This window comes from Merops nubicus, unplaced genomic scaffold, assembly GCF_000691845.1.
Source record: "Merops nubicus isolate BGI_N331 unplaced genomic scaffold, ASM69184v1 scaffold19475, whole genome shotgun sequence".
Lineage (NCBI taxonomy): Eukaryota > Metazoa > Chordata > Aves > Coraciiformes > Meropidae > Merops > Merops nubicus.
Genome location: NW_008609189.1, coordinates 1 through 60633, shown reverse-complemented (window position 1 = coordinate 60633; position 60633 = coordinate 1). Strand labels below are relative to the sequence as shown.

The 60633-nt window shown below is 44.7% G+C and overlaps 2 protein-coding genes across 2 annotated transcripts; one reads left to right on the top strand and one right to left on the bottom strand.

The window, feature by feature from the left end:
* The first annotated feature begins 7823 nt into the window (after positions 1-7823).
* Positions 7824-36873, top strand: MYO1C (myosin IC). The gene is made up of 32 exons (XM_008940527.1): positions 7824-7938; positions 16675-16830; positions 17442-17557; positions 20850-21048; positions 21895-21975; positions 22750-22929; positions 23122-23220; positions 23389-23502; positions 24396-24467; positions 24758-24877; positions 25070-25152; positions 25805-25910; positions 26131-26211; positions 26661-26752; positions 27760-27854; positions 28056-28102; positions 28566-28646; positions 28830-28935; positions 29438-29555; positions 29750-29863; positions 30030-30106; positions 30273-30341; positions 30729-30813; positions 31173-31332; positions 32042-32125; positions 32867-32960; positions 33064-33119; positions 33402-33537; positions 34532-34602; positions 35018-35115; positions 35390-35489; positions 36659-36873. Exons 1-32 carry the CDS (start codon positions 7921-7923, stop codon positions 36683-36685), a joined length of 3135 nt encoding a protein of 1044 aa, XP_008938775.1. The 5' UTR covers positions 7824-7920; the 3' UTR covers positions 36686-36873.
* Positions 36874-38488: 1615 nt separating this feature from the next.
* Positions 38489-50604, bottom strand: YWHAE (tyrosine 3-monooxygenase/tryptophan 5-monooxygenase activation protein, epsilon). The gene is made up of 5 exons (XM_008940526.1): positions 50407-50604; positions 45115-45221; positions 44177-44383; positions 43234-43370; positions 38489-39423 (listed from the first exon to the last, which is right to left on the bottom strand). Exons 1-5 carry the CDS (start codon positions 50602-50604, stop codon positions 39371-39373), a joined length of 702 nt encoding a protein of 233 aa, XP_008938774.1. The 3' UTR covers positions 38489-39370.
* Between the last annotated feature and the right edge of the window lie 10029 nt (positions 50605-60633).

Sequence of the window (60633 nt, the reverse complement as noted above, 5' to 3'; positions counted from 1 at the left end):
AAAAAAAAAAAGCAGAATAAACTTACTGGTTGGGTTTCAGCAGTTCTAAACAGACATGTCCTATACTTAGAGAAGAATTTTACAATTATCATCAGTGACATGGAGGAAACTTGGGATCCTAACAGTATAACATTAGGAGGGATGTGTGATTTCTGCTTCCAGACTCCTAGTCTCTGACCTGTGATTCTCACTTTTCAGAGCCAAGAGAAATATCTTATTTCTTCTGGAGCAGAGTTTTTGAAACTGAACAAACAACTTACTGACTGCATCCTTTGAGTTAGCATGAAAAAGAAGTAGAGCAGACAACAGTGTTAGGGTCCAGGCTTAAAGCTAAGACTTTGTACTGACTTAAATGCACAGGGTGCTTGTTCCCAAAATGTTGTTTTTCAAAACTAACTTTCAGATACCACTGACCACAAGCCGTACCAGCACAAGCCATCTTTCTGAATTGCTTTATAATTATTACATGAGAAAGGAGGCATGAGGGTATTTAATATAAATGTTTTCTTGTAGTCGGTTTTCTCTAAGAGTCATAACCACTTATGTTAACTGGTTCTGAAAAAAACCTGCCTGTTGCCTGCACTTGTTTGACCCCTTGCTGTGCTTGCAAGAAGATGACGTATTTAATTGGATAAAAATTAAAGGTCAGTTTAAAAATCTTCAGAAATCAAGATGTCCCTAAAGATAAGTCAAATACGAAACATCCTCTTGGGACGGAATTGCCGTATGCCCCGGAAAGCTCAGCACACCCTTCAGTGCACACCCTTTTCTGGCCAGGTACTATGAGCAACTGGTGAAGAACATACCTGAGAGCCTGGTTACACTGGAGCAGTCCTCTGGAGCAGTATAGGGAATTGTAAATTTCAGCTGTGTTCCCACTGTGACTGTGAAGCTCCCGATGCTGGGACATAGAAGCTTCTGCTGTCTCATCAATGAGTGTTTCATGAGGGTAGCCCAGCCTGGTTTTTTTAAGGCTCTCAGCCTAACTTTGCTGTGGCAAAGTGACCGTTTCAGCTCAAGGATGTCTTGCCAGCTAACACATTGAAAATCTTGGCTGGGATTTGGCCTCAAGTTTCTCTAGAAGCTGTGCTGCCCAACAGGAGCTGCATTTGTAGATAGAAGAGAGAGTGTGGCAGGCTATGGATACAAATTTACTTGTGCATTTTGTCACAAACATCTATTGCTGTCAGAAAAAAAAAAAAAAGTGGGTGATAAACCTGAATAGGAATTTATATTGTACTCATATCCGTGGCAGCTATGGGGCTGTGTCAGACTGTGTTTGCTCAGCAAGCTTCTCTGCACTGAGAGCTGAGAGCTGCTGGCCTGAACCAAAGATAAAGCAGAGATGGAAAGATACCCCTCACTGGGGTTCACAGGGAGATCCAGTTAGATCACTTTATCCAAAGGAGGTCTTTGTGAGCATTGTTGTAGGAACTCCCTTTCATTTGTGTAAAGAAGAAGGAAGCTCTCTTTAACTGGGCTTGCAGGTTTTGTCTCGTCTGAAGTGATAGTAGAAAGTGAGCGCTGGAGGTACAATTACAGCTCCAGACAGCCTGACAGTTTTGCTAAGACTTACACAGTTTGCTGTAGCTATATGCAGCTGCTTGCTGAGAGACATCACTACATACAGTTCTGTGGGAACACCTGGAAAATTCAGTTAAATGGCTCTTTCTGTGGGTGCCGAACGTCTTTACAGTTTAAAACAAAACGAGCGAGAGAGAGCTGTCCAGTGCAGGAAACACAGCAGCAAACTGCCCAGGAAGGGCAGGCAGGGAGCTGCCAGCTTGCCTTCTGCACTGGCACTGGCCACGTCACGCTTCAGGACGTGGCTGTGGCTTTCCCTGCCCTTTCCATGTGGAGCTGTGCTCAGCCTTGCCTCACGGGAGCTGCTGTGGGGATCTAAAAGTCTATTCTGCCTGTCTTTTTCCTCTCATGAGGAAAAGCAAGGGCATGATAGAAACATGATGTAGCAGCTCTGATTTGTACATCTGGTTTTCTATTTTGGGCTGTGGGAGAAGCTCCTCTCTGCTCAGGAGAGAAGTCTCACAGGTTAAATGCTGCCTATCCCTATGGAGGAGAACCTTAGGCTCCTGCAAGCTGCCTTCCCAGAGAACACTGTGTGAGGAGCCCTGCTCTGCTGGTTGTGTCCCTCCTCAGTACTCTTGTGTGTTCTTCTTTTCCAGACTGCTAACAGTTTAGTGCTGATCTGGCCTTATATAGTAATTTCCTATTATTAGAAACATTTCCTTGGGATCTTGCTCAGGGAGTAGCAGAGGGAAATCCTGTTTCCTTCATCTAGCATGCAGGCAAAGCACCAGTGTTCACTCCTTCCTTATCTAGTGTCGATAGAACAAGAAGTTTTTGTTATGATATGCTTTCCAGTCTTAATCCCTTTCTAACACTAAGCCTCTTTTTAGAAATGCAGGAAAAGAAATTTGAAGGAATAGGAACTGTCAGCTCCCACTGTGAGCTGTAAAGCATTGTCTACAGCCTGAAAGTTCTACCTGTTCTTTCTCAGCCGTGTTTTTTTCTCTCAGATTTAATTTTCCTAATGCTTTGGAAAACTAGTTCTCTTTTTCATCCTGGCTGTTGTGAGAAATAGCATGATTGGACGTTTCACCTGAGTCTGCCAGGGTAGTGGTAGAAAGCTCATGGCTGTGTTTAAAAAGAGGAACAACTTTATATTAAGAAGGGAGAAGTTGTTTTGTGTGCAAAGAGAACGTGTTTGTAAGGGAGAGATTGGTCACTGAGAGCACAGAGATATGCACAGGCTTTGAACACTTAATTTTTCCTGTGAAAACATTTTTTCCCCTTAAAAGGAAGATGTAGGTCCTGCCACTGGGAGTGACTGTTTAGAAAGTCAGTTGGGAGGAATGCACATCAGCTGAACTGAGTCAGGCTGTTTGTATTAACAGCTCCCTCAAGGCTGCTGCCCTTGTTCTGGCTGCAGCTCTGCAGGGGAGCTGCTTCGAATGACTCTATCAAAGTAAGGGCAAAGCAATCAAACGGAATTAACTGTTGTTTTTAAACTCTTTGCTGTTGAAGTTAGTTCAGCAGTTGCTGTTGGATTCAGATTGGGTAGAGCATGTTTGTAAACTCAGCTGAAGAGGCGACTGTCTTGCAGTCCTGTAAAACCCCCTGAGCAGTGGCCCAGGGCAGCGTGAGTGGGATGCAGGGAGAGCAGCCACATGCGTGAGACGAAGCAGCATCAGATTAAGGGCATCTGGTAATTATAAAGTGGGACTTGGTTCTGATGGTCACTGTCAGAGTCAGTCATCCATTTCTGTTTCACTGCTTCAGCAGAAAGCAGCTACAAGGAAAATTTATCTTTAATTTGTTAGATTAACCCAGTTTCGGTTTTCACTCACGTCACAGACCCAGAATTATTGTGTGTGTGCGGGAGCCATAACTAAATAAGAGCATGCTTCTTCATCTGCCACTCCTCAAACACATCCATCATCAGAGCTATCCAAACAGTGAATAATGCTTACAGAGAAAGTGTAGGAGTCCAAGGAGCATCTCCATCTTCATTTTTTGCAATAGTCAATTTTTTGGTCATATTTTTTGTTTGTGAAAGGCTGAGCTTGGGAAGAAAGGAAGTTTGGTGTTCTCACTGTTGAAGCTTTCTTGAAACAAACAAAACCAGTATTGACAGTTTTAGGCATTACAAAGCATAAATTAGAATCCAAAATAATAATAATTTAAATATTCTTTGTCTTCTGGTTTTTGAACCCTTTTGGCCACACCTAATATATTTTTAAGCTTTTGGCTATAATCGCGTAAATGCATTCACACGGAATCAGAGAATTCAGAGAACTCCTGATGTCATGAAGTTTGCAGTGCAATTAAGGAACTTTTACCATCTTGAAAAACCTTTTGAGTGAGTATAATGGGCTTTGATTTAACCTTTATAGATCTGCAGTTTCTTAACTGACCAGGAACATTCTGTCTCTGGGGACCGATGTCCTATGTCCAGGCTTCTGTTGCTAACAGGAGAGTTGGCTGCTCTCTGTATGGGGAAAGAGGTGATGCATTAGTACAAGCAAAACAGAGGGTAGAAATCAGAAAATTCTTAGCAGACCTAATGATATGGAGAAGAGATTCTGCCTCGTTATTGAGCCTGTTACAATATCTAGTGTTCCTTCTGCGGCAGGGCACAAATTTATCATGCAGTCAAATGTTCATCCTCTGCTGAAACAGGGTTTTTTTCCTAAGCAATGGAACAAATGTCCTTCAGAACCTCCAGTTTCTGCTATAGGGTGTTTTAGGAATCTGAGGCATGTTAATCAGCTTTAGGTCCATATAGTCTGGACAGCAGGACACGTGTGATAGGTTAAAGAAATTTCTGGGTTTTAAGACATTCCTCTGACCTGCAAGAGGAAGGGCTCCCAGATTCCTGGCCTGTTTAGGGTAGTTTGTTTCCCATGGTCTCTTTGCCAAGTGCTTTCTAATTATGGAATGTGTGGTGTTGTGTAGTTCTTTTGCAAGGCAGAAATAATGAATATTATAAAAATCCAGAAAAAAATATCTGCATCGATAGCTTAACTTGGTATCTTTTGCTTTTGGAGTACTGTAGATGTGATCCACACTGATCTTTGAATAGCATAAGCCAGCGTCTCTCGCCTCCAGATTTCTATTGTGCAGTAGGATCTGTGCAGCAGAGAAGACCATTTGCTGATGCTGGTTTCATGAGGCCAAACTCTTTGTCGTTTGGGTTTTTTTTTTCCTTTCAGTAAGGCCACTGCTTGCGGGTGTAGCTTAGCAAGTCACGCACTGCTCTGTCAGCCTGTTGGAGCAGGGCTGACAGGAAAGGTTTCCAGTCCCCTTGCTTTGAATGTGAAATTGTATGCAGGGAATCAGCTGCTTATCAGCAACGAGCAGAGCAATCCCAGTGCTCTAATCCAGGGTTTACATGAGTCACTTCTAACTGGCGAGGCCTGGAAAACCTGATTCATACCTCTGCCTGTAGTTGCCTGTAGTAGTGGTACAGACCTAGCCAGCCATCCTCAGCAGAAATCACAGACAAGGGCTGGGCCCTTTTGCTGGAAAGGAAGAGCCTGGTTTTATCACCATAATAGTCCGGGATCAAGATCTTTTAAATCAAAATTATCTTGGTTATCTCTGCTTTCCAATTTACTTTTTTTTTTTTCCCCTCTCAGTTTAGGCTAACCCACACACAGGAGTGTTTTCATCACCAACAAGACCTGGGCAGTAGTTTGATTACAGAAAAAAAATGTTTTGAATAAATGTCTTCCCAGTAAAAAAATAAATAAAAGGCTTCTCCTGCATAAAAAAAAAGCTGAGGGAAAAGTGTAAAAATTGTGCTTCTGAATATTTGGCTCTTGCCTCCTCTTAGATGGCATTTTCAGTGATAAAAAATAAATAAAAGGCTTCTCCTGCAAAAAAAAAAAGGTGAGGGAAATGTATAAAAATTGTACTTCTGAATATTTGGCTCTTGTATGTTCTCCTCTTAGGTGGCATTTTCAGTGACGAGATGTGTTCTGAGAAGCGTTAGGAGGTGTAAACTAGGGGAAAGGTGAAGTTGTTAATGTGAAGATAACTGTCCTGATGCATAACTTCAAATTGTAACATGAGTTTTATTGACTCTGTTGTTTGGCTACAACTGGGTTGATTTGAGAAATGATGATGGAGAGAGCTGACATTCCTCCTCCTGAAGAATCGGAGCCGCCAGGCTACAGCTCTAATTATACTTGGAAAACTCCTGGCTCAGGGCTTGCTGTTGTGATTCAGTAATGGCTGATGTGGCTCAGCTTGGGAAATGTAGCTTAGATTACCTTTGATCTTACCTGTGCTCCTGCACTGAGCAGGCCTTTGGACTGTTGTCTCATTCTTTCAAGGCTCTGACAGAGACCAATGCTAAACCCACCTCTGAAATGTGTCCTGAGGGTGCTTCTGTTAATAATTCACCTAACTTTTCAGGTGGCTGAAGATAAGAGGTGAATAGAAATCATGCCAAATGGTTGTGCAAGAATTGAGAGGTACTACGAGTAATTTTTCAAAATGGGCTCTAATGAGGGCAGAGGAGCTGGTGGCACCACAGCTCTCTTTAGAAACCTTATCCAAGCATCACCACAAATCCTTCTCACTGCTGGCACCTTCTTCCTGTGACGAACGGCATCCACCACAGCGCAGGATCTCTGGGGCAGAGCTAATTAGAGAGGAGTGCTGCACTGAACCACTGGCAACATCTGCTACATTTCTTGGGTTTTAAATAGCCTCCTGTCTGAGTAGTGGCCATGCATGGCCTTGTTATACTTTAACAAGCTTTAAAAGTAAAGCAAGTAGCTTTTTGATTTAAATATTTTTCCTTTAAAGAGTGACTTTCTTCTGTTACCCTATGGTCATGAGAAAAAACTTCCCCTCTTAAGAAAAGTAACATCCTCCAAAATGCCCTGATAAAAGGGGATTATTCAGTTTGCCAGCTCTGTTCACCTGGGTATGGTGGAGCTGGTGGTGACAGCTGACATCTGCTGGGATGGTGACTTCAGTGTGGCACCTAAATTTCAGAAGTATTTGAACAGATGCAAGAGAGAGTCTGCAGTGGTTTCTTTTCAGAAGATGATGCACAGTGGGTAAGATTATGTTCCCCTTAATTTTTATGAGGTTCTTGTGGAAAATTTGGTGGTGTTTGGATCAGGCTGATGTTTGCTCAGGGCAGATGTGGCCGCATGCCTTTGGAGCAAACCACCACTGATGAGTTCATAGTGTTAGCCTAAGTTTGAGAGCCCCTAACTGCAGGTGCAGTTTTGTAGAATCATAGAGTGGTGAGTTCCTTAAGTGTTGTCTGGTGTTTCATGACATCAAGGATGGAGTTTCATGACTTCTTGGGGTCCCTGTTTTAGTATTTGACAGCACTTATGGTAAAAATTCTGAACCTCTTATTGAAGTTCCCCTCTTGCAGCTTGTGTCCATTGTCTCTCATCTTTTCTTTTTGCACCTAATGCGAGCCAAGGTTCCATAAACATTTTAATTTTTGGTCAGAATGCCCTTATCTCTGGGGTGGTGGTTTTTCATGCTATTGGCATAATTACACCACTAATGTTTTTTTTGTGTGTGAGACCAAACCCTGATGGCCTCAAAGACAGCTAAACTTGCTACTTTTGTTTGCAGGGGCTGATACTAAAGGCAACAGTGGCTTGACTGTGTCCTACTAAGAAGGCAGTGCAGGTACTTGGTAGTGCAGGTTATTTTGTGCTGGGCACCTTGGGGACCTCCATGTAGAGTGGGTGTTTCAAAGGGTGGATGTCCCAAAATGTTCCTGGAATAAAACACTGCTGAGCCAATACACCAAGTGCTTGCAGGGGTGGACAAGACAAACTGTGCCTTACCCCTGGGCTCTTTGTGGTCCTTTGATTTGCCGAGTGAGCGATTACAAGTGTACCTGTAATTCCAGGAGATTGTGCTGTGGTTGGGAGGAGTTGGGAGTTCAGGAGTCCTCCTGGTGCTGCTGCTGTCGCCGTGGTGCAGCGTATCGTTTCCTGTCCTGTTGGCTGTGGTTTTGTGTGTTGGGCTCTGCAGCAGGTTTTCCAGTGCCTGTGATTACTTTTCTTTCCGTTTTTCCCTGTCGCTGGGCAGCGGGGACTCCGCAGGCAGGCTGCAGGCAGAGGACAGCTGCAGCCTTTTCTCTTGCACTGCCTCGCATGATCCCTGCGTGTAGGTCTCTCCTCTTTGGGAGGGGAGGAGAGTTCCTCTCCCTCTCCTTGGAAAACGCCCTCTCCAGGAGGCTCCAGTAGGAGCTGGTGGGAGGGAGGGAGTCCTGCCTGCACCGAAAATGTCGTGGAAAAAAAAAAAAAGGGGCAACTGACAGGAGAGAGAACTTGTCCTCAGATTCCTGCCTTTTGCAGCAGCGTCAGTTAAGGAAGTCTCTGCAAGTGCTGCGGGAGCTGGCAGGAGGCAGAAATGAAGTTCAGAGGCGCGGTAAGAGTTATTCAACTGTTCTAGTGGCTTTGCAGCTTTCAGAGGTCTATCTAGGCTTAAGAAGAAGGGAGATAGTTTTTCAAGGTTTCACCAAGAAAGTGAAGTACTTCCGCCTGGTTTGTGACAGACCCCTTCACTGGACAGTTCTGTGAAAGGGGCTGAAATAGGATAAAACCCCCAGGAGATGTGTTTTGAGGAGGAAGCCAAGGTGGGAGTTGAGAATGTGGGAAGAGAGGGGGGAAAGCCATGCTGTGTGTTAGGGGAGAAGAAAGGGTGGAGCTTTTGCTTGGGTGGAAGGACCATGAGAACGTGAATGTACCACGGTGGTGCTGGGCTACTTCTGTGTCCTTCCCAGGGACGTGGGCTGCTTTCTCTGTGACTACCACCCTGGGGAACAGCAGGAAATAACTGCTTAAGGACTCACTGCCACCTGGTTCCTTCATCGTGTATTTACTTCAGCAAAACTTTGTCCCTGTTTTAGCAGCAACCAGAAAGCCCAGATGTATGTCCTCCCTTGCATGTCCACCCGAAGCTTAGGAAAGTGAGTCTGTGGCAAAAGATTGAGAACACGAGGGTTGTTACCTGGAAAAAGAGATGAGTCAGAGAGGAGGAAAAAAAAAACACCATAGTGCCACAGAGAAGACACATCATGAGCTCCTTTTCCTGTGTTGTACCATAGGAAGAGGGACATTCAGCTAAGTTAAAAGTTGCTAAAGAGATGCAAAGATTATTTTCAGACAATGCATAATTTGGCCACAGAATTCACTGACACTGGAAGATGTTGAGGTCAAGAATGTGGGAACGTTATAAAAAAACGTATTTTGCCTGGATGAAAATGTTCAGGGCTTTAACTGGCAAACTTACCCAATTTAGGAAAAGGATTGAAAAAGTCACGTCTGTAGATTTAAGCAATTCTCTGACTGTTAAAGAAGAGGTAGCATGGGTTTGGAGTGTCCCATACCTGCTCAGCTCAGGTATCCTTGCATGTTTTCCCAAACAGCCTGGTGTTTAGCACTGCCTGAGGAAAGGTCTTGGAGCCGAAGGGACGTGCAGAGCTTCGGCATGACCTGCCTGGTCCCTCCCTGCAGCAGCACCTTTGAAGGTGGAGCAGATTTCTGTTGGGCTGCAGAAGCCAGGGAACCTCTGTACAGCAGTGGAGACAGAGAAGGGGGTTTAGGTGTGATCCGTGGGAGTGTGATAAGCAGCAGTGTTGTCCAGGGTGGTGCTTGGTATTCTGCGAGAGAACGCGTGGGTGTGGAAGTGCCCTCGGCGTGCCCTGGGAGTGCACTGCAGGGCTTGTTCTGGTTGGGAAGTTCTGCTCCTTCAGAAAGGCAGAGTGGTCTGGAATGGGGGTGTGGGGAGTGGAATCCAGCGGAGAAGGTGGGGAGCTCTGCTGTGGGGAAGGGCAGAGTGCTGCAGGAGTAGCAGTGCCAGAGCTGCAGACGGAAGGATGTGTCGTTTGGGGGGATAAATACAACAGCAACTCTTGGGGAGCACAGGGTCACCACCTTGGGGCTTGCAGCTCCCAGGGAGCCAGGGGGGCAAAGTGCCTGCAGGCCAGTGTTTGAGTTTCTGCTCCCCTCTCACTTGCTCGGCCTGAGCTGGAAGTCAATGGTAAAACTTAGGCGGAAGGGCAGTGACCTGAGGTTTTGCTTTTTGTGCCACCTGTTTGTCTCCTGAAGCTACTGGGGGATGCACAGGCCTGTGACCTGGGCTGTATACTGCTGTGCACACTGTGACCAGCACCAGCTTTTAACTAGCAACAGCTTGTGGCATCTGTTCTGGAGCAAAAATGTCAGCTCCCTAAATATAGAAATTCAGTGTATTTACTTTTCGTGCCTTGGTGATCTTTCTGGTTTGCTTAGTTCATTTTTCTTACTGCTATTTTATATTTAGCTTGTTGATTGAAATATCAGCATCCCTTCTTAGGGCTAAATATTCTTCTCCATCAGATCAGTTCTTAAAACTACTTTTTTCTTTTTGCTGCCAACTGATCTCTTTTTTTACCTAACTTACTTCCCCCTCTTCAAAAAAAATAGTCTAGAAAATAGAACTGTTATAACCATTGAACAGATGATATCACCTGCTTGCCATGTAAATTTCCCTGGCTTGCTTTGGTTTCTGGTCTGTCATAATTTGCATTTCTAATTTACACTTGAGCTCCTTAGATATGAGTCCTTACTATTCTAAGTGTGTCAAATGTCAAATCTCATTGATTAGTATGTTGAGTCGTAATTAATATATTGAGTCATAATTAATTGCAGTAACATACACACCTTGCTTTATTGTTTTTCAAAACATTAAATTCTTGCTTTCACAGTTCTAGCTCCCCACAACCTGCGTGACTTAAAGCACACAGGGAGATACACTGCTCACATTTCCCATTCTGCTTTGCATTTTAGGGTGAGATATTGAATGTTCTGTTGCTTGGAAGGTGAGGGGGGCAGAACTCTTAATTTGTAGGCAGTTTGCTAGTGGGGTCTTGGCAAATCTGTGAGAACAGAAATAAGTTTGCTTAGCCTATATTGCTGATTATTTTATGGTTTAATGTATTACAGTTTGTACCTACTTAAAATATGGAAGACTTCAAAATAAATTGTTCACAGAAATTAGTCAGGGAAGTGGCAATCCTGTCTTCTTTATACCATTTTTTGAATATTGTATTCTATAGTTAAATCTATTCAACATGTGGTTTAGGATTGGGAGGGAAGGATCAGAGAAGGAGAAGCAGGTTCTGAGCGTGGGCAAGTGCTCCCTGAGTCCAGATGTTCCATTGTTGGTGATGTGTTGTTTTGAAAGAAGCAAGAATAAAAGTTGATTCTGCTATTAATGGTCCTTAGGTGGCAGCTGCTGACATGGTAGCTTTTCTTGCAAGTTGAAGTTGCTCCCTTTAGCTCTGCTAGTCTGTGTCCTCAGAGCTGTTACCTGGTTTTGATCCCGTGTGATGTCACAGTTCTGATTTTTCTCAAGTTGTCTGCTCAGAGCAGCTTACCACCTTGTGGGAAATAAATACTCCACTCTTCATTGGCCTTACATAATTAAAAGCAAAATAACACGTTTCATTTTGTTACTACAGTTTTTTCATGAAACAAGTCCAATACTTGACATTTGGGTCTTGTAAGTTACTGTCTGAGCTCAAACAGCTTCAGGAAGCACAGCTATATCCATGTGCTTGGTTGCAGAGGACTTTTACAGAAGTCATGGAGCTGTCTCTCAGGGAACCCTCTTTCCAACCAGCTGTTGACTAACAAGAGTTTTCTGTGTCCAAAATGTGCAGCTAACTTTCAGTGTGGCGAAAGGGAGGAGGGTCTTCAGTGACTGCACTTCCATCTGCCAGGGATTCGCTGGCAGGCAGCAAGTGCTTGACTAAGATCCCTTGGTCCAGGTCCACCTCAGTTGTTTTCATTATTGCTTTCTCTAAAGAAGAGCTATCCCGTGCTGCACCTCAGGAACTGAGGCCCTGGAGAAAACAGCTGATTTTTGTCTGCTTTGCTGTCTAGCCTATGCCATGTCCAAACCCTTTCCCAGGCTGTAGAGTGGAGTAGAAATCAGAGGAATTTTTTTTTTCCTTCCTGCAGCTTTGGCATGGCAGTGAAGAATGTCCTGCTGTCCAGGAGACAAATGCATTTTAACTGCCACCGCCCCACAAGGAGTTCGTTCGTGGTTCAGGCTTCTCATTGTCTTCCAGAATCTAATCTCAATTTCGTTTCCCATTCACATTTGGTTCTTGCCTGTTCTTCCGTTCCTGGCTTTGTAACTATTTGTGGAACCCACAGATCAATCATCTTCCACTTGATGCCAAGATAGAGATGCCTGCCTCTTCCCATGTGGCACCCGCTTCCCACAGGAATTGCAGTGCAGGGCTCCAGGTCTCCAGGTCTGCTGGGTGCATACCAGCTAGCTTGTAAAACTGCACTCTCAGAGGAAAATATGGAAAACTGCATTTTAGATGTGGAAGCAGAAATCGTGTTTCCATTGTGTGACTTCTCTCCCTAAATCAGATGATTATAAAGCTTCCCTGTGCCATGCAAGACCACTCACTCCAAGTGCTTTCATGTGCATGGCTCATGGGTGCCCCAGGAAGGGAGGAGGTGCCTGAGCTGCCAGGTGCTGCCTGTTCTCTCAGCAGTGGGCAGCATGTGTGTCTGGAATTGCTGTGCCAACACTGACCCCTCAGGTACCCCTCTGGGAGAATCAAGGCAGGGAAATTTTGGTGTGAAAGGCTCCTTCCTACCCACATGTTGGGCTAGTGGGCATTGCACAGCCATAGACCAAGTGGTAACAGGAGCTTCTTGCTCATCTCACATCAGCCCTGAACTCCTGTGCTCGTGGCAGAGCTGCCCTCCATGTTCCCTCACAAAAGGAAATTTCCCACATGTGTTCAGGTTCACTGAGTCACTCAAGTACTTTGGCTTTTGTTGTGCAGACCAAAAGATCTTGGTTTTCATTTTTGAGGTGTATTAGATCTCCGAGTCCTAAGCAGAGGAAAGTCTTTATCATGCTTTGGCACTTAGCATCAGTTAAGAGAAAAATATTTGCTTACACCCTCACAATAACATGTCAGAGACTTACTAGTTCAGTTTAGGAAACTCTTTGCTATGGTCTTGAGTGCTTTTGTACTCCCAGGAGCTCTTTATGAAGGGTATTTTCTGGTCCTGTTGACTCTTGTATGAATACAAAGAAAGGCTGGAACCTCAGCCAACGTAAACCTGGCTCTGCAGGCTGCATTCAGTTTACACCAGCTGAAAGTCTTTCCCAAAATTTAGTCACAGGGAAGCAAAAGGCATGTGGAAGTAGTGCTGCTTTGGTAATTGCACTGGCTGGGTCCCCACCATTCAGGAGTGACGGCTTTTCCTCGCCTGGCAGTGAGCCACTGTTGTGCTGGCGGCTCTGGAGAAGAGATTAAAAGCAAGGAGTGGGTTAAAATAGTGTGGGAATGAGTCCCTTGGAACTGCACCTGGAGGTGGATTTGGGAAACACCCTGGCAAAAGCCAGCCTGTCCTTTCTCAAGCAGGAGTGACCATCAGGAGGGTGATTTTCGTATGGTTTGAGAGAAGGCGCAGGCACTCCTAAGCCCACAGGCACCAAGATCAGATGGAGATTGCTCAGATTTTTGTAATTCCCTGTTTGTAGCCTGTGCTGGGTGTGGCATTAGCATGGTATATCCTACAAAGGTAAGGATTGTTAGCCATGTCCTCCTTTTGATTCCTATAGGCAGGGTGAAGTTAGTCACCTAACTGCCTGGTACTGTCAAAGGGCAGCCATGCTCCCTGTCCTCCCTGCCCTGCATCTGACACTTGCCCAACCCATGCTCAGGTGATTCAGCTCACTACACTGACAGGAAAATACCACCTTCTTTTTTCCTGCTCCTCTTGCTGGCTTAGTGAGTTGTGTTGGTCTGGCTTAGAGATGGGTAGTTGCTGCAGTGACATGTGCTGGGGGGGGCAAAGTCCAAAGGAGCAGATGTGTTCAGTTTGGTGGTGGTGAGCCCTTAGTCTGCACCCAACTTGTCTCTTAGGGGGTAGTTTCACAAGCACTTAGAGCCAGGAGGGAGCAGCCCTGCTGCTGAAATGCTCCTGCCTGTCTCCACTGCAGTTCTCAGTCTCATGCCACTGTGTGTCTGTTAGTCATTGTGAGTGATTGTGTGTGGAACCAGTGTGGGAAAATGAACTGGATTGAAATAATAAAAAAATATCCAAGTTAGCTTTAATCCATGCCAGATTTCCAGTCTAGTTTATTACACAAGTCCTAGAGCCTGTGGAAGCCAAAGGGTGCAGCTGCACAGAGGGCAGGTGGGATGGTCCTTTCACCAGCTCCTCTACCCCGAGCTCTCTTAGCAGCTTCAAGAAAAACTGATTTACACAAGGAAGGGTCTAATCAGACCCTCACAGCCTATATTCCCCTAATTATCTGGGAGACATGCTCCCTGCCAGGAGTCTTTTGGAGTTGTCCAAGCTGATCTCTTGCATAGCACAGAGCAGAGGATGTTGTAAATGAACTGTACGTCAGCCGCAGGCACTTTGGCAGAGATGAATCCTCCCTGCTGCAAAAACACCAAGGGAGCCAGTCCTGTCCATAGGCAAACTGCTTTAGTGGTTAATTAGCTCCACTGTAACCTATTTAACCCCCCAGATGGGGTTTTCTAGCATTAACTTACAGCCACCAGATTTGATGTCCACCTGCTAACACAAAATAACTAACATTTTAGTTAATTTATTCAGTGCCTTACTGTCACAATGCTCAGAGGGAACATATGGTCATCACTGTGGTTATTTTTTTTTAATAGTGTCTTCTTTCCTCACTTTCTTCCTTCTGCATCACCATTCTGTTTCCAGTTTGCAGAGGGGATTTCTTTTCTCCTCCCCTTACGTTGCATCTGTTGAAGTTACTGGCAGTCAAACAGTTAATGTTGACATTTTTAGTTGGTGGTAGACTGGGACATAAGCAATAAAGCAAATGAGCAAATGTTGGCACAGAGAAGCACATATTGCTCAGCTGTGGTCTATGGCTGATGTTTATATTTGCATTGAATTTAGGCTTGGGAGGCTGCAACACTGTGATTAAAGTTTATGTTCTGGAGAACCTGACATGGGTACAGCCAGGGCCAGCTTGGCCTGAGCTGGAGGGAGTGGCTGATGAAAGAGCTGCTGGAACTGCTAAGTGATGTTTTCTCTGAAAGTGTTTAGGATTATATAAACTTGGATTAACGGTGTGAGGGTAGAAGTTTCTCTCCAGTCACTTTTGAGGCAGCTGTGGTTTAAAACTGTATTAATAAACTTGCCCACTTGAAAACTAGCTATTTTCTTCTGGTTTTGCCTTTGTTCCCCTTACCTTCTCCAAAACTTGCTCCAGGATTGCACTGTTCTGATAGAAGGATTCTAATTTCTAGGCATAGTTTATTTGTATGTGATTTATCTCTATTTCTTTTGCCAGTGTTGTCCTTTATCTCAGCACCTTCCTTCTCCAGGGCTTATCCCTTTCTTCTTCACCTTGGCAAAGGGTGTAGAAGACAACAACAAAGCACTTTGTTGAAGGTCTGGAGGAACTGACTTGGAAAGTTTTGGGGATTTTAAAAGGATTACTTGATGAAAGAGATGGGCAGAATTCCTCCCAAAGTGGATCTTTCAGTGCTCAAAAAACGGGCCTTCCAGATCATGAGGCTAATTGGAAAAAATAAAAAAGGAAATTAAAACAATGATTCTTTATCATGCTTGAGCCATTAGAATGGATCTGGACTTGAAATTTCCAGGAGGAATGAATTTTTCTTTCTGAAAGCTGCTGCTTTAATGCAGTTGCTTATGCCCAGGCACTGGGCTTTTGGGAAGAAAGGCAGTTATAAATTGCAGAAATAGGCAAAAGTGCATTTGTAAATGATTGGTAAGTCTAAACAACTGCAGACTGAGGGAATATGCTCCCTTCTGGGCCCATATTCACACCTCAGTGGGTCTTGCCTTTATTACTACTTCACAAAACTTAAGGTAAATTTTTTTCTGACCAAGGTTGTTTTTATTTTTTTTTCCCTGCACGCCATCAGTCCCTGTGCTCTGACCACTCTTATATCTTGAGAAGGAGCAGGAAGGAGCTACCTTACAACGTGAGTCAGCAAAAACCATCTACATCATCCTGCAGGGTTTTGGGGCTGGATGACAGTGTTGCAGCCAGGGTCCAGCACTCCTGGTTTGTAACACTGCTGCAGGAGAGGGTGCCTGGGTACTGCTATGAGTGTGTGAACCCCTCTAGGGACAAGGGCCAGTGGTGTTTGTGCCAGCGATGGCAACATCCCAGAATATAACAACTGAAATGCAGGAGTACTTCAGGGAAATGCTTTAGGAGAAAAGTGCTTGCTGTGAGGGGTTTGCAAAGCAAGAAAGGTTTAGGTAAAGAAATGCAGACAGATGTGAGGCAAATGGTTTAATATGTTGTATCTCCTGTCTCCAGTTTCTGTTCTCATCTTCTTTGTCTCATGCATTATCTGCCTGTTGTGTAGAAATTTTCCCTGCAAGTAGTGACTGAGTCACTTGGTGCACATTTCCTCTCCCTGTTTTAGTACGTGAGGTTTAGTACGTGAAGTAAGAAGTCAGCAGACCTGTGTTTTCCGAAGATGGTTGTCTCTGAACCACCAGATCATGCTGAAAATGTCACCTTTAAAAGCGTGTCAGGGAGTCAGAGTTGCTTGGTGTAGGGGATAGATGTCAGTGTGTCACTCTAAATTCAGTGGCGTGGGATGCAGAAGTGCCCGTTTCTCATTAGTTCTGTTTTCCCAGAACTTTCCCTTTGGGTCTCTTGCTAGAGCTTTTAAATTGGTCAGCGACGTGAAGCTGTTTGCTCATGAGATGAATCATCATTAGTCATAAAAGATTCCTTAGCTTGAAATGACTTCCTGTGATAAAATGAGAGAGAAAAGTAGAGAACACATTGCAGTCTCACTCCTGCTAAAGGATGCCTGAGAAAGGAAATCCAAGTTTTATTCTTTTTATGAAATGCTTGCTTGATTGATTTTAAATTATTGGAAATTTAACAGTAACTTTTCCCTAGTGCTGGCTCATCTTCCATCAGAGCAATTAGCATAAAGCAACTGATGAAGTGTTAGTGTATGTTGACCACTGTTTTCAACAGTCGTAGTGGGGCTATTCTCATGTCCTCTCCTGTTTCTAGGTTGTCTGTGGGTAATTGTGGTTCATGGTTCTTGTGGACAAAACCAGAGATACCTCAACCTTCCTCTGCTTTTGGTTGCAGGGAGCAGGGACTAACGGTATTCGGCTGACCATGGAGAGTGCTCTGACAGCCCGTGACCGTGTGGGGGTGCAGGATTTTGTCCTGCTGGAGAACTTCACCAGTGAAGCTGCTTTCATCGAAAATCTGCGTAAGCGCTTCAAGGAGAATTTGATCTATGTGAGTAGCAGAGTGACAGACACCAACGTGTTCATCAGTGACCTGAGTTGGGGCTTTTGCTGCAGGAGATGTCCCATAGCATTGCTCTGAGTTGGATTTGGAGAGGGTGGTATCAACTTTAATAGACTGGTTGCTTGTGTCAGAGCTAGTCTGGGATGCTGTCAGGTTAACAGACGTGGGGACTCATTGCCATGCTGAGTTGAGGTCTGCTGGCATTTACAGGTCTTGCCAGCACCGAAAATCTGACTTACACCACATTCTTCCACTTCACAAATTCACTCTGGGGTGGGCTTTCAGCAACACTAGGCTTGAACCTGATCTCAATTGGTGTGTGAGAAATAATCCCACGTTCTTCCTTGTTAGAACTGTTTGTAGGTGCTGGTTTTTCAGCAGGGATAGATAACATGTCTCACATAACTCCTGCAAAGTCATTCTCACTGTGCTAAGAGGTCGCTTTGTCAGCACCCTTGGCCTCTTTGGAAGCCCTCAGCAGCATCCCCAGTACACCAGGGCGGGCAGCCCTTCTCAACAGCACATGGCCTTCAGAGCAGTCTCAGAGAATCAGCTGCCAGACCCTCTGCAACCTCTCTGCTTTGTGTTCTCTTTTTCAGACATACATTGGCTCGGTTCTGGTGTCTGTTAATCCATACAAGGAGCTGGAAATCTACAGTAAACAGAACATGGAGCGATACCGCGGTGTCAGCTTCTATGAAGTTTCTCCTCACCTGTGAGTGGCCTGTGGCTATACAGTGCAGTCTGTGCCATTCCCACGCAGGCCTGTGCAATAATGACATGTGAAAACAAGCAAATGGGACCTCTCCTCGTCCCAGATGCAGCACCAAAAAGGCTATAAAGGCTCCTTTGGAGGGTGTGGTGTGCGGCTCTTTCTATTCCTGTTCCTCTCTCCAAAGAGGATGAGTTGCCTTTGCAAGAGCAGTATTTGGAAAGGGAGTTGGTTCCTTCCTGGCTGGAGGAACAGAGCTGCTTACCCAGCCCTGGCAGGACAGGAGTTCATTGTTCCAGGGTTACTTGGGGTCTGCGTGTCCAGGCTGTGAGTTTCCCCTGCTGCTGCGTCGCTCGCTCGGCGTAGGGCTAACTAGGGGAGAGAGTGTGTCTGGATGTCTGGTGGTCTCTTTCCTACCTCTGCTGTTACTGCCTGACCAATATTTATCTGGTATTTCCCTTGTTGCTAGGATACCGTCAGCCTGCTGGAACAAGGAATGTATTTATTTACATGGTCTGGCCTGGTGAGCGTTCCCAATTTCCCATTAAAAAAAAAAAAAAGAAAAAAGTGAGGTTTAAAGTTATTTTTGAAAGCTTTTGAATGTTTTTTTTGTCAGACTGCAAGAAAAAGATGACTGAGAGCTGAGGATATTTGGCTCCAAAATGTTTTCTTCCAGGACCGTGGGCCATATTCTGAGCACCTCTTGGAGGATTTTTTTTTGTGGTGGCTTTTTTTTTTTTCAAAGTTCTTGGAAGAGTAAATGATATTATTTTTGAGCAAACTATTTGGATTGTTTCTTATTACTGGCACATAGCCCAGGAGAGTAAGCAAAACAGAATGTGCTGCAAGCACAGAGAGGGAGAGAAACACCATTGCTTGGGGAAGTCTGAACGCTTGAAGTTGCATTCGTTATGGTAGAAGTGTGATTTTTATAGAGGTCCAGGCTTTTTGTGTGGACCTATATGGGGGATGATTAAACCTTGAAAAAACCTGCATTCAAACCTGCTAAGTTCTCCCCTTCAGGTAGAAGTGTCAGTAGTTGTGTCTGTGTGCAGATGCCTCAAGAAGGTGACTGCCAGGGGCTTAAATCAGCATCGGGCTGTTGTGGGTGAGGGGGCAGCAGCCCTGGCCATGGGCTCCCCAGCATCACCCTCAGCCTCTTGCCTGCAAATTGTTGTTGCTGCACCCATTCCCTTCAGTCCTGCCTTCCAGGCAGACCTGGCTTAGATGCAGCCTTTTGCCTGGGATCAGGGCATTTTCAAGGGCTCCTCTGTCCTTAGCTGGGAATTTTGTGACTCTGGAAAATCGTTGTGACTGTGGCTATGTTTCTGTTTGTGTGCAGTAGGTGCAGGACTGAGCAGGGCCACACTGCTAATGTGTAACGTGGGGTGCTGAGGAGATACCCTTTAATTCATGGGCATGCTACATAAAGTGACTTAAATCACAGAAGTAACTGGGTATTTCTTAGATTGTCTTTTCTTGTTTTAACTAGTCCCATAAAAAACTGTGAAACGTGCAGCTCATAAGAAAAGCCTTGAAACTGCAGTACAGAGCACCAGTGCTGCTCCAACTGGGAAAACAGTGGGTTTTGTTCACTCTTTTAGCATTCCATTTAAAAACATTTTATTATTTACATTACATTATCTGATTATTTATGCATTTTTTATATATTCTGAGGAACACTGAAGGGCTCTGTAGTATAATACTCTGTGCTTCTCCTTTTACAGTATTGCAGATTTCTTTTTTCCTCTTTCTCATATTCTAAACTGGTTCTAGAAAGGCAAAATACTTCAAGATGGCTATTTCAGTGTCTAAATACTGCAAGTCTAGGTCTGAGTGTTGGGTTCTCCAGGAAGTGCATTGCATGTGGTCATTGAAAAGAGAAAAGTTATCCCCTTGGGCTTGGAACACAGCATCCTTCCCAGAGGGATCTGTCACATCCTGTCCTGTTCACAGCCTGCCAGGGGGTTCAGAGATGGTGGCTACAAACAGGACTGAGAGCACTAGAAAATCACCCAATGAAAGGCAAGCAGTCTAGAGGGAGCTTTTAAAATTTAAGTTAAATTTGCATTTATTCAACTGTTTTCAAAATACTCCAGAGATGGAATTTGGATGGGAAGAGATGGACTTGATGACTTCAGTGGTGTGTGTGTGCAGTTGTGTTGCTAAGTAGCTCGTTGGTGTTGCCTTAGCACCAAGTATTAATAGACTTGAGAAGGCCTCGGTGGTTATTTTGCTATTATTGTTTCTAATTAATTTCACAGCATGAGAGTTCAAGGGGAAAACCAAAAAGCAAAGCCACTAAAAGGTTGTCAAGTGTCTGAAGACAAGATATCTCTTTGCCACCACATGTGGGATAGATGAAAATGTTGTTATGGAGGTCGTCTTATACAAGTGCATTGTGAAGGGCTAATGCTCCTCTTTTCTCTTCTCCTCTTTCATTGCATCTACCTGGTCCTTCTTTTCCTCTCTCCCTCTGTAAGCAGTTGCCACCATGGCCAGGCTCCTTCTCCTGCTCTCTGGTGGTGTAAAAGTGTGTGTATGTGATTCTTGGTATCAGATGTTGTCTGGTGTGTTGTGGGGAGGAAAAGAGAGGGAAAAAAAGCAGCAAAGCAGCAGGGCTCCGGGGCCAGCAGCAATAAACCCTGGCTGTATGCAGGCAGGAGGAGCTGACTGGGGTTTGGGGTAGTGCTTGGCCTGGGCTGGATGGGAGCTTCTGTACCCTGCAGGATCTTGTTAGTCTGTGCTGGCTTGTCCCATTCTTCCTACCATCCAAGAGAAGCTGCAAGAGGCTTCTGGAGCTACATTATAGGAGCCACCCAGATAGCAAGGTGCAATTGTGACCTTCTGAGTGTGTCATCACTTAAAATATAAACTAGAATAAAGATTGATAGAAAACAAGACATTTCCTCAATGTAAAGCTTTTTTGCCCTGCAGGACCAATGTTGAGAGGTCACATATATTTAAAAAAGAAAGTTTATCTGCACCATTTAGTTGTCTTCTGGAGAAACTCTGCTCATTAGGGAGTTAAAGAACAGTTTTTAGAAGGAATTTGGTAAGTTTGTGTTACCACCCTGCAGCAACTTGGCCCCACGGGTGAGATGTGTGTAGAGGAGTCAGTCTGCTGGGCCATCACCAGCGTGCAGATGCGATACGCTCGTGCCAACCCTGCAGACCAATAGCTCTTCCTGAGGGGTCTCTGCTAGGAGTGGGCACGGGGGGGTAGTCTCAGCAGAGGTGTCTCAGCCCTTTGCTCGTGGAGGTAACCTGCTGCCCGGGTCTGGTTGCCCCGCAGCTATGCCATTGCCGACAACTCGTACCGCTCCCTGCGCACGGAGCGGAGGGACCAGTGCATCCTCATCTCCGGGGAGAGCGGCGCCGGCAAGACAGAGGCCACCAAGAAGATCCTGCAGTACTACGCCGTGACCTGCCCAGCCAGCCAGCAGGTGGAGACAGTGAAGGATCGCCTCTTACAGTCCAATCCCGTCCTGGAGGTAACCCTAGAGCCCGGGGCAGGGAAGCCTGGCGGTGACCGCACACACATTCTCCAGCGGGGTGTGGGCAGCTGGACCCCGCTGGGATCTGGTGTCCTGGGAGCGCTGGCTTGTGGCCTCAATGCATGTCGTTTGTGCTGCACACGGGGGAATCCCACTCTGCTTCCCAGCCAAGGAGAGGGCTGCCTGCTGCCGAGCTGGCGGGGCCCTTTCCAGCACTCCGGGAGTGGCTCTGGAGGAGTGGGGCCTGGGCAGAGCTGCCTGGGGCATGGGAAGGGCCCTGGTGCCCTGCATAGGTTTGCAAAGCCCGAAGGGGACACATCCGCTGACAAATCCACTTGTGGGTGCATTTTCTAGTGCTGTGGTGTCCTCTAGTGTCCAGCCCCGAGCTGCCTTTGGAGTTCCCTTGGCTATTTCTGCTCTGTACTCAAGCAAGTGCTGCCTGCCCAGGAGGGTGCTCGTTGAGGGAGGGGAAAGCCTGGCAGGTGAGGTCTGGTGGGATAGTGCCCACTGTGAGCAGAGCTCACAAATAGCTGTGGTGAAAGAGGAAGCTTTGAAAAGAGGCTCAGACATGATATGTTGTCAGTGGTGAACTGGCATGAACAGAAGCCTGCTAGAAGAAATGGAATTGTTTTCAGAGGCACGTTCCATCTGTAGTGCTTGCCCTGGGTCTAAAGAGCAGCATTAGGATTTGGGGAGCAGTCAGGCTCCTTTGTGGTTGGCCTTGCAAAAAGGACAAACTCAGACTTTAATGGCTGTAAATAAACAACTGGCAGCTTCACTGAAGTATTTATAAATATTCTTATTGCACACTTCCTTATTTTTCTCTAATGATTTTCATTCCAGGCCTTTGGAAATGCAAAAACCCTTAGGAATGACAACTCCAGTCGATTTGGGAAATACATGGATGTGCAGTTTGATTACAGGGTAACTTAAAATCTGATTTGTACTTCAGAACTGGTCCTGGTTATAGGGCTCTGGGGCTTGTGCTGCCTCATACTGATGTGTGCGTGGAGCGATTGCTTCATATTCCCTTGACAGCAGCATAAGCAGAGTCTGTGGTAGCAAATTTTGGTCCCAGAGGATTTTATAGTACATGCCTCCCTGTCTTTCATCCCTCCTTTCTCTAGTTAAGGGGACAGTGAGATTAAACCCTCTTAGTTCTGGGGTGTATGTGTACCATGCAAGTGGATGCTCCCAGACAAAACCTGCATCCTCCAGCTGTGATCTTAAGATGGTCTCTGTCCTGTGTGACTTTGTGTAGTGTTTGTTTCGATTCTGACCCAAATTGCCCCACACTATGAAGATAAGCATAGGGCAAGAACTGAGTAGCTCAACATACTGCAGTCATTGAAACATCTCAGTGTGTAATCCCTGCACGCTCAGTTTTGTTGCTTTTCTTTTGTATTAAATTCCTTCCAAGAAGGAGTTTTGCACAAGTCAGGATCCCATTCAGCACGTGTTGTAGCTGTGATCTGTAGAATGGTGTTTTACTGTCACTCCATAGCTCAGTTTGCATAGACTTCAAAACTCAAATTACCACTCTCTTTTAGCTGAAATGGAGGTAGTGATACAAAACAGATAATTTTCTGTCTGACAGCTATCATTTTTAATTGTGTTTGTCTTTGAATAGACCACCAAGAAGCAGAAATATTTTCCTCTATGTTGATGAACTATTTCAATGTATCTGGTTTGATTCAGGGAGCTCCTGTCGGGGGCCACATCTTGAACTACCTCCTGGAGAAATCCCGAGTTGTGCACCAGAATCATGGAGAAAGGAACTTCCACATTTTCTACCAGCTGCTAGAGGGAGGGGAAGAGGACTTACTGCGAAGGCTGGGCCTCGAAAAGAGCCCACAACAGTATCACTACTTAGTAAAGGTATGCCTTAACTGGTCATTCCTAAAATATTGTTGTATTTTATAGGACTGATACATTCTCAGTTGACTTTGTAGTTTCCTTCCCTCACTTTAAAAATAACACTGAGATGACTACTGTGATAAGAAACACCTGGCAGAAGTAATATATCTTTGACAATGATATACTTACTGATATCAAACTCTGCCTTTTTAGGGTCACTGTGCAAGGGTCAGTTCCATCAATGATAAAAATGATTGGAAGATTGTACGAAGAGCCCTGTCCATTATCAGCTTCAATGACAACGAGGTGGAGGTGAGTAATGCCTGACAGCACAGCTGGTCTTCCTACTCCTAAGGAGGCATTTTCTCCTTTGATTTGTTATTTCTGACCAAAGGCAACCCTTCTCATGAAATGTTAACACAACAATCTCACTGGGTGTTCCTTTCATCATCCTGTTTCTGCCCATTGCTCCCCCCCTAGGATCTGCTGAGCATTGTGGCTAGTGTTCTGCACCTGGGGAACGTGCAGTTTGCTGCCGACGAGCAGGGGAACGCTCAGGTCACTACAGAGAATCAGATTAAATACTTGGCTAGGGTGAGTATCACCACGCAGAGATAGACTACATTAAAGATCAGTTGGAGAGGTTTCCTTACTTTGAATCTGGTGCCATCATATAATTTTAGAATATGATCTCAAAGTTTTCATAGATTTACTTTTCTTTTACCTAAATAAAATGCAAATATTAAGATTACAACCCTTTATTTGACAACTTTATCTGCCATCAACTGGGATTGCTAAGCCTGGAGAAAAGCAAGCTCAGGGGAGACCTTCTCATGCTATAATTCCCTGAAGGGAGGTTGCAGCCAGGTGGGGGTGGGTCTCTCTTTCAAGGAACAAGAGACAGGACAAGAGGAAGCAGCCTCAGGTTGTGCCAGGGGAGGTTTAGCTTGGACATGAGGAAAAATTCTTCCTCACCATGGTTGTCAAGGCCTGGCCCAGGAGTCCCCATCCCTGGAGGGATTGAAAAGCCACATAGGTGTGGTGCTGAGGGACATGGGTTAGTGGAGACCTGGCAGTGCTGGGTTGGTGGTTGGAGTTAATGGATCTTAAGGAGCTCTTCCAACCAGAACAATTCTATGATTCTATGACTTGACGTTTCTGCCTGCAGGCAGTGGGTTAGGAATAGGCCTACTCTGGAGAAGAGTTTTTAAGAAAGCAGAACCCTTGTGGCTTTGCTTAGTTAAGTCTTTCGTGCCACAGCAATCCAGCCAATTTATTTGTGAGGTTATCATTGCCAGAAGGGAGGTGATGTGCAGGAGGAAAGGGAAGGACTGATGCTGCAAAAGTCCTGCAGTGTGAATGGGAAATAAAGGGTTGTTCCACTGGCTTGTGATTTTAGGAACTAGCCTTTCTGGTGTCTTAAAAGTAGTACAAATAAGTCGCACGTGCTGCTTCATAAATTAATTCAGTGTTCTACTGCTTTGCAGCTTCTAGCAGTTGAGGGCTCTGTGCTTCGAGATGCATTGATCCACAAGAAGATCATAGCAAAGGGGGAAGAGGTAAGAACATGAACTGGGGATTTGGGAGACACATGGAATTAAATCAAGCTGGCAACAGACCGACAGTTCTCCTACCAGAACCAGACAGTTTGCTTCTCACTTGTCAAAGGAGGTTGTCAGCACAGGAGTCCCACAGGCGACTCCTGGTGACTTGCAGCCTGTGCAGCTGGGAGACAGTGACATGAGCAGAGCCCAGGCAGGATGCCATTGAGCGGGTGTTTATTAACAACAGGGAAGCTTAATCCCTCAGTGGGATGGCTCTCCAAGGGCTTTTCTCCTCCTGCACCCAGCTCATCAGTCCTCTGAACCTGGAGCAGGCAGCCTACGCGAGGGACGCGCTCGCCAAGGCCATCTACGGCCGCACCTTCTCCTGGCTGGTCAACAAAGTGAACAAGTCTCTTGCTTACAAGGTAAATGAACCTTTTGTTTGTTGCAAGAAAGGAAGTTTCAAATCTTTTAGCTGCAGAGCAGAGAATGGTCAGTCCCGTGCTGTATTGTGCTCTCTAAATGAGTTTTCCATTAAGAGGAAGGTAAGGAGTTGCTATGAGTATGTATCAACATTTATTTGTATCTATCAGCATTTATTTTTTGCCCTTTTACAGGAAGGAGAGTTTCCAGGCTGGAGAAGTACAACTGTTATAGGATTGCTTGATATCTATGGGTTTGAGGTTTTCCAGCACAACAGGTTTGTTTCAGTCAGTGTGTTTGAGTTTTGAGTAAACTCTGCATGACTTCATTCATTATGGTCTGTTGTGAAAGAAGGCACTGTGCCATCCCTGGTTCTCTTAGAGAAAGAGATGACGTTTCAACTTGAGGAAATCAGTTGAATAACAGATAATCACAGGGGCACCCAGCTAATAGCATTTCCAGCTGTCAGTGTTCCTGGTGTTTTACAGAGACTGTTGTCTTTGGGGGGCATATTCATGTGACAGCTTCAACCGTGCCTTTGTCCAGCACAGTGGTGGCTGTTGTGGCATCTTTCCATGGTGGCGTGGGTGGGAAACCACCACTGTAAAACTCCAGCTGTGCCAGTCTGGTACATGGCTCTGGCAGATACCAATGAACTGAGACCCTCAAATTTGCAATATTATTGGGCCCTTCTTAAAAGTTTCGTGTTTGCTTGTGTTCCACCCTTCACGTTCATTTTCCCCTTCTTCTGGAACTCTTTCCTGAGCTCCACTAAGTCTAAACTTACTAGATTTATACATTCTGTAAATAAACATTTCTCAAAATCTCGTGATTTGCAGAGGGGTCTATTCATGCTGCTGCCCACTGATTATAGCCCCTTTTACTTGTGGTACAGTGTGAGTGATTATTTTTCTGATTTTCATTTGCAGCTTTGAGCAATTTTGTATTAATTATTGTAATGAAAAATTGCAGCAGCTCTTCATCGAGCTCACACTAAAGTCAGAACAAGAGGAGTACGAGTCAGAAGGGATTGCGGTAAGAGCCACTATCATCTCTTCCACTGTCCTCCTTTAGTAGCACCTCCTTCAATCTTCCTCTGAGGGAAAACCATGCTTTTTAAAGATGAGTGAAAAGCTTGGTTTCAAGTTTGACAGATAAGTAAGATGCTCTCTGAAACACTCAGCAATTTTCATGGTTTGTTTTTTTTTTCGGTCTAGATTTGTTTTCACCCAAGTGTGATTTCTTGTCTTTGTAGTGGGAACCAGTTCAGTATTTCAATAACAAAATAATCTGTGATTTGGTGGAAGAGAAGTTCAAAGGCATCATTTCTATTCTGGTGAGTTGACTGTACCTTTTTAAATTGAAAATCTGGGGCAGTGCAGTGGACGAGGAGGAGAACAACACAGGAAAAAAAATGTTGAGCTTTTATTAGGATTATTTGAGTAGATAGGAAGAGTTATGATACACTGAGAAGTGATGCTGTGAAAAATAATTTTGTATTGCCTCCATCTGTTCTTGGGAAAGAAGGTTCCAGTCCAGCCAGCCTGAAAGAAGGAAAATGTTTTCCTTTCCAGCTCAACAATTCTTGATTTGTTGAACTAAAAGCTGCCTTACCTGTTAAACAGCCAAAAGGTCAGACTGGGTGGTGTGTCAGTGAGACAGTGCTGGCCTGTGCTCTGAGCAGCACAGTGAGAAATGTTTGGACTTAATGATCTTACAGGTCTTCTCTAACCTTAATAATTCTGTGATTCTATGAAATCAGTACTGGAATGTGTGCGTTTGTAGGATGAAGAGTGTCTGAGACCTGGGGATGCCACAGATACAACATTCTTGGAGAAACTGGAGGAAACTGTAAAGAACCACCCTCATTTTGTCACGTGAGTGCTCCCATAGCTGAGGGCAGTTACACTGGTAGGTTCCAAGTGTGTGGTAGAGCCTGGAGCTTTAATTATTCCCAGAGAACATTTTAACCTATTGTGATATGGCAGCAACATCCAAGGTATGTGAAGTCCCACAGAAAAGACAGTCATGTTTCCTTTTGCAGAGAGATCAGGAGTTGAGATAATAAAGAATAAGCAAGTGTATCTCTTCCTGGCCTCCTGCTGCTAGGATGTCCAAGGAATTTGCAGGCTTGCAGCTTCTTGGCTCTTGAAAATCTGGCCTCCTATGTCATGTGTGACAGACTCTCTGGAGTATGAGGCCAGATCATTCCCTGGCAGTGAGGGCCATGACTGGTGACAGGCCTAGGAGTAGCTAGAACATGGAGCAGGACTGTACTGATACAGGCAGTGTTCAGAGGTGTATATGCACTAGACTGATTAAGCAGTGCTGGCACTTTTGAAACAGGTTTATGTTGCACTATCTCACCTTTGGCCCACCCACTTCCAGAGGACATTGATATCCTCCTCTGGCTCTGGTTACCATACTGCCACTGCTCCTGTCCAACGGGTGTGAATTCCATGTTTCACCTTTCAGATTGTTGACTTTAGTTTTTGGAGCTCCAAATACTTCTTTATTCCTACCGAACGCTCTGCTTGCGCTCAGGACAGGGGCTGTGAGGCACCTCCCAAGAGCTGCCAGCACCTCCACTGCCTCTCCTCTAGTTTCCTGTGCACACAGAACCACTCCACAACCTCACCAGGAAGCTGAAAGTTCATCCATTTGAAATAAACCTAAATAGAGTTTATGACATTTGTATGATTTGCTGGTAGATAACTTTTAATTTACTTTTGGTCTTGAAAAATCACCAAGTCAGATTCATTCCCCACCTCCCTTCTTTGCCCACCTAGTCCCAGTCTGGAATCCAATACCGTAGTGCTTTATGGAGTGAATCCTCCCAGAAGACAAGTGCTTGTTTCTCAGGAAGTTTCTTCCCTTTTTCCAGGCACAAACTTGCTGACCAAAAGACTCGCAAGTCCCTGGGGCGGGAGGAGTTTCGGCTTCTGCACTATGCTGGGGATGTCACCTACAGTGTTGCAGGTGAGTGTCTGCACCAGCACTGCTGTCCCTCTGCCCTTGGAGTTAGACCAGCTTCACTACAGAGCAAAGAAACATCTGGGCATGGAATATGTCCTCACACCATTTGATTAACCAGATTAATTTCCTGTCTCAAATTCCTGCTTTGTTGTGAAGCTCTTGTGGGACAGCAGTGGCAGCCTGAGTGGTTTCTTTCTCTTCCAGGTTTTCTAGATAAAAACAATGACCTTCTCTTTCGGAACCTGAAGGAGGTGAGTGTGGATAGAGGACATTTCCAGTACTCAGCAGAACAAGGAGCTGGGTTTAAAATGGGGTGGGCACCTGAGGGAAAAGATTCTTCTGCACTCCACCTGGAGAATATGTGTCCATGGGGCTGCACTATGAAAAGGCAAACTGAGGTGCCCAAAGTTCATTTTATTATTAAAAAGTAAAAGAAAATTAAGCAAAAATGCCAAACAAACAGTTTTGTCCCATGTTTCTTTGCTAGTTCTCTGAAGGCACCTGATGGAAAAGATTCTTCTGCACTCCACCTGGAGAATATGTGTCCATGGGGCTGCACTATGAAAAGGCAAACTGAGGTGCCCAAAGTTCATTTTTATTATTAAAAAGCAAAAGAAAATTAAAAAAAAAGCTAAACAGTTTTGTCCCATGTTTCTTTGCTAGTTCTCTGAAGAATACTCTGTACTTTATCTCTGAAAATGTCTCTCTCTGCAGACCATGTGCAACTCTGAGAATCCCATCATAAACCAGTGCTTTGACAGGACAGAGCTGACGGACAAAAAGAGACCTGAAACGGTAGGAACACGAGTGCTGGGTGGAATTGGGACTGCTGCCTCTTGTCAAAAAAGACACATCCTGTCTAACATGGTCATCTGAATGCAAGCTTCACATTTTAAGCTGGGAGACAGCTCTGTTCTGCAGCCACAACTACCAGCTGCAAGTCATCGCTTCATACATGATTCTTTTCTTTTCTTCTAGGCAGCAACGCAGTTTAAAAACAGCCTCTCCAAGCTCATGGAAATTCTGATGTCCAAGGAACCCTCCTACATTCGCTGCATTAAACCTAACGATGCTAAACAGGCTGGTATGACCCTGGGCACTCTTCCTCTTTTTTTTTTCTATGACATCTATATATAGCCTGCTAGATCCCAGTTAGGGAGGCACAGAAAGGACCTCAAATTTTTTTTTTTTCATCTGGGGTCTGTGCCAGAGCTGCTTGTAGGGAGGTGGTGGCAGTACCAGCAGCCAGAAATCAGAATGAGAGAACTGGTCTGGGTGGAGAAGGGTCATGTTTAAAGTGAGGAATTGTTAATTTTTGTAACTTCCCTTCAATGACCTTTATTCTCCCTCATTCCTTCTCCCTGTATGCATAGAAGGAAAGCTTCCTTTGGAATTAGATATAAAGGTGTATTAAAGGTGTGGGGTGGAAGACAGGAGACACAAAGATGAGCAAGACTTGCACAGTGAGGATGGGTTAGAGGCTGAAGGTAACTGTGTGAGACAGAACCCAGAACAGAGCGTTCCCCTCCTGCAGGTGGAGGGACAGCTGCCCATTGACCACGTTTCTGTTTCCGTGCCCTCTGCAGATCGATTCGATGAGGTGATCATCCGGCACCAGGTGAAGTACCTGGGGCTGATGGAGAACCTGCGGGTGCGCAGGGCCGGCTTCGCCTACCGCCGAAAATACGAAGTGTTCCTGCAGAGGTGGGAGGACCTTGGACTTGCCTCTCCCTGCTGCTCCCTCCCCTGCTCTTGGTCCCACAGGGGCTGAGGAGCTGTTCTGAACAGCTCTGCCGCCTCAAATGCGCTTTCCTGAGGGAGTGAGGAGCACGGCCCTTCCCGCGGGGCCAGAGGACTGGGCTGCTCTCCCTGAGATGGCCTCTGCTGTTGATTTGCAGGTACAAATCCCTTTGTCCAGAAACGTGGCCCACCTGGGACGGGCGGCCCCACGACGGCGTGGCTGTGCTGGTGAAGCACCTGGGCTACAAGCAGGAGGAATACAAAATGGGACGGTTAGTTCTCTTAATCTGAGATTATGAGTCACTGGACATCTCTGCCAGTGCTTTTAAGGCTTCTCTGTCTAGTGGGTGAGAAGATTAGAGCTCCCAAAGGGGATGCCAAGGGCAGGGAGCAAACTTCTCCAGCATGTTAAATGTAATTCTGCATTTCTATTTGTAGAACAAAGATTTTTATCCGTTTTCCCAAGACCTTGTTTGCAACAGAAGATGCTCTGGAAGTGAGGAAGCAGAGTCTGGGTGAGTCAGGCACACTGCAGGAGCTTTGTGGACAGTTAGCTGTCTGTCTTCCAATTATTTTTTTTTTTCCTCTTTGTTCAGGGTGGGGTTTTTAAGAAGCTGAACCTTTTGTTACTAAAATCTGCTTGGTGACCATTTCAAATTGCCTTTTTTCTTGCAATTTCAGCAACAAAAATGCAGGCCACGTGGAGAGGCTTCTACCATCGGAAGAAATTCCTGCACATGAAACGCTCAGGTAAGAGGGAGAGGAAACTGCAGTGCTGGGTGTAACTGCACTGTTGGAAGAGTCTGTCCCTGTCAGAGACAGCTTGAGTTTGATGTGCAAGAAGGAGCATTCCCAAAGCCTTGCTGGAAGTGGAAGATGTTGATCCTTCCACCTTTAGCCTCTGAGCAAGAGCAGCAGACTTACCTCTCGTCCACCCAGCAGCCCCCAAGCAGCAGTTCCCATCTCCTGGTGCTTTTTATTGACATGTGTCCATTGTGTCGTGTTGCTAAGGACTTAAACTGGATTATTTCCTGTATGCCACATTTGAAGGCTGTTCATTGTTGTTGCCAGTTTTGTAGGGAGTCAATACTGGTAGGAAAGAGCTCACTTAGGAAGATTTTGCACTGTTCTTTCTAGCAATAGTGATCCAGTCCTGGTGGCGTGGGACCTTGGGGCGCCGAAAAGCTGCCAAGAAGAAGTGGGCAGTGGAGACCATCAGAAGGTGCGTGAAGAATAACCCAAAGCCATCATCACGTGGGTACTTATTTCTTAGCCACAAGGTGATAAGAATGTACTTTCTTGTCACTACAGCAGCAGAGGGGTTTTATAAATCATAGAATCACAGAATGTCTGGGCTGGAGGGGGCCTCTAAAGGTCATCTAGTCCACCCCCCCTGCCATAAGCAGGGACATCTCCAACTAGATCAAGCTACTCAGAGCCTCATCCAGCCTGATCTTGAACGTCCCCAGCTGTAATAAATCACAACTATTAAATAAAGCCCATAAAATGGTTGGCTTGGAGGAGACCTCTAAGTACCACTAACTTGGATCAGCTCTCTAATATACTTTTCCTCTCCCCCAGGTTCATTAAGGGCTTTATTTACCGGAACCACCCCCGCTGCCCGGAGAACGAGTATTTCCTCGACTACATCCGCTTCTCCTTCCTGATGAACCTCAAACGGCACCTCCCAAAGAATGTTCTGGACAAGTCGTGGCCAACTCCCCCTCCCTCACTCTGCGAGGTAGGCACCAGAGCCCACGGGCCACCAGAGCCCACGGGGACCCTCCTGCTGCCAGAGAGGAACAACCCAGGTGCTGAAGTTCCACCTTGCGTTAGCATCTCTCCCAGTAGGAATAATTCAGGTGGCATCACATAGGTATAATTAGCATGTATGTAAAATCATTAGTTATAGTACTGAAAGTTCTTGAGTGTGGTGCTGTGGCAGCACCATTTTCTTCTGTTTTTTTTCTCATCTATTTCTAAAACTTTCTTCCCTTTTTCTCTGGACAAAGTTCGTTCCCCCTGGGCAGTTAAATGGGCTGCAGTGACAGTGTGGATGCCTGTGAAGAACATATTAAACTCCCACTACTGCCATTGTTATTGTGCACCTGGCAGAATTGGGTTTCTACCAGATCTAAACAAAGTAACTGCAGCAAGTCCCAGTTGTCTTGTCCAAGGGTCCTTGTTTGTTTGGATTGCAGGTCCAGCTGGAAGCAAGGAAGGGCACAGCAGGGTAGTGAGTGCTCCTGGTAGCCATGGGAGAATGGTGCAGGGGAAACTCTCTTAGAAAGGTGGAAAATAAACTTCCTATTATTTAAATCTCAGTAAGGAAACAACATTTTAATTCAGGAATGCATTTTCTGCAGTTGCTTCTCATCAGCCTTCACTGGCTGAATGGGTCTGTCAGTAATTTTGAGTGATTTTCATTCACTGTGGGATTTCTCCCTCAGGCATCCCAGCTCCTGCGCCAGCTCTGCATGCAGAACATGGTCTGGACCTACTGCAAGAGAATCAGCCCCGAGTGGAAGCAGCAGGTACGAGGCAACTTGATATTTTAATCTAAAGAAATTTTTCTCTTTAATGTAAGAAATTAAGGAAGGGAGGAGCTGGATGGAAGGACAAGGGAACAGAGGCAGTGGTGAGGTGGAGGAGCTCTTCAATCACTGTGTTATTCATTTAACAAGATCACTAGGATTTATTATTTTTAGGTAGAGAGACAAAAACCTAAAAGACTAGAATGTGCATAGAATAAAAGAAAAGCCATTCTGTACCTATTTCAATACCTGTTGTTTAAACAGTGTTATAAATCCACGTCCCTGTGTAATTTCTATACAGAAAGGCTGCTACTCTTCCTCTGTAAGATAAAAAAAATATAAGAAGCTGCATTATTATTCTTGTACCATATGTAATAAAATACTAGTCATTATTGTATTTTACAAAAAAAAACACCCTCTGAGACATTTTAAACTTGGCTGTTATCCAAATCCAGTGACTAAATGCCATGTCTGGATAAAAAAGGAAATATGATGCATACTTTTGAGATTAAAGGGGAGAAAAGAAGGAATTTTTCTACCCCAAAGATAGGGTAGTTGTTAAAAATGTAACAGACATATGGAATATTTTGGGCAATTTTGCAACTATTATGATTCAGGAGGTCAGAAATAGCTGCTGACTGCTGAAAACCAAAAAGGGAGCAATCTCTTTTTCAGACAAATGTATCTTTTTATTAAGGAGACACTTTACACTAAACAAGAATATATCTTTTATCCTTGCAGTTGGAACAAAAAGTAATTGCCAGTGAGCTTTTTAAGGGTAAAAAAGACAATTACCCTCAGAGTGTTCCCAGACTCTTCATCAACACTCGACTTGGTGAGTAGGTGTTGAAAAGTTTAAGAGGAAGGGGGGGGATTCATCTGCTTTTTTTTTCTTGCTAGAAATTTCTCTGACCCCCACCTCTTTGGTTTTAATATAGGTAACGAAGAGATAAATTCCAAAATCCTTCAGGCTTTAGAAAGTGAAGCAATTAAGGTGAGATATGGGTCCTGAGATTCTGTTAAGCTTCTGGTGTTATTCAGCAGAATATCAGAGTTCTGAAGAAAACACAGCAATAATTTTACAGTCTCTGAAGCTTGTCCTACCTTAGAGCATAGCCTGTGGTCAGAAATACCACTTGGAGATGGGGGCAGGTTTAACGATGTCGGTTCGGGGTGGGAAGGGCTGCAGCAGTCAGTGCCCTGCAGGCTGCCCGGGGGGGCAGGGGGCAGGCAGCTGGCGAGGGCAGGGCTGGGTGCTCAGAGCTGTCCCCCTCAGTACGCAGTGCCCGTGGTGAAGTACGACCGGAAGGGGTACAAGGCGCGGGCGCGGCAGCTGCTGCTCACCCAGCGCGCCGCCCTCATCGTGGAGGAGGCCAAGATCAAGCAGCGCATCGACTACGGCAACCTGACAGGTAGGAGGGGCAGCCTGCCTGGGGCTGCACCCTGGCACAGGGCAGTAGATAACAGTGACCAGCTTGTCTTTGGCCCAGACAATAACAACTGACACTGACAGACATTTTAAATCTGTAATATCTTGAAACTGAGCTTTTCTAAAATTAAACTGCATGAAATATCACAAAAATTACTCATCTCCCCCAAGACCCATCCCAAGTCATTCCCCCGTTGCATGTCTCTGCACAGGGGAGTTGCACCATTACTCAGCAGCTCCTTGGAACACTGCTGCAGTTTTCAGCCCTCTAAATATTTGACATGGACCGAGAGGACAAAGCCACTGAGTCTGTCTGGCATTGTCCAAGCATTGTAGTCACTGCTTGGCTTTGTGGGAAACCTCTCACCTCCCAGCCTCAGCTCCAGCTCACCTCCAGTGCCTCCTTACAGCCAGTTTTGGTGCTAATCATTTTGATGTTAGCCCAATGCAACCACTGCATTTGTAACTGTCACCGTGTGAAGTGGTTTCCATGGGCAACACTAATTTGGGGCCCTGTGACTCCCAGGAGACATGATTACAGCAGAGATGTACATTCACTGTGGCTGGGGCTGGGCTAGCTCCATTTCAGTAGCTGATCCAGTTGGTGTCTACTGTCAAGATATTAAACAAGATCCAAAACCAACCCCTGAATAAACAGACACTCCTGAGAGGGAGCACAGTGCTCCTAACTAACCCCTGCCCCCTGCCCCAGGGAGAGGATTTCTTTCACTCAGCAGCTCTGGGCAGAGGCTGAGCCCTGTCCCCCAGGATGGCTGAGGGCACTGCTGGCCCCAGGAGCAGGAACACTGAACTCAGAGCTCAGGGCTGGCTCTGCAGGGACTGAGGGGCCAGGGAGTGGGTGTGGGTCCGGGTGTCTCTGTGGAGACCCCAGCTGCTGCCTGCCTGGGACAGGCTCTGGCACAGCAGGAAGGGGGGTGGTGTTGTGCCAGGTGCCAAGTGCCTGTTCTGTGTTGCAGGGATCTCTGTCAGCAGCCTGAGTGATAACCTGTTCGTGCTGCACGTGCACTGTGAGGACAACAAACAGAAGGTAGTGGGACTCCACCACTTCTAGAAGAGATTTTAACAGCACAAGGAGCAGAAGATCCAGCTGGGGGCAGAGGGGAGGGCACACACATGGTGACATTTAAGTCATTAATTTTGTGCCAGCTCTAAGTAGCTTTTCAGTTCCATTAACTTGTGCTCACAGGTGGGGCTCACCAGTGGCTCATTCACCAGCAGGACTGGGGCTGTCCCTTGTCCCTGCTACTGGTACTTTGTAATAAATCAGCTGCCATAGGTGCAGCGTGACCCACCACAGAGATCTCCAAGCTTGGTCTGCTTGGAGAGGTGTTCTCCATGCTAAGCTCTGGAGAGGGTTCTGTCCCTGTTAATTATAGCATGATCATTTTGGTGTACTGACAGTGTACAAACAACCATTAACCACTGCCTCTCTTCCCTGCCAGGGAGATGTTGTACTTCAGAGTGACCATGTGATCGAGACACTCACAAAAACAGCCATGCAGGCAGACAAAGTCAATAATGTCAACATCAACCAGGGCAGGTGAGTGAAGCCAAGCCCCTCTCAGGAGCTGCCCAGGCTTTCTGGTGTTGGTTCTTAAGAGAGCTCTGTTTCAGCAGTCAAGAGCTACAGAAAAAAACCCTGTATGGCATCAAGATACCTGATGCATCTTAACTAAGGCTCCATGTTCTTGAACTAAGCTGACCTAGCACAGCTGAACATCAGTACAAAGCAGCCACTTACACAGGAAAAGGGTAAAACTGAGCTAGTGGAGAGGTTAAAAATGCTCCTCCAACCTGTTCTTTCCTCTTCACAGCATAAAATTTACGGTTGGGCAAGGCAAAGAAGGAATAATCGACTTCATATCGGGATCAGAACTGCTCATAGCCAAAGCCAAGAACGGCCATCTAACAGTGGTGAGTCCAGGCTGAGGCTGGGAAGCAGCAGCAGTTCACCTCCAGCAGCTCCAAACTGCCCCAGGGGACACGCCCCACGACCTCAGTGCTGAAGGCACTGCCCTGCTCCCCAGCCTCTTCCCCAGCTGGAGCCCTGCACTGCACTTCTCTTCCTGCAGTCTCCAGAGACTGCCAGGCTTGCTCAAACTCATGGAGTGATTGTCCTGTCAATCACTTTCTTTCCCCTCTCCACCAGGATTCAGGCTTTAATTGCTATACTCAATTACAAATAAAATTTTAAAGTCATTTAAAACACACAGGAAGGAAAAAAAAATCCTCCTCCCTTCTCATTGTGTTTGTAGTCCTCCTGTGAGTCAGAGACAGCCACACAACTGCTGTGTGCATGGTCAGATTAAAGGTCATTAAGAAACCAACCCAGAGCAGACCACCCTCGGACTGCCCTCGCTCCCCCCAGCGTCAGTGAGGTCCCACCCTGCTGCAGCAGCACCACCACTCCCACTCTGCCCTTCACCAAACAGCCCATCCTAGCAAAAGGCACCAGCGTGGCACTGCCACAGGCCCCCCTTGCTCTGCAGCGCACCCAGGGACTGCACAGGGATCAGATGTGCACAAGGGCACTCAAAGGAGCTCAGCTGCTGTACTGCTGCCAGCAACAGCAGACCAAGTAACTCCTCAGACTGTGAAGCAGCACAGCCCATGATCTTTTTCTCGTTTGCCTTTTCAAACCTTACCTAGGAACATCTTCCCCATTTTTGCCCCCTCCTCCTCAGCAAAGTCTTCCTGTACTGCAGACCTAGGGGAGTTTTAATGCAGCCAAGGGGGGGTAGGAGCCCTGTGGCCTCCTCCACGTTCCCAAGGCACCAGAATCGGCTCGGTTCCCACCAAGGCCACGGCTGCAGCACTTACCAGCAGCACAAACTTCACCTGTTGTGGTGCAGCAGCTTCATTCCACAAGCCAGCCTGTGGTTTGCTTTACAGACCTTCAAGACCTTGTTGGTTCATCTTTTACTTTCAACATCCACTTACCAGCAGCACAAACTTCACCTGCTGTGGTGCAGCAGCTTCATTCTACAAGCCAGCCTTTGGTTTGCTTTACAGACCTTCCAGAGCTTGTTGGTTCATCTTTTACTCTCAACATGCATTTCTTGCTTCTTGTTCTTCTCCTGCAGGTTGCTCCTCGTCTGAATTCTCGATGATAAAAGGTGCCACCAGGACGGGACCTTTTCCTCCATCTGCACCCTATAAAACCAGCTGGACATCATTCCCAGCAAAACCCCCCCGCCTTCCCTGCTTTGCTCATTTTGTTACCAAAGACCTGCACTTACAGAAAAACCACAAAATACATCTTGCTTTCTTGTCTTAATGTGAGAGTTCCAGCAGAAAGGCCTCTCTCTTCCTTAGCTTAGTGGCAACGCACAGGCCCACCCTGCCTGTGGAACCACAGCTCACGAGACACGTTCAGCTGGGCTTGGAGGCAGCGCTGACTCTTGGGAGAGTTTAAGCCCTGATGGAAACGACCAAAATTTGTGCTTGTCATCATCAAAATGCACAGTCAGAAAACAAGTAACTCTGCTGCTTTGTCAGCCAAATCAGTGAAATGCCAAACTTTATATTCAGAAAGAATGCTTTATGAAGAATTTTGCTCTGAGACATTTTGAAGCTTTGTGTTACAATATATTAAAGCCATATTGTGTAAATGAGTAAAACCCTGTAAATACTTTATAGGTGAGTATGAGAGATGCACTACAAGAAATGGAGTTGATGTGGAAACTTGTGTTTTAGATTTGGAATTTTTATTGTTTTAGCTTATGAATATAAGATATTAACCTGAGAAACCTATTGCATAACCCGTCCACTGATCTGGATCCAGAGACTCTTACCTTTTTTTGAAGTCACCTGTCCATTTCTTGCTCTATAGTGATATTTTTATACTATAGGAACTTCATATCCACATCCAAACACAAGTAATACAAACTGCAGGGGCTGCCACTTCCCGACGCTGCTCCAGGCTGGAAAGAAACCTGTAGTCCTCGGCCACAGGAGGTGCACGAGCTTCCCTCCCACCTTGTGCCTGTCTGGGAGCTCCACAGCCCCCGCACGCAGCCCCCAGCAGCACCTTCAGACAACACACACTGCTTCTCCTCTCCTTTTTAGCAATAACTGGAAAGTTCCCACAGTAAAGCCCCACAGTGTTTATCCAGGTGCCTCCCAGTACTGCCTTACAGAGGAAGAGAGGGTTAGTGCCCTGCCCAGCAGCTGCTGCCAGCGCCTCGGCCGGGGCACGTCCCTCCAGCCAAGGGACACGAGTCCTGACTCCTGACCAGAGGTGGGGCTGAGCCCCTTCGGTTCCTGCAGAACCCGACCTGCAGGGGGACAGCTCTGTGAGGTGCCTGCTGACTGCACTCACAGCTGCACCTCCCTGTCCCCCCACCCGCCCTGCACTGCACTCACCCGGCACTGGCACTGTGGGTAAGCCCTGCCCCAAGCTGCTGCCACCCAGCCCTGCCCGCTGCTCTGCTGGCTGAGCTGGGGCCTGTCCTGCCCCTGCTGTGTCCCTGCTCTGTAACCTCTGCCAGACAATGCTAAATAAATTTGTACAAAACACACCTGCTGGTGGCTGTAGAAACTGTTTCATCGCATTTCTTAACTAGTTTTGAGAGGGGGAGTGTGACTCCTGTGACCCCCCTGAATCTCTTTGGTTCTTAGGCCCAGCCTGTCTGCTCAGCTACTACACGGAGCAGATTATTCCCAGAAGACTTTAGGACAGCAGCTGAGCAGGGTGGACATGAGGATAACACACTTCCCTTCCCCAGCCACCAAGCTGGACGGCATGAGGAGTGATGCTGGAAGGGCAAGAGAGAGGAATGCACCAGCCAGATCAGGGAAGGACTGAGTAAGTGATGTAGGAGAGCTCCTCCTCCAAGTGTTCCTATTATGAGCAACAAAGGAAAGTTATTCTTGTTGAAATAACTAAAATATAAAAGAAAGCCATAGTAATATTTGGCATTTTTAATTTAGGTTTGTTTTATTTAAGTTTAATGTTAATTCCATGCTGTGTTTCAGTAAGAACAATACAGATCCTGTATCTGTGGCTCCAGTCAGATATCCAGTAGTACAAATTAGCTTCAAGTTACACATACTGAACAAAAGAGGTTGAGCGAGCGAAGGGAGATGGGGAAAGGGGAGGGAGAAAGAAAAAATATTGAACACGCATGCAGGCTTATCAATGCCACCTTCAATGCTAACCTGCTTTGAGGAAGAGTAAAGAACAGGCAAGAATGAGCAGCCACGGATTGTTGAACTGTTACCAGCACCATGATTTTTTCAGCAACATTTCAGCAGTTTGCAAACTTCTGTTTTTTTTATACAGTAAAACCACTACAATAGATGTCCCAATGCAACCTGTAATTTCAAGCTAAACACCCAGCTAAGTTTAAACATTGGTATAAAATTCAGTTGAAACAGTTATAAAAAAAGGAAAAATGCAACCACGTGTGCACTACCTTGCCATAAGGAATCTCTGCCCCAGGAGTCTAAGGGCCTTCAGGTGGAGCATCCACTTCTAACAGCAACCTCCCCACATCTGGCAGGAGACAACAGTAATGCTGAAAGAGCCTTTACGCAGTCCTGTTAGTGTCTTAATGAACCTAAAAGCTGGCACCAGTAAAATCCACAGAAATTCACTCTTGCCTTTTAAGAACTTTTAAACTGTGTAAAAAAAAAAAAAAAAAATAAAAATAAAGAAACCCAACAGGGCAGGAACCTAAATTCTGAGACCCAATGTAAAAGTCAGATTTGGTGGTTCTCAGAGTGACACTGAGGGTTTTTGTGGGGAAGGGGAAGGGTGGTCAGAGATGGGTTCTCTTGTTGGCCTTTGTGTCTCACTGGTTTTCATCTTCCACATCCTGCAGCGCTTCTTTATTCTGTTCTTCACCTACACAAGTGTTCAAAAGTAAGACAGGCGTTAGCTTTTACAGACAAGCCCTGCAGGATGGCCTGACCAGCAGCTAGAGATTAATAGTTCCATGCAAGCACACGCGCCGCTCGCGCTGGCGGAAACCACACGCTCCTAACAGGCAGTTCTGGAGGGAAGCGTTTCCATGGAAACCAAGCTTTGGAATCACCACCTCACAGGTTCCATACACAACTGCAGCACAGGCTATTAGGTGACATACTGTCATAAGAACAGACAACACACCACCCGAAAACACCTCTGAAAAACAGAGTGCGCGTGACCGGTCCTGTTGATGGAGAGATGCACGGCCACACAGTCATCAGAACGGCTGCAGATCAACACCCTGCAATCAGAAAATACCTTCCCCAAGCCCCCATCTCTGCTGCAGAGTGCCAAGGACATCCCGTCACTAGTGACAGAAACGAGACCAGAACAGTTGTCAGAGAGGGAACTTCTTCCTGCCCATGTTCTCTCACACCTCAACCACCGCAAGGTCCTGCGGTCGGCTTCAGGAAACACTGATGGCCTGTGCTAAAGCTACCAAAGGAAGTGTGAAAAAAGGTCCCTACTCCACAGCCAATGTGACAAGAGGTTATTACAGGAAAACATTTTGTGCAGATTTGTTTCTCTTGGAAAGAAAGAGCAGCCGGTTCGGAGCTGCCCCAGCGGGCTGTGCCAGGCAGTGCCCTGGGAGCCCCTCGGGGAGCGGGCACAGGCAGCAGGCTCTGCAGAGCCCTGCCCCGGCCCTGCTGACACTCCATGTGCTCCACCAACTTCATTCCTCAGAGACAGAAGTGTTTTCCTTATAACTACACTTAACCATGGGAGATGGTGCTGTCTTAAGGGCAATAAACAAAACCTACCCATTAAAACAAATTATTAGCAATAAAATCCAATCCAATGAGACTAATGAGTTTCAGCATATAATTGGAATGCCTGCTCAGAGCATGTCCAGATTCAGAATTAGCACCAGATACAATACAAGGCAGATTTTGGAAGAGGTGGCCTAGAACACAAGACATCTGACATTCAACAACAGTAAAATTGACCACTTAATTACACAGCAGATTGTTTAAGAGAGGAAAGCAGAGGCCCTAACCCAGGAAGATGATTAAAGAAGATCTGAGCATGCTCTAGCCAACGCACTTAAGCAAATACTCCTGTAACAGGCAATTGTGAAGGTACTTTTCATGCCCAAGTATTCTTAATGCCCACCCAGGTACACAGCTCAGTCCCCAAACATGTAGGTTACTTTGGATCTTAGTCAAGCGCACTGGACCTGGGCAGGGCAGCAGGTCACAAAGTGGTAGAAGGTTGCTTAGCTCTGGAATGGAGTCAAAGGTACAAGCCATTTATCAGCAGCAAGAGTGAAAGAGGCAAGCACGATTAGTGACTGAGGAAAACTGGCACTGAAAGGTTCATTACACCACGATGGAGACTTACAAAGTAGAGTTTTTAGGAAATGAACAGTTGGACTTTCCTTTAGGAATCTATACAGCAGGAAAGAAGGGGAAAACAGGAATCATATGAAGAGGACATTACAAGTGTGAAAATAAACTAGACAGCTCGTCTATGACATGGTTCAAAGCTACAGTGAGTGAGATGGGAAAGCAGCAGCTGAGTAACACCCGACTGTTACTGTCACTCCCACAGCCTACACCACTGAAACTGGAAGAGGCAAAAGCTTAAGGCAAAGGAGCAGGCCCTGCTCTGTTCTCCCCACCCCTCAGGAAACTGGCAATTGTGAGGAACCTCCCAATGCCACTGTTAGCTGCTACCCACCTCCAAAGGCTCTGCCCACTTTGGCAAGGGGCAGCTCTGGAAGCCACAGGTCAGTGCCCTCAGTCAGTGTATGAGCAGGGTACGAGGCAATGGGAAACCTGACTGCACACATGTCTAAATGCTGTGCATAAACACTGTCTTTCTTGTAGGCCTGAAGAACTACACCATGATTTTAAGCAGTTCTGCAGTATCTTAAATTTTATAATCATTGTCTTTCTGGCATGCATCAAACAGCAACTAGGGTAATCTGAAATAGTTCAGGAAGAACAAAAATACCTATTTTTCTATGCTAAGGAGCTAATTATGAAATAAGAAACTTGAATCTAGGTTATGCAAAAAGAAAGAGCCTCTGAAATCATCTTGCTGAACTCCTGCAATACTTATGAGACACATAAGACACGTTCCTCAGCTCACATGCAAACAAAGATCTCTTTTGGAAGATGTTCTAATGCTACTACCCCACAGCAGCAATCCAGCCTCCTTACTTCACTGAAACTGCACCCTCAGTGTTCCCACACAGCACCAGGTATTTGGCTTCATTAAAGAAATAAAGTAAAAGGCCATATCTTGTTCCCAATTCCCACAATGAAATTTCTTTCCCCAGTGCCTGACCAGCGAGGCAGCACCAGGATGGAGGGGAATGCAGGAGCCAAACCCCACACAGTTACAGTTTTCCCAGTTCTGCCAAAAGCCCAAAGAAATAGGGGTAAAACGTGACCTGCAGCATCCAATACTGGTAATCTGTGGAAGGAACTAGAAGCTGTCATGTAACAATACTTGTTTAAAGCAAACCCATCAGTCCTACTCAAAACCAATGAAGAGATTCCACAGACTGCTCTGGGTTGTAAATAAAGCACTCCAAAGTGAAGCTCCATGGCTATCACCATGCTTCAAGTAATTGCTTGTTTTTTTCTAAGACACTGATGTACCTGGAGCTCAGCAGTGATCTTGTTTCAAACCTCTGTATGTTAAGTACCTAGCATACTTTAAACAGGACTTCCCTCCCTCCAAGTAAAAACATCAGCTCTTTCCACCTATCTCTCCAGTACATAGTTTTTGCAGAAGAAAACATGAGTTTAATCTTTCTAGTTAGAGAGTATGTTTAATCTAGTACAAATAATGAGTGAATCAGACATAATTAAAGTACTAAATGAGTAAACTTATACTTAGCATTGTATGTAAAAACATAAGAGGAAAAAGTCCATTCAGTATGTCAATTTTTTTTCTTCCCCACAAGAAATGTCACTGACTCTCAGATTCAGTGAACAGAAGCAATCAATGTCCCACCCTCTGGTACCACCAGGGGATAGATGGGGACTGGGTATTTGCTCTGGCAATAGCCCACCCACTTCAGGAGTCACAACCTGGCATTTCTCAGAGGATTAAAAGTACTTCAAACATCTCAAATAGCAAATTAGATTTCTCCAAGCTTTTCTGTTTTCCCTCTCCTGCTAACAAATATTTTACAAAATCCCTCTCTCTTCTTTGTACTTGTTTCTTCTCTATCTAAAAGACATGGGAAGTGCTGTAAGGCAGAGTCATTAGTGTGATGCACTAAGACTTCCACTAAAATGCCAACAGAAATATTAAGTGACCTGAAAAAAAAAAGGGAACTAGATCACTTGCAGTATTTCCTCCTGCACTGTGAATTCATGTGTGGTTAGAATGACAACCATAAATGAACATGACAAGTCTTAAGGAAAAAAAAGCTGAATTAGATGAACTCACTGCTTTTAAAATAATCACAGATGCCTCAACAGCCAGGTGAGGAGGAACAAAAATATTGTTACTAATTAACTGCATGTCCCCTTTCTATAAGGGAGAGCAAAAAAGCATCTCAGAAGCTACTCTGACCCCTGTCAACTCAGCCAGGGTCAACAAAGGACAGAAGTCCAGGAGGGTCAATTATAGGAGAGACAGAAGTAAAGCACCAAACCAATCCACATTTCTGTGCTCTTCTCTGGTAGAGGCCAGGAACAGCAGTGTTTTAGGGCAGAGCTGACTTACCATCACCCTGCATGTCTGAAGTCCATAGTGTCAGATTATCACGTAACAACTGCATGATAAGTGTAGAGTCCTTATAGCTTTCTTCACTCAGTGTATCCAGTTCTGCAATAGCATCATCAAAAGCTGCTTTTGCCAACCTGTGAGCACAGAACAGATCAGATTCAACACACACTGCTGAACAGACTCCAGAGGCACACAGGTTAAACCTCTGCCTGAGAACACCCATCTTCTGGTTTGGCTATGTAACATCCATAGCTACTGTGGCAAGTTTTTGTATTATTTAAGTGTTTAGATGTTGATCCAAGTATCTCTCATCTTCAAAACCTGTCACTTTGTGTGCTTAAGTATCTTTTTTACTCAAGAATATTGGTTTTATTAAATGTTTCTACATCTTGCAATACAACTGATCAAGACCTGCTAAAAGCTTAAAAGAGTGTGTTATATAACCTGCAATGACAGGACTAGAAGACAAATGGCATTTGCTTCAATCAGCACTTTTATGCTCACACGAGCTGAACCCCTGCAGACAGATGAGCTATTGTCATTCCATACATGCTCACAGAAATTAGCTATGTGATTACCTTGTCTAACAGCCAACAGCACGAGAGGCAAGTTAAATCACCCCACACCTTCTGCAGGATAAGGGCACACACAGTTACCATGGCAGGCTGCTGAACTGCCCTTAGCTCATCAACTCAAGGTTATCACTACTCTGCTTCTCATACAAGATCTCCTCCCACACAAACAAATGGGTCTGAACTCAAGAAAATGGCAAAGTTGAAAACCTTTCCAGTTAACCGACCTCAAACAAAGCAAGTCATCAACTCCCAGCAGGCAGAACGCCAGCGTTCCCACTGAGGAAAAGCAGTTACACAAGTAGCAACCACTTCTGCTTTGTTTGGTGTTCACCTAAAACCTCCCCATCTTCCCAGGCACCACCTACCTGCAGGCACGATCAGGAGAGTTAAGAATTTCATAGTAGAATACGGAGAAGTTGAGCGCGAGTCCTAGGCGGATGGGGTGTGTTGGGGGCAGTTCTGTCATTGCAATGTCACTAGCAGCTTTGTAAGCCACCAAGCTGTTCTCTGCAGCCTCCTTCCTGTCATTTCCTGTGGCAAACTCGGCCAGATACCTATGGTAGTCCCCCTTCCTGAAAACAGAAGGGTAAGAAGTCAGTGGTCTGCATTCCCCCAGCAGCCACCCAGGTGCAGCAGCAGTTGGAGAGCTCAGCTGAGCAGGTTCACACACAAAGGATGCTGCTGCATGGCTGTGCAGACAGCAGGGCAGGACTGTCTCAGATCACAGTTACCCTCTCTGTTACCCAACTGCCTCTGGGCAACTGCATCTCATCTAACCACACAGATTTCTGACTGCAGGAGAAGAGATAATTCAGCTACAGGGGAAAACACTCTGATCACTTAAATATTTAAACCAGGCTTCAGGAAGTAAAAAATATGCATCAAACTAGTGACTACAGCAACACACTCCGAGGCCAACTTCCATCTGACAGTGCGACTTTGAAGTTGACACTTCATGACACTTATCCATTCACCTAATTTTCTTCTCTTCATCAGTGTACAACACTGAAGCAGGGATGTGACTGCTGCATTATTAGCTCAGATAAAGAAATTGGTTGTTTCTTAAATCTAAGAGCTGCAAAACAGCTTGTTAAGTTCTCATGACTTAATTCCAAACACCACACAATCAGGACACTAACACCTCAAAGGCAGCCAGAAAGGGATATTGGCTCAACAGGAGTGAACTGCCCTCTTTCTAGACATCACTCTGATTGAGTGGATAGAGAACACAGGTATAGTTGCTTTACTTCTGTCTCTAGCTCAGATACAGTGAAAGGTCCTTGCCTTACAAGGAGATACTTACATTTTGTAATAGAAAACCTTGGACTCGCCAGTGTTGGCTGCTGGAATGAGGTGTTTGTCCAGTACATCCAGAATGTCACAACAGATTAACTTCAGTTCAGTCTCAACCTAAAAAAACCAACCACAAACCCAAAATGAAAAGAAGCAGCAAGGGTAGCATATAAACTAAGAGCTATTTCAAAAACATCCAAATATCAAACAGACGTTATAAAAATCCAAAGAGGGGGAGGACAGAAGAAAAAAACAATAAATTCAGCTGCTCCACAGGTGCATTAAGCAAAACAGTTCTGCATAATTAGTTGGCACACAGAATAGGCAAGGGGTGATGTGTGACAAATGCCTGACTGAGTAATGGGACTGTGAACCCCCTGGAAGACATCTTGCTAGACAGTTGCATTGTGTTTGTCCCAGGATCTAATTCCTTACTGCAAGGCTTGCACAACTCCCAATTCCTTACAGTTTTGATCCTGGAAGGCTGCCCTGGAAGTGACAATAATGACTGGGCCAATTTGAACATAATTAATACAAACCTGCTAAACATCATTAAATACTGGAGTTAAATGGCACCTTCAGAAGAAGGTTCTAACAAGTACTTGGGAGGTCAAGCTCTAGCAGAAGAGCCTCAAGACAAAAAAAACCATGGAGTATCAGAACAGAATAAAGATATGCCACACACAAAAGAAGTCATATACAAGGACAATGAACTCTGAAGATAAAGACTTCAGAAGCAGGTAAAAAAGGCAAAGTGCAACATCTCCAAGAAAAAGCAGAAATCATCACACCAATAGTGAGATCTGTGGCCAAAGAAAATCAATACAGAAAGCCTTACTTAAAAAGAGATATTAGATTTTAACAGCCAAAGTTGAAAACATGACCACATCTCCTTAATTTTTTTCCGATTTAGGATATAAAGCAAGATCTGTAAGGTTAGGTTTTACCACAGAAAATTTCACAGCTGAAAGCAAAGAAACTAAGCATATCCAAAAAAAGCTAAAACATGTTGTCTTTTGCCATCAACATTGCCAAAACCAGACCTGCTCTGAGCACCCCGAGTCATTCACAGCAGGAGTGGGTGGTTAAGTTGGTTCATAACCTTTGGCTGCTCTTTCAGGATGTCACAGTAACTTTCACACCTACAGCTGAAGACAACCCTGGCTCAAGCCATTTTTATTTACTATAAAGAAGAAGTTTTTAAGCAAAGGCATCAACATCAGTTACAAGAAACTACTTGAAACTGCATGTCTTCCATCTCAAGAGCAGCCCCATTTGGTCTCCTATCCCTCCCTATCCTCCCACCCAGGCCATTTTCTACCCTTTTTCCTTTAGGCGCTTTTCTTGCCATGTAATACTTTTAACACCATGTAGCTCCCAAACTATCAGGGTTTGTAACCACAGCACCTATCCTCAAAAGCTGTTAAAATTAGAGATCCAGAATAGATGTTAAACTGGCACAAATTGATTTGTACAACAGATTTGCAGAAGTTCCTTTAGATAAATCACAGCAAGTCTCCTGTACAGCGTCAGGATCCCTAACATTCAGAGGAGGAGTTAGATGCTATGCTTAGAAGTTATGTGACAAATGCTTAAGGAAGTTGCCAAAATATGGTCACTTGAGAAAAATCTACTTCATATATTCTTGGGCTACAAAAGCTATAAGACCTTTGGCCAGCAGTCAGTTCCTGCAAGCTTCTTTCCTCTTGATCCTCTTTTTTCAATGACTTCTTTTGCAGAGAGATCTTCAGCAAAACTGCAAAGAATTAAATCAGTTTCTAATCCTCTTTTGTTAAATAACCATATACGTACAAACTCGTATTTCATCTCAGACAGACCTTTTCAGCTTTGCTTAAAGGAGCAGTCACACAAGTTATCAGAGATCAGCTGCTGTCCAGGGCAATGGAAATATCCCGACCATGCTTAGTTTAAAAGGATTTAATACAAATCAAGTTGATCAAGAATGAAACAAAAAGACCCAACAACAAAACCCTATAAGCCCTTTTATGAAAAGGGGCTGTTCTAGATAGCGTGGCTCAATGAGCTCTGCCAAGCAGCAAACAGCACCAGGGCCCACACGAAGCCTCTTCAGGGCACTCCAGAAAGGCAGTTTAGGGTCCATCACCACTGTCTCCAGTATGAGACACAGCACTGCAGGCTGACCAGCCACGACAGGCTGCTCACCCCAGTGGGTGTGTGGGAGACCCCCCAACCCACCCTGCCTCTCTGTACTTCAGTGGTAGTGCTGGCTTAAGCAGCTTCCAGACTCAGCTCTGCAGATAAAAAAGCCTGTAAACCACCTGGTCTCCTAAATAAGGAAACTCACCACAGGAAGCAACCACAGGAAGGGCAGCCTGGATACTACTTCAACCTGTTTTGGCGTGTAGCCCCCCAGAATAGCTGCACCTCACAACTGAGATGCAGCATGAACCTAGAATGGCAGGACAGTTGCTAAGCCTGTATCCTTGTCCCTACCTGTGTATCCAAACAGCCACAGGACCCACACAACCAGCCTGTCTACACAGGAACCAAGCCAGTGACATTTTCCCCCACAGCTATGCACACGCTCTGCTGCATTTATCTGGTGACCTCAGTATTCCAACTCCCTTGAGTTCTGCCCCAGGTCACACTGGCTAGTAGCTCAAACTCACTCCAAAAATTAAGAACCATGTGTTAAATTATAATAACTACTGATACAGACCAAAACTATCAAATAATTACTTTCACCCAAACTTCCATTTCAACTCAAGCAGAACTCTACAGCTCAGAAAGGTCATCTCATGGTGGCAGGTGTGAGAGATGTGTTTTTATGGACATGTAATTTCTCTTCAGCTCCCCAGTGCTTTAAACTTGGCCTGACAGTCCCCAGACAAGTGTTTTCCTTCTTCAGAGCTTTTCAGGCCTGGGGAGGGTCTCCCAACAACACTGAACTTTGAGAAATGCTACAAATGTAGGTATTTGACAAGATAAGCATAATCTCATGAAGGAAGCCTACAAGAAAGCTGGGAGGGACTTTTTATGAGGGCCTGTAGTGACAGAACATGGGGCAATGGCTTTAAACTGGAACAGGGCAGATTTAGATTAGAAACCAGGAAGAAGTTTTTCACTGTGATGATGGTGAGTCACTGGAACAGGTTGCCCAGGGAGGTCAGCTGCCCCACCACTGGATGTGTTCCAGACCAGGCTGGATGGGGCTCTGAGAAACATGGTCTAGTGGGAGGTGTCCCTGCCCATGGCAGAGGGGTTAGAACCAGATGATCTCTAAGGTCCCTTCCAACCCAAACCAGTCTATGATTCTACAATCACCTGAACTCTGCCAACCCTGCACTGGGCCTCATCTCTTCAGAGAAACACTGACCATGACACCAGGGCAGCTGTGCTACTGTGCCAGCAGCCACACTGAGAAGCAGAATCCAAACCTTTGCAGCATGTTCTTCAGGCCCTTACTGCTCCCACCTCATCTTACCAAAACCATTATCACTCTTCTTATAGCAGATGCTAACTCACAACAGGACCTGGTCTTCAGCTACAGACAGTACACAGAAGCCTCTTGGAAAACTCAGGCTAGAGTTGACCAGACACAGAGGACTACAGGATAGTCCTCCACAGCACCCTTCCAGCTACAGCTGCTGTGATAGCTATTCCCTTGAATGCTTTAACTGCTGAAGGTACTGTTGGCATGGCACTGCACTTCATGTGGCCTCTTTCTTGATAAGACACTTCAAGGACTACACACATGTATTTCTTGCACACTGGTCTGTTCTGCATGGTACTGCCTCTAAAAGGAGGGATGTTTTTGAAAGGACTGTAAAAAACAGTCTTTTCATTATTAAAGGATCTTTGGCAGAAGACAGCAACTGCCCACAAAAGATTATGCAAAAAAACCCCAAGAAGCACAGAGAACAAGACAAATTTAAACCATCATCAGATAACTACTGTCTTATTTTCTATGTTCTGTTAGAAAGATTTTACACACATATCAAGAAAGGGTATTTGGGACTGTATGTGACTGGCAGAGCCTCATCCCATCAGCATGCGAGCATAAAATTAGAAACTCACGATTTAAACAATTCCACAAAGCAACAGAAACCCTGTGAGTCAACAGAAAGTAGCCCAGAGCCATTCCTGAGAAAAGATTTCCAAGCCAACATTTCCATTGGTGGTATATGAATCAGTGCCAGGTGATGTAACGGACTCCACTGTTTCTCTGGAAGTGAAGATCTGAACCATGTGGAGGCACTTGTCCCCAAATAGTGGAGATTAAGTCTCTGCAGAAATGTGTGGGATTTAAATAGTACTGGAGCATGCCTGCTCCTTGCTAAACCATCATTTAAGGAAGGAGGGGGTAATGGGAGGGAACAACTACTCACTGCTCTAACAGCTGAAGTTTTCACTAGCCCTCAAGGAGGAAAGTCGCTTTGCTCCAAGTTCTCCATTTTAGGTAAAGTTGCACAGACTGACTAGACTCAGCACAAAGATATGTAGATCAATTTTTCCCTCTCTCAAGAGAGAAAACAGCAAGGCCCTAGAGGTTACTACACATGCTAGTTTCACAGTTGAGAAGCCAAGCCCATCTCAGCATCCCCCATCCCCAGGAACATAGGGTGTTTTATCTCAGATTGACTGCTTTAACTGCAATCAGTATCAACCACCAGCTTAGGCACAAAAATAATTTTAAAACCTGTGTTTTAAGAACTAGATGCCATCACAGAATCCATACTCCCTCAGTGCTCATTTCAACACCAGCATAGCTGTCTGAGCTAGTAACAAGGTCTGCCAGTTCAGCTGTACAAGACTAGCTAGGCAACTATCCTTCACTGTCACCCAACTGCTAAGCACTTCCTGTAAAGCAACTCACTACATTTTCACCTGGGGTAAAAAATAACAAAACAAGGCCATGGTACATGGAATGCAACTACCACAGTGGTAAAAGACAAGGTAAAGGAGTCAAAGAAAGTGGCCAGTTGGCTTTACTCTGCCTGTGTCTATGCCAAGAGCACTGAAGATCCTTCCCCTTGGCATTTCAACCAATAGTGTTGATATTTTGAGCTCTGTAGGACAGAGCAGAGCAACAGCACCAAGTGTCAGTCTGTGTGATCCAAAGCAGCTTCTAGCAGAAGTAGAACTTTAAACACTCAACCTTAACCAATCACATTTATTTTCCAGACAAGGAGCAAACTTCATCCTCTCAAGACTGCCACCACACTGCAGGCAATCTAGAATATCAGGGCACTTTATGGCAAGGGTAACAGAACTGGACCTTAGGTAAATGGCATTATGCTGAACACCAACTACATCTTACCATTTGCCGATATTCCCGAATCATTTTTAATTTATCTTCTCCACCTTTGTTTTCTTCTTTCTGTTCAATGCTGCTGATTATTCTCCAGGAAGCTCTTCTGGCTCCAATCACGTTTTTATATGCAACAGAAAGCAGGTTTCTTTCTTCCACTGTCAACTCCACATCCATTCCAGCCACTTTCTTCATTGATTCAACCATTTCTAGTTGGAAAAGATCAGACAATTATTGTCATAGCTGAAGCATCTTTCAAACCATCCAACAGAAGCTGCATGTTACTGATAGCTTATGAAAACAGACTCCCTCCTCCTTTCATACAGTTATTCACCACTTTTATACCAGAGCATTACAAATAAATCAATGGGCATGTTCAGAAAGAAGTACCTGATGTTCTTGTAAATGCATTTGACACGAGTCCCAAAAATTCTCTTAAGAATTAAGAGACAGAACCAGGATTTAGCATTAGCAGCAGGCACGTTTTTCCACAGCAGGTAAGAGTTATCAGTACAGTGCTACAGGAACATGCCTTCTTCACAGTGCTTCAGCAAAGGCAGTGAATGGTGACAAGACCATGAGCAAATGTGTGCTGGCTTTCAGCACAGTGAGGGCAGACCAGGGAATTACAGAATGCTCCACTGACTTGTCAACTGGAATATAGAGTAACACAGTAATTAACCAAAAAGTAACCAGATTTGAGTAGATGTAGAGAAAGATGAGTTCCATTATTAGAGAAGAAAGTCAAGGTTTCGGGAGGAAACCACCACAAGAAAAAATTAGGTGCTTAGAGAAGTAACAAAAAAAACCCATCCTGAGGATACACAGAGCAGCCCTATAAACCCATGTCAAACAGCTACTTATGCTGAAAAGTAATACAAAATATAAATTAATTTATAGTTAAAATCTTCAGAAAATGACTCCTAAACCTGATGTGAAAAATTATTACTAAATACAGCTTTTCTATACTCAAACTGAAGTAGAAGCTTCAATCATTTAAAGGAGGTTATAATCCTTTCATTACCTAACCACATTATGATTACTGTGACAGATTAGAAGAAAAGCCAGACATTAAATACACACTAATTGAGAGCCTAGTGTAAGACATCCAGGAATCCTGGGTTTCATCATGCCACAGTGTTTCAGTTCATTCACCAGTTACCCTCCAGTCCCTAGAACTGGTGGGAGTCCCCCAGACAGAAAACAAGACCATTACTGAAGGAGACCATGCCCCAGCTGCCCCATCTGCTCACCAGGACAACTCTTTCATAGCTATCTGCCAGGATGGCATCTTCAGCTTCTCCCAAAAGCAGGACAATGTCCTTAGGCTATGCCTCCCATAAGATGCTGGTTTAGTGTTCTGCAATGTATTTACCTTGCCTACCCACCAACCCTCCCACATCATTTCACCTCCTTATCTTCTGCTGGGTAATGGCAGCACAAGCAATGGCAAACTAACAAAGCTCAACTCTTTTTCCTCAGGTGTCAAAACTCACCATCTTTAACAGGCATGAACTATCTCAGCAAGGGGAACTGTAGGCTCAGGTTTTCTCCATCACAGGAACAATGTTACCAGTGTCCAACAGGTCTCCACATGTGCTGAACAATTTTTAATGGCTCTGTTCTTAACAGTAGCTTCTCCACGTCACAGAAAGTAACAAAGAATCCACCATGGATTTGACAAAACTTTCATAAACCACCACCCTACTATTGTAAAATGGTGAACTGTTTTTGCTCAAGACTTCAAGAGTTGCCCTAAAACACTCTGCATACATAAATACTAACATAAACATGCAGTCTTGTACTTTAACTTAAAGGCAATATGAGAACAGTTACAGTATGCTACTTGAATAACGCAAGCACAAGGACTTATTTCTAAAAGGATGACCCTACCATTTAGATAATGAATTTACTTCAATTTTTTTTTTTAATTATTTATGTCGTATTTTGAAGGTTCCTAAAACAGCAGAGCACAATCCAAGCCGAAAGGCCTGACAGTGTTAATTTTTGTGAACCAAGATGACAACTGGGAATTCAGACTTGCAGTCTCTGTGACTCAGGCACCTTTGCCAAGCTGCAGCAAGGAGCTGCTTTTTAAGCTTAATGTTTAACTGCTCTCAGGTAGGCAAGTCATTGGAACTGCACTACATCTGTACTTTAAGAAATTAACCCAGATTTGTGCACGCAGAACCCTCCCTTCAGCCATTAGCTGCAGAAGTTCCCGAGCTGAAGAAATACCCCCTCAGTGAACAGAAATGCTTTCAGGTGTAGGAGGAGGAGGAGGCAGTCATGCTGTACCATACCCCTATGATGCTCATTCCCAGGCATCCACCATCAGTCTGAAGATCCTTGGTCTGACCACGATGCTCTAATCAAACGTGCATGGGTTTAGATAGGTGGCAAGCTTAACTAACCACAATCCCATTAACTTTGTCCCATTAGATCTCTGAAGTTATGACAGCCAGAGGAAGCTGTCTAACACCAACACCTCCTCTGGAACTGACAGGTTTCTGAAGTATTCCCTGTCCTTTCCACTACACTTGCAAGCTCATGCACCCTGCTGGCAGTCTCTGCCAGACAGCAAGGCACAGGTCACAGAAGATGTGGCTTTTCTTTAGAACAGTTTGTAACCTTCCATGCTTTATCCATTGGGATTAACTACAGAGCAATTCAGCCATACTGCAACATGTACTAGAAGACTTCCACAGAAAACCTGCTTCTTGATGAAGTAAAAAAAAATTGCTCCTTCTGTTAGAGATAGGTGTGAGTAACAATACACATGTAATAGTTACTCCAGAGGTGTGGAGGCTGAGAAACATGACAGTACCAGCTTCCAAGATCTTTCTGCCTGATCAGTAAATTGTAACAACTGGGGAAAAAACAGGCAAGTTTTATCACCTGCACTACAGGTTTCCTTCACAGTCCCTTCCCTAGAAGATTTGTCTTAACATGGACATTTGAAAAAATAAAACACTATATGCAAGACTTGCTGTTCCCTGCAAATGAGTCTCTGATTCTCAGAACACACTCAAAGGTGTCGTTACAGATTTAACCAATTGCTTTGCTTCTGCAGGATTTTATCCATTCTAGCCTAACCATCTACAAGCCCTTCAAACAGAGGTCCAGCTCACCAAAGAGCCAGTCCTACAAGAAGCACAGCCTCTGTTGGTACACAGTAGCCCTGTTGCATCTCTTCAGTCTTCTGCAGAGAAGGTCATTATCATCTCGTAGAACCACCACAACCATGGAAACAATAGTGGCAAAAGAAGTCACCTGCTCAGAATTACTACCAGGAAACGGGCTTTGTCATCCCAGTATTTTTATGACCATGAGTTAAGGCAAACAGACTTTTTGCCAACTGGCTGCCACCAAGAATAAGATGCTGGGGGTGGGAGAGAGAACCCAGGGTCATCTTCAGTTGTGCTGAAGCAGAGAACCCTCACGCTTCGCCAGCTCTTCACAGTAAGTACACAGCCTCACTACAGTGATGAAACAAACTGAAAGGTCTCCTCCAAAATCTTAATCCTGTTACTAGTTAAATACACAACCACAGATTACAATCCCACCCATAACCAAGTATCTTACCCAAAACCAAAAGATTGATCAGCCTACCTACAAAGCTGTTGGAGAAAAGTTTCTAATTTAGTGAAGAGCACAATTTTACTTACAGTACAAAAAAACCTGGGCTGTTATTTCAACAAGACAAAATAATATTATGCATATGCCTGGCTCTTCCACAGTAAAGCCATAATCCAAGCCCTTAAAGTTTAAGTCTGATAATCAAACTCAATCAATAAAGCAAGAGGAGAGCATCTCTCTTTATCTTTTCCAACAGAAAATGAATTCTATACAAAAATAAAGCCATCTATGACTGCCAACAGAAAAAGTATTTTGTATTTTAAATACAGCTTTACCTGTCCACAAGGGGGTGAAAACCTCAGAGACCATTCAAGGCAAAATACAGAAAGATTACTGCAGTAATGACAACTCACTGCATACACAATCCAGCAGTGCTTACACTGCATCATGGAAGAATTAAGTGTTAGGCAGACTGAAGAGACAAAGATTGTAGTTTTAAGTGGTTAAGTTCTAGCCTTTCAGTTGATTGTGGCTGTCACCTTATTATGCTCCTGTCAGATCATGCCACCAGAGCAGGAAATACCAGAAGTGTAAGAGAGAGGAGGGATAGGAGAATATTCTGGAGACTGACAAGTTTGCCCTAGATTTATATCCTTTCCAAGGCATTTGCTGTTGGTTAGGAAATATCACAACAGACATTTGCTCTGACCAGGTCTGTGTATTCTTACAGAAAAAAAGGCATTTAACTGAAACTCAAAGCAACTGCCTATAATAATGCCCATGGCATTTTTAAGTTCCTACATTCTGCTCCCATTATTAAGATGCCTGGCTCCTTCTTGCAAACACTGTGGAGTAACAGTAGGGGCAGACCTGCAGCTGGTCAAGGAGGAATGCTTTGGACAGTGGCTGCCACTATACTGAGGGCTACCTACAAAGGATATTTTTTTCTAACAGCCTGCTACATGGCCTGAGATTGAGATTTTTTTGGTTGAATAGGAAAGACAAAGATAGCTAAAGAACAATGGGCAAGTTTGCAAGTGTTGAGAAGTATGTGTTTGATAGCCACCCTCTAGATGCCAATCCACAAATTTGTACAAAGGGCACAGCTGGTAAGAAAACATGTCACAAGATAATGAAAGCCTTGTTACCAGATAAAGATGAGAAAGTCTTAAGCTAATTTGTTGCTTCTCAAACTCTAGAAATCCAAGCGACTGAGGGGAACCTCCCTATGTAAGGAAATACAGAATCAGGTGATGTACAGTAAATTCAGTGGAAACACTGAAAACCTTCCTGATACAGAACACAAAACTTAGGAAGCAGTAGATCATACCAAAGCAGTAGCCAGCATCTGGCAGTTCTGTCAAGGTCTGTGCTTGTAAGAGAAAACTTGGCCTAAACAAAAGCTGGTGTACTAAAAAAAGAGACCCTCCTGGGGTAAAACTGCAGCACCTGCAGCCTCTAGTTCAGGTATCACACAGTCCTTAAGTCTCTCACCAACTGTGATACTAGTATCCGACTTTCACGTGTTTAAAGAAACAAACACAATCAAACTTAGCATTTAAGAATGCCACCTTTTGGCTTAATAGTTGCAAAAGCAAAGCACTTCAGAAAACTCAAGTGTGTTTTAAGTTTAACCCTTTCTATTCTTATCTAAGGGGAATAAAGCAGACCAAGATTTTCAGGCTTTTGAGCTGCTGCTCAGTATCCATTTCAGGAGCCAAAAGCTGCAGATGTGCATGCATCCAGTGTAATGTGGCAGCCTGAAGAATACAGGAGAGTCTTCACATGTGTTCCCCACAGAAGATCGTGCACCATAACCAGTATTCAGAGAAGACTCAGTAGTAGTTTGGGACTTGTTCATTCTTGGAATGAACAAAAGATCATCAGTAGCAACTAACAACTTAGTCTCTGATCCTAAACTGTTGCTCAGTTAAGACTTGAGTGGCAGCAGCAGAGTGACTAACAATATGTCTGTTTTCAAAATAGGGTCCAGCAGACACAAGGAATTACAGACCTATTAATCTAACACTCAAATTGTCAAATTAACAGGATTACATTAAAAAGCCTGAAGAAGTGGGCATATGCATAGAGGCTGTATTGTAAAGCATGGCCTTCTGTAAACACAATTGTCACTTCAGAAACTTACTGTGATGCTCTGAATGAATCAAGCATATGGACAAGGAAGACATGATTGATATAGTCTACCTGGATTTCCCAAAGGCATATGACAAGGTCCCTCACCCAAGGTTCTTTAAGGAACTCAACTGCCATGGGATAGGAAGGAAAGTCCTCACATGGATAAAGACTTGGCTGAAAGACAGGAAACAGGGTATGAATATAAGACTCAAGTGCTGAGAACAGAGAAAGATCACCAGTGGAATCACACAGTGATCTGTGCTGGCAAGCATGCCAACAGTTGTAAGTGATCCAGAAGAATCAAAGCAAACAATAAGTACTAACTTAGCAGTAGCAGCAAACAGCTAAGAACAAAAAAAAAAAAAAAAAACCCTAAAGAAATAGGGACCAGCTTATTTTCTTCATTAAACTGTCAGTGTAACTGTGAAAATTAATGCCTACAGGTGGCATTGTCCCCAGAACTGGAGGCCTCCATCTGGCACCAGTGGGCACCAGCCTAGGATGATATGCAGTGGGCACTACAATGAGCTCCTAATACAAGCCAAGTGAAGGCAGGGCTCATCTTTTCATCCATGAGGAACTCTCCTGAACACACCATTACAGTGCCCATATTAGGGTTTTTTGTTCTCTTAAGAAATGATGTATTTGGCAAGGAAGACTCCAGAGATGGCCAAACCAGTCGGGCAGGTGAGCGGATGGCTCTCTCCTCTATCCCCACCAATTCCGGCACGCCAGCTCAACACTTCTTTGACCTCTCAAGTGGCTGATTCAGGTCATCAGCTCGGAAAATAATTACTCAAAAAAAGGTCATCTTGCATGGAATTCAGAGAACTGAACTGGCTCTAGGCATCAGACTAGAATCCAAGTGAACATGAGGAACACTCAGTGAGAGGACACCCCTCTTTAACAGTGAGTTGTCAGAGTAGCTCACCCCACTTTGCAGCACTGTACTTTTAGTTTCTAAAAGTGTAAAGTGAACACATTTACCCTTACACACTACATAAATTTTTATGATTTTTCTTTAAAGGTCTTCCTTTGCTTTAAGCACCCTGAGTAGATTATTACAGGCAATTAAAGACAAGGTGCCACTACTGAGGTACTAAAAATTGATAATCCTATCTTAAGCTCCCTATCTAAAGCATGCCACACTTACACAATGTATGAGTTTTATACAAATGAGCATAAAAGAAACTAATGACATTCTCAGAAATTAAGGTAACCAACAGGCAGAGGGGGAGAAAAAATACCAAAGAATATCCCTCCTGCTCAGCCTATGCTTTTCTGGAGAAAGCAGGAGGTTAGTGTGATCCCCTGTGTAAGGTTTCTAACAGCTGATGCAGCCAAGACTCTTCCAACATTGGACTGCATGACTCTGCAATATATGGTTCTACAAAGCAGACTTGACTTCTATGCACTAGGAGAAACAGATCAGTTAAGGCAAAATTATCCAACTAAATGGTATTTCATGCATAATCAATCCTACAGAGTACCACAAGTCTTCCTTTCAACAAGAACATGGTTTCTAAGTCATTGCTATCACCTCCAAGCTGTGAACATATGCTTTGCTAAATAAAAGGTTTCTCCAGGATTTGTAACAAAAATTCTAGCTTGAAAGCAAACACGGGGAAATCTAAACACTGAGTCTCCTCACTCATTTCTCTGCTTGATTGAGAACTGCTACTAAGGGATCTTCTAATACAAGCACTCAAGTCAATGAACACCAACACTTCTGCTGGACTCCCTGCACAGAACTGAACCACCCAACTGTAGGTGTTTGTCTCTTTTGGCTGCTCTTGGTACCTCAGGAGAGTCAAGGTGGCCATTACAGAAAAAGGTCCTCTCTCACACAACTCCTTCATGATCAAAAGTCAATTTTTATGGCCACTAAGTAAACAAAATTAACAATGTATTTCCTCCAACATTGTCTTGGCCCTACTCTATTATCTCTTGGATCCCTACAGTTCTTAGGGATACACTGAGGTTTTTCTGTCTTTTAACACTTTCCCATCTAGCCCATTTAAAGACAGAGCAGCCACACCCCAGACCACCAGAACATCAAGACCTCTGACAGACAGGCACAGGTACTAAGGCATATACTTCAAGATCTGCAGTACAAAGCTGCTGTTCAGTGTTTAAGTACCTGCTTACATTCCACCTGGTGTCACAGCACTTTCCTCATCTGATGAAAAAGATGTTACCTAGCTTCCACAAGGAAGAATTGGTTTCAACATTCAACGGCCATCTACAGGAGTCCAGATAAATTCTCTTGATAAAAAACTCAAATGTTAGTAAGGTAATTTCACAAACCAATGCAATATTGCTTTAACTGCTTTCCAAAAAATAAGACCATTTAGAGCTATATTATTCTATTAATAATAGCCTTTGAAGGAACAGCAGTGAGACTTCTCACAAAGCTTCCTGTATTATAAGTAAGCTTCCTGGCATTTTGTGATTTGTCATGACATGCTTAAGTAGATCTGTTAAGATAGTCAGACACCCAAATCTCTTAACAACTCTAGAGATCAGGGCTTAAGTGCTACTTACACTCCAGAAGTACCTAGAAAGTTGTCCCCTTAATCTGGGCCAATATACCGAGGGCAGTGCAGCTAGAGGGCTAGATTTCCAACAATTAACAAATACAGCTTCCAACACTTCCTAAATTCTCCAAGAGTCAAGTAAGCAACACCAAAGAAGACAGTTAGATGGCCATTGTAAGCACTGCTAAAAATGCCAGGAGCCACACATTATACCCCACCCCACCCCCATCACTCTTGTGAAGCCTCAAGGAAAAAGATGGGACAGAACTTAATGCTCTCCTAACAAACATGAAAAATCTTCCACGCTCATTTTCATGTTACAGAAGACATTTGTATCCCAATATGTTTATAGATATCACCTACTATCACACCATTTTATATGCACCAATTCATCACTGTGACCTCATGCTTGTGTATCTCAAAGATCAAACTGAAGAGCAAAATTATGAGTAAATTCTACTTTCACCATACTGTTTCCCAAAAATTTGATTTAAGTATGACAAGTTTAGTGCTCCCTCCTACAGGATAACCCTTCAGAAGCAATACAGCACAGTAAGTCCTTTACATTTTGACCTGGCCAAGTTGTTTTGCAAACATCCATTAACGTGGTAGAACAGAAAGTCCATCAAGCAAAATACTGCATCAAAGTAATCTGTACTAATCAATTTTTATTAGCTGATGGAAGCCTGATTGTTTCACATTGCATATCTCCATACAATGGGGTAGAGCCTGATTTTTTTCCTAAAGCACTGATTTACTGCTGAAATAAAAGAACACCAAAGAGGCAGTCATGCCTCAAAAGCTCCCAAAGATGGTGAATCCTCCAAGAGGCTGGTCAAGCACTCAACCTGGGTTTCTGCTCAAACCAAAGCCAACACTTTCAGTTGCACTGACTCATCCATACCAGGTGGGAAAACCTTTTCACCCTACTCATGAAGCCAGCTCCAGGAATGCTACTGGAACTGGGAGTGGGGGTCAATGGGAAGGAGATGCATCTTCCCCTCTCACACCCTTTAACGTAGGAATAAGATACTGAAAGAAAAAAAAATTCCCAACCCCCCAAAGTTGCACGCTCTGCATGGAGTATGGTACTGCAAGCTCCCCTTCACCCAAGTCAATTAAGCTGTACCCCAACATCTGCTTTTCTGGGAGACATTTTCTTCTGCCAGTCTGTACAATTATTGTGGAACCTGACTCTTCTCATTTAGTGTAATTCTCAGTTCTACCTTATCCTACCACAACTGCCACAGAAGGGAGTCTCATTCAGGCCTTCATTTTCTGTTGCAGTTTCCATTTGCCTCCCCAAGATCTGCATTGTTCAGGATTTTGCAGTAGTGCCATCAGAAGCTTTCTACACACCACTCAATCAAAACATGTCATTTGGTGAGAACTCAGTCATGCCACTTATGAATATTATGAGCAGAGAGTATGTGGAGTGTCTTCCTACCACTAATTGAAGTGTAACTGCATTCACACTTTTTACGTTCAAGGGTATTTATTTCACTTTCAGTGCATAAATATAAGGTCTTAGGGAAAAAGTAACAGACCCAGAAGAGTAACATCATTGAAAAAAATTAAGGCCCTTTCTATTATATGCAAGGGAAACATGCTGAAAGAAACATTTGCAAGACAGACATTTTTGGGGCAAGAGGCACCATCCAGGGTTGCCAGCTCCTCCCTGCTACCACTTTTTCCCCCAGATGTGAAATGATCAGGCATAGTGCAGAAACTTACAAGGTAAGAAAGGATGAAAAGACAATGCTGTACGTTTTTTGCTGTGCATTGTACAATCATCTGTAATAATTCCTATCACAGATGGAAAGCTTATGCATTTTCTTTAGGCAATGAAGTATCACGTACTCGACCCCTCCAGGGCGAGAGCTCGCTCTCTCTGGGTTTGCCAGGGCAGCTCTCTCCAACCGAAGGCAAAGGAAGAGAAAGAAAAGCGCTGGCCCCCTCCCCCGGGACCAGATACGGCGAGCGA

Excerpts from the sequence above, each read along its gene's own strand:
- MYO1C (XM_008940527.1), top strand. Across the intron at positions 29,864-30,029 it reads GAGGAATACAAAATGGGACG|AACAAAGATTTTTATCCGTT; the intron begins GTTAGTTCTCTT and ends TTCTATTTGTAG. Across the intron at positions 31,333-32,041 it reads CCCCTCCCTCACTCTGCGAG|GCATCCCAGCTCCTGCGCCA; the intron begins GTAGGCACCAGA and ends TTTCTCCCTCAG.
- YWHAE (XM_008940526.1), bottom strand. The coding sequence starts at position 50,604 with ATGGTTGAATCAATGAAGAAAGTGGCTGGAATGGATGTGGAGTTGACA. Across the intron at positions 43,371-44,176 it reads TCTCCTGATCGTGCCTGCAG|GTTGGCAAAAGCAGCTTTTG; the intron begins GTAGGTGGTGCC and ends CTGTGCTCACAG. Across the intron at positions 39,424-43,233 it reads TTCAGACATGCAGGGTGATG|GTGAAGAACAGAATAAAGAA; the intron begins GTAAGTCAGCTC and ends ACACTTGTGTAG.